We start from the raw sequence: 72089 nt of genomic DNA, 5'->3' as shown, positions 1-72089 counted from the left end.
GGGGAAGAAGACGGACGGACCCCGCCAGGATCGGTAAGTATAAGGGGGGGAGATCAGGGCACAGGGGGGGGAGATCAGGGCACGGGGGGGCGTCGGAGCACGGGGGGGAGGGATCGGAGCATGGGGGAGAGTGATCGGTGTGCGGGCGGGTGGATCGGTGTGCAGGGGGGGTGGATCGGTGTGCAGGGGGGGTGGTTCGGAGCACGGGGGGGATCGGAGTGCGGGGGGGTTTGATTGGAGCACGGGGGGGTGTGATTGGAGCACGGGGGGAGCGGACAGGAGGACGGGGGAGCGGAGCACAGGACGGAGGGGAGCGGGCCACAGTTCGGGGGGCTGGGGGGGCGATCGGTGGGGTGGGGTGGGGGCACATTAGTATTTCCAGCCATGGCCGATGATATTGCAGCATCGGCCATGGCTGGATTGTAATATTTCACCATTTTTTAGGTGAAATATTACAAATCGCTCTGATTGGCAGTTTCACTTTCAACAGCCAATCAGAGCGATCGTAGCCACGAGGGGGTGAAGCCACCCCCCCTGGGCTAAACTACCACTCCCCCTGTCCCTGCAGATCGGGTGAAATGGGAGTTAACCCTTTCACCCGATCTGCAGGGACGCGATCTTTCTGTGACACAGCATATGCGTCACAGGTCGGATTGGCACCGACTTTCATGACGCATACGCTGTGTCACAGGTCGGGAAGGGGTTAAAAGTGACAATTACTTAAAAATAGCAAAAACTCAAGCATCTTTGCAACAAATTTGTGATCTTTTTTTTACCCTAAAAGCCTTGCTAATTCCTGTGTTGTGCTTTTCTCTAAACTAACAACCATTCTTTTTCTTATTGGGATAAATTAAAACAAAGTTTAGTGAAAGCTGAAAGTGTAAAAACATATACCATAGTGACAGACAGCGGAAAATAGGGTGGTTCAAAGGAAACTTTTTTTTTTTACAGTAGAATGGCACAATACCAAATTTTTAATTTATAATGAAATGTTTTAGTAATATAGAAAAGCTCATTAAGGGTGGTTTCACACTTGCGTTTTTGTCTGCTGCGTTTTTTGCACAATATTTAACATTGAAAACGCATGCGTTTTTTTGTGTACGCGTTTGGTCGCGTTTTCAATCGCATGCGTTTTTTTTACTGCATGCATTCATTTTCAAAAATGCAACTTGTAGTATTTTTGAGAGGCGTTTTTTGGTCAGATCAGCGATCTGTCACTATAACATGATGCCCCCCTAGGGCAAAGTCAAAAAAAATTTTCTACATGTGTAAAAAAAAAAAAATCCTAAATAAATATAAAAATATATATATTGTTCCAATAAATACATTCCATTATCTAAATAAAAAAATAATAAAAGTGCACATATTAAGTATCACTGTGTTCGGAATGACCCGACCTATAAAACTGCCCCACTAGTTAACCCCTTCAGTGAACACCGTAAAAAAACTACAAAAATGAGGCAAAAAACAACCCCTTGTTATCATACTGCCAAACAAAAAGTGGAATAGCACGCGATCAAAAAGACAGATATAAATATCCATGATACCGCTGAAAACGTCATCTTGTCCCGCAAAAAACGAGCCACCATACAGCGTCATCAATGAAAAAAAAAAAAAAATTAAAGTCCTCAGAATAAAGAGATGCAAAAATAATTATTTTTTCTATAAAATAGTTTTTATCGTATAAAAGCGCCAAAACATTAAAAAATAATCTAAATGAGGTATTACTGTAATCGTACTGACCCGAAGAATAAAACTGTTTTATCCATTTTACCAAACGTGGGATGGTATAAACGCCCCCCCCAAAAAAAATTCATGTATAACTGGTTTTTGGTCATACTGCCTCACAAAAATCAGAATAAAAATTGATAAAAAATGTCACGTGCCCGAAAATGTTACCAATGAAAACGTCAACTCGTCCCGCAAAAAACAAGACCTCACATGACTCTGTGGACCAAAATATGGAAAAATTATAGCTCTCAAAATGTGATAACGCAAAAAAATATTTTTTGCAATAAAAAGCGTCTTTTATTGTGTGACAGCTGCCAATCATAAACATCCGCTAAAAAGCCGCTATAAAAGTAAATCAAATCCCTCTTCATCACCCCCTTAGTTAGAGAAGGATTAAAAAAAATAAAAAAATTTATTTATTTCCATTTTCCCATTAGGGTTAGGGTTAGGGTTAAGGCTAGGGTTAGGGTTAGGGCTGGGGTAGGGTTTGGATTACATTTACGGTGGGGGTTAGGGTTAGGGGTGTGTCAGGGTTAGGGGTGTGGTTAGGGTTATGGTTTGGATTAGGGTTATGGGTGTGTTGGAGTTACGGGTGTGGTTAGGGTTGGGGTTAAGGGTGTGGTTGGGATTAGGAGTGTGTTTGGGTTAGGGTTTCAGTTACAATTGGGGGTTTCCATTGTTTTGGAACATCTGGGGCTCTCCAAACGCGACATGGTGTCCGATCTCAATTCCCTCAAATTCTGCATTGAAAAAGTAAAACAGTGCTCCTTCCCTTCCGAGCTCTACCGTGCGCCCAAACAGGGGTATCAGCGTACTCAGGACAAATTGGACAACAACTTTTGGGGTCCAATTTCCCTTGTTACCCTTTGGAAAATAAATATTTGGGGGGATAAAAAACCATTTTTGTAGAAAAAAAATGATTTTTTATTTTCACGGCTCTGCATTATAAACTGTACTGAAATACTTGTGTGTTCAAAGTTCTCAGAACACATCTAGATAAGTTCCTTGGGGGGTCTAGGTTCCAATATGGGGTCACTTGTGGGGGGTTTCTACTGTTTAGGTACATCAGGGGCTCTGCAAATGCAATGTGACGCCTGCAGACCAATCCATCTAAGTCTGCATTCCAAATGGCGCTCCTTCACTTCCGAGCTCTGCCATGTGCCCAAACGGTGGTTCTCCCCCACATATGGGGTATCAGCGTCCTCAGGACAAATTGGAAAACAACTTTTGGTGACCAGTTTCTCCTGTTACCCTTGGAACAATATAAAACTGGGTGTTAAAGATAATTTTTGTGGAAAAAATGATTTTTTAGTTTTACGGCTCTGCGTTATTAACTGTAGTGAAACACTTGGGGGTTCAAAGTTCTCACAACACATCTAGATAAGTTCCTTGGGGGTCTAGTTTCCAATATGGGGTCACTTGTAGGGGGTTTCTACTGTTTAGGTGCATTAGGGGCTCTGCAAACACAATGTGACACCTGCAGACCATTCCATCTAAGTCTGCATTACAAATGGCGCTCCTTCCCTTCCAAGCTCTGCCGTGTGCCCAAGGGTGGTTACTCCCCACATATGGGATATCAGCGTACTCATGACAAATTGCACAACAACGTTTGGGGTCCAATTTCTCCTGTTACCTTTGGTAAAATACAAAACTGAGATCTAAAAAATAATTTTTGTGGAAGAAAAAATAATTTTTATTTTCATGGCTCTTGCGTCAAAAACTGTTGCTCTCACAACACATCTAGATATTATACATAGGGGTCTACTTTCCAAAATGGTGTCACTTGTGGGGGGCTTCAATGTTTAGGCACATTAGTGGCTCCCCAAAAGCAACATGGCGTCCCATCTCAATTACAGCCAATTTTGCATTGAAAAGTCAAATGGCGCTCCTTCCCTTCCGAGCTCTGCCATGCGCCCAAACAGTTGTTTACCCCCACATATGGGGTATCAAGGTACTCATGATAAATTGTACACCAACTTTTGGGGTCCATTTTCTCCTGTTACCCTTTGTACAATAAAATAAATTGTAGCTGAAATAAATTTTTTGTGAAAAAAAATTAAATGTTCATTTTTTTAAAACATTCCAAAACGTTAATAAACTTCTTGAATATGGTTTTGAGCACCTCGAGGGGTGCAGTTTTTAGAATGGTGTCACACTTGGTTATTTTCTATCATATAGACCCCTCAAAATGACTTCAAATGTGATGTGGTCACTAAAACAAATGGTGTTGTAAAAATGAGAAATTGCTGGTCAAATTTTAAACCTTATAACTCCCTAACAAAAAAAAATTGTTTCCAAAGTTTTTTTCTAGCACGTCAAGTTTTTCCTACACAACTTACCTGCCAGAGAAGCACAATTGCACTGATATCTGTAATAAGACTTGTTATCTGATTACAATTCGACTCATATAGAGCTACGTGGCAACTTGTAAGAGTAGTCACAACTTTGTCATGCCTATTTCTTATATATTTCATTTTTTGTTCATATTTGTACTATTTAAAAAAACAAAACACTTTTTAGGTACAGTAGTTTACATAGTTTTGAGAAGACAAAAATCCTATAGTTCAAAAACTTGATGTGATAGAGAAAAACTGAGATCATTTCTGGATTCAAAATCCAAAAATTAATTAAGAACAGTTGTCTGACCTAACTCTTAAAAAATTGTGTTCCCCAGTGTTATCTGTAGCTAGGAAACTTGTTCATTTTGAATCCCCAGGAGAAAACAGGGCATGGGTAGTATCATCCTTGGTAAGAAATTGATTTTAAAAGAACAGCTCATTTGCACAATATTTTTTAACATGTATGATTCCAGGGAATAGTTACAGTGGATGTCTTTTTTTTGTGAATACTAAATTTTATAATACAGAAATTTATTTTGAATGTTTAGAATAATTTGAAGTTAAAAATACTTATTGTTCTTATAAGGAAAAAATATATAAGCAAACAGGCACGTAGATGATCTGTTATGTTGTAATACACAAGCAAAATCAAATACTGGAATCTGTCATTTAACAAAAAAAAAGTGTAGATTAGCTATGGAAGATATGTATAGCTGTTGAATCAATGGACGCGTGGGAGAATATTTATACGGATCTTTCATTGCCATTAACTACTGTATGTATGCTTAGGCTATAGGGTCAGGGTATTTTAATTTTCTACTAAGGCCAGGGTCCTACTTGCATATCACGTTCAATGTGAGAGCACCGACTGCAATTTGCTATTGACACTGCTGCTCTGCAGAGGAGATGGAAAAATAAAGGTCTCCATTTCTTTGGCTGCTGGCATTGGTGGGAATCACTCAAGTGCAGCGCGATGTTTCACACGCACCATTGACTCATATGGTTGTGCTATCTGAATTTGGCATGCTGCAATTTTTTGTCTGATCATGAAAAGATCGGAACAGGAAAAAAACGCCATTGAGAACAGAGCATAGGATTAACTTGGTACGAAAGCAATCCTATTTTAAAAGGATTGCCTTTATCGGACTTAATCAAAGTTAGGAGTGAGACCTTAGACAGGCGATGGGTGTTGTATGGTTCTCTCAATAGCTGTGCTGCCAATTTGTCATTACTTTGAGGGTAATAGACATTTTATTGGGGATTTTTTTTTTTTACATTTATTAGTGGTACATGTTAGGGGTCGAGTTCCCGCCTCTGCACAGGGGGAATCTCGGGCCATCTCCGCTGCGGTCTCCCATTCTTCTCCTGCTGCAGTGGAGCCTGCTTAGTGGAGACATCAGTCCCAGCGTCTTGCTCAGTCCCACTCTGTACAAAGAGTTACTGCTGCTTTTCCGGCTTCTGCCATTGAAGTCAGTGCTGGGCAGCGGCGAGCAGACGCTTCTGGGACTAAGTCCTGCTTTTCTCATTCTGAGCATGCCCTGAGTAAGATCTCTCAGTGGAGATTGAGGGTCACATGGTCAGATACTGCAGCTAAGACCATTGGTCCTTTCAGGAAGGTCCTTTAAGTGATAGGACTAAGTCCTGCTTTGCACACACTGAGCATGCCCAGGGCAAGATCACTCAGTGGAGATTTAGGGTCACATGATCAGGTATGGCAGTCTCTCATTGGTTCATGCGCTAGTGTCAATTTATATATGTGCTTTGCTCCAGTGTGGTTATGCATGAGTGTGTTCAGGGACTCAGCTGAAATAAGCCCCTAGAATATCGGCACCTCCGGTGAGGAGATTGCATGAGTGTGTTCAGGGCCCCTGCTGAAATAAGCCCCTAGAATACCGGCTTCTCCGGTGAGGAGATTGCGTGTTGCATAACCACTGACTGCTATCAGCTTGGCAGTAAGCTTGTGCTCCTGTGAGGCTAACAGGGTGCAGTGCTTCCCTTTCATGGCTACTGTGTGGAGTAACAGAGCTAGTCTATACCGCCAAACAGTGCCGCCATTCGCTAGCAGCAGTTTCCTCCTGCACGGTGGACCCCGGGCTGCGAACCATTTATAATAAACATCTCTATTTTCTCGGTGCGCTCCGCTAGCCCTGACTTCAGGCATGTCAGAGTGTCCCTCATGGTAATAGATGCTGGATGTAGGGTCTGTGAATCCGAAAGGCTGTATTTGCTCAGCTTTACTCCAGTACAGTCTCTTTATTACAGAACCTGAGGCATTTTGTCTGCCCTATGCTGTGGGAAATATCTGCACTTCTTTACACTCCAGTCTGTTTGATTAGTATTATCTAAAATCTTGGCTACTTCCCTTGCTTTCTACAATCTGATATACAATATTCCCTACCCTGATGCTACATATGATGAAAACAAACAAAAAAAAAGTTATGTGAAGCTGTTATTTAGAATCAAAAGCAACACAATGTTAGAAAATAATAAATACTACTTAGAAAGGTGCTTATTTTTACATTTGTGAAAAAGGGACAATTTAACATATCACGGCGGTGGTGCATTTGTAGATATGCAGTGACTATTCATATTATTGTTTATTACAATAAGTATATAGGTCTACAGAAGGCCTGGTTGAATGGCCACAAAGGTTACCAGACTTTACCCAGATGAACTTTTTCCTTTCAGGAGTTAGTAATGATTAGGTATAATCAAGAAAGTTATACACAGTTAATAAAATAGTCTATAGGGTGGGGAGTGGGTAGGTGGCAGAAGTTTCAGAGTGATAGAGAAATGCATACAGATGAAACAGTTGATTTCTAGTAAGTGTTTAACTCATCCAAAAGATGGATTCACAGCAATACTACTCAATCCTGCTATATAATGCCCTTCATGCTGCTGCTTCTGAATATGTGCACTAAAAATGTGCATGAGAAACCTCTCATGTCCCTGTATGGACGCTCAGAGACAATTGTAAATAGTATGCCTAAAGGTCTATACATCAAAGAAGATTCACCTCCGCACTGTTGCAGTTAGCTAACACCAATGTGCTCGATACCTTAAACCACACTAATAGGTGCTATGGCTGACAATCTCCTGTATGTTACCAACGGGGTGCTGCGTCCAACAAGTGCATACACAGTCCATAGAAGAAAAAACAAGAAAAAATTGGAGCGCACTTACCCAGGTAAAATGGTCACCACTTTATTAGGACATTATACAAAAAGCAGGGAAGGGGGTGGACAAAAGTCGGACCCGTTGAAGTGCCGTGCTGCACGAAACGGCCGTCATCCGACTTTTGTCCACCCCCTTCCCTGCTTTTTGTATAATGTCCTAATAAAGTGGTGACCATTTTACCTGGGTAAGTGCGCTCCAATTTTTTCTTGTTTTTTCTAGTATGCCTAAAGGTACCTTCACACTGAGCAACTTTACAACGAGAACGATAACGATCCGTGATGTTGCAGCGTCCTGGATAGCGATCTCGTTGGGTTTGACACGCAGCAGCGATCAGGATCCTGCTGTGACATCGCTGGTCGTAGCTGAAAGTCCAGAACTTTATTTCGTCATCAGGTCGGCGTGATTTGTCATGTTTGACAGCAAAAGCAACGATACCTGCAATGTTTTTTCACAGAGCTAACAACCAGCGAGAACGATAAGTACGTCACTGGATCGCTCCTGCATTGTTCTGGAGTTGCTGTGTTTGACGTCTCTGCAGCGACCTAACAGCGACGCTCCAGCAATCTAGTTTAGGTCGGATCGTTGTCTATATCACTGGAGCGTCGCTAAATGTGACGGCACCTTTAAGCTTTGGAAAGGAAAGGAAGAGAAGATAAAATTATCATAAGCCTTTGTAGTCAAAACATTTTATCTTACCTAAAATACTTGGAAAATGAATATTCCGCAACTGACTAATATTTTGCTAGTGAGCACTAAAGTAATGGGGTACGTGATCGAAAAGTAAAACTGATGAAACTTTATGACAGAATATAATCTGAAAAAAAAAAACTGTCAGCGCCTCCTTACATTGTGAATTCAATACATGGGTGCAAATCTGCATCAGCAAGGAAACTCAAAAATGCAGCAGTACCATGTGGGTGTTATATGTGCAAGCATTGAATATTTGATTTGTAGTTATAGGAGCAGCAGAATTAGCAGTCACACCCAAGCAATGATGCTTAAGGTGGCACCCTTTCCACATTTGAAGACACAAGTATTATAGAAGCCACACCACAGCTAATATAGTGTAGAGATATATCAATGTATCACAATGTACTTCTTCTAACACAGCAAGACATTTGTGCATTTCTCAACTGTGTAAGTTATCTGTATGGAATAAACTGCTACACTTCAACAGAATGCTCAACGCTGTTTCAACTTAGTCTGCCAGGAACTTTTTTTAATTCTATCAATTCCCACAGAGACTTATTACCGAACTGAGATTGAAAGAGGTAATTAATTCAGGATGGCTCATATAGGTTTTGATGCACTGGAGAATATCTGTATGCCCGCTGGAGTGTGAAAATAATGTTGTGGAGATGAGTAAGTAGAGTACGGACGAAATGACAAGCCTGACTTTGCGCACACATCATAGTATACATCTAAAAGGACAACAAAAATAAGATTTATTTTCTTATACTCTCTTCCAATTAATAAGTATAGTAAATATTATAATCTTTTTGCCTCTTGCAGCAAATGAGGCTATGTGCTCAGATTGTCTGATTGGCTAGTCCAGGTAAAAACAGAGCACTTCATTTTTCATTTTCTTCTGTCAAAAATGAAGTCTTCATAAAATCTTACATTAACATAAATTCTACTTGTTTTATAGTTCAGAATAAAAAAAAATACTTAATAGTATCTAACACAACTTTATACCTATATGGGAATAAATAACCTAAGAAGTTAAATGAACTATCGCTTAAAGAAAATCTGTCACCCCATTTTAGGCCTATAAGCTGCGGCTACCGCCATCAGGGGCTTATCTACAGCATTCTTTAATGCTGTAGATAAGCCCCTGATGTAACTTGTAAGATAAGAAAAACAAGTTAGATTATATTAACCCAGGGGTGGTCTGCTGCGGTCCGGTCTGATGGGCGTCGTGGTCCGGGTCCGGCGCCATTTTCATACGATAACGTCCTCTTCTTTTCTTCCTGTCATGGCTCCTGCGCAGGTGTACTCTGTTGAGGGCAGAGCAAAGTACTGTAGTGCGCAGGCGCTGGGAAATGTCTGAGAGGCCCAGCGCCTGTGCACTGCAGTACTTTGCTCTGCCCTCAACAGGGCAGACAACGTACGCCTGCGCAGGAGCCGCAACAGGAAGCAAAGAACGTCATCATATGAAGAAGGGAGGCGCCGGACCAAGATGCCCATTGGACCGGACCGCACTGGGACTACCCCTGAGTGAGTATAATCTAACTTGTTTTTCTTATCTTACAGGTTACATCGGGGGGCTTATCTACAGCATTACAGAATGTGGTAGATAAACCACTGCTGGCGGTGGCTGCAGATTATAGGCCTAAAATGGGGTGACAGATTTGCTTTCACCCCAAAACCTCAGTCCCAAGCAGTTACACTTTTGGAATTGGTTTATTTAGATGGTAAGTGGGAATAGAGAAAAATAAAAATTTCAATATACTGTGCTTGATGCAAGTTCTACTTTCTTTATGTTTCCTCAGAAAGGTTATATTAATTTAGTCATAGATACTTAAAGTGATAAATTATCATCATTTTACAGCTCACAGTTTATTTGCTCATTTTAGTATACAAAAGTACAGAAATATTTCATGATTTTATGATTAATTTTTGCCTTTTTCATTTCATAGACACACCACTATACACTTTGCACTTACCCTCTTAAACAAAATATACTATAAATTAAATGATGACTAGAATTCAATCAACTTCAAGTGTTATTTTTGGAACTTCATATCTGTGAAATTTCTCATATTATATTATTGTCATTGCTTCATCTACACGCCACAATTGGGTAAAAACCCCTAATGGCACTTGGAGAATTTATTCTCGTCTCATTGAACAAAATCTTCAACAACCAAATAAAGGAACTGATGGTTCATCTAATAAACAAAAGGGAAAGTCTGTGGCGCAATCGGTTAGTGCGTTTGGCAGTTAACTGATAGGTTGGTGGTTCGAGTCCATCCAAGGACATTGGTGCGTTTTGCTTGGATAGCATTTTACAGTTGAAGAAGTTTTTGCATTGGTGTTAAGCATCTCCCTCAAGTAAAAGCCCTGTTGCTGCTTTTGTTTTGAACTCATGAGGCAAACTAGAGAAAAACTTTCTGGATGAGTCAAGAGAGGCCTGGATGTCCTCCTGGAGCATAACATTATTGTATCTTACAATCATTAGGTTCTTTAGGATGTAGATCTGGGGATTTATTCTGACAGAATATAGGCTGAACTGGATGGACAAAGGTCTTTCTTTGGCCTTGTTAACTATGTTACTATCAAGATGAAAAATCGGGTGTAAAATGGACGCTTGAAAGCTCACCATTGAAGTCAGCCTAGAAAAAGGAAAAAAGAGAGAGAGCAACACTTCCAGCGGCTGAATGAAACAAGGATTTGATTTAGCAAGCCATAAAAAAGGGTGAAAAAACTGTCAAATTTCTGACATCCAGGATGCCCTTAATCATAGTATAGCAAGAATAGCATTAGTTTCATTTAAAATTAGCCAGGACCAATCAAAAAAAATGTAACGGACACCATAACAGACTTACCCCCTAGGTCTGTACGAGTGTCCGTGGACATGCTGGGAAAGCTGGGAACTCCTGCTGTGACATGAGATGCTGTTGTGAGCACGCTTGCAGATGAGCAGGACTTGCAGCACGTGACCACCATGGGAGTGGTTGGAGGCGGGGTTAGGTCCTGAACTCCCAGAGATGATAACAGGAGCCATAGAAACCAAGAGAAGTGTTAGGCATGCCAAAGTCAGACCAGAGGACAGTGTGGTAGCCAAGGGGAGAGACTACTAGTGTGGTAAGAGACAAGCAGGAGTCAAAAGCCAGAGAGAGACACAAGGTACCAGAAGGACTAACGAGCAGGAAGTCAGGGGACAAAGCAGAGATCAAAACCAGGAGTATGACGAGAAGTACCGAATCGTGAGACAAATGCGAAAATGGGTTACAGACCAGGACATACACAAGCACACAAACAGCAATAAGCAATACACACAAGTATTCATGGGGTCAGCTGCTCAGCCGCGATCGGATGTATAACTGACAATAGGCAGAGCACAGGGGTGGGTAAATATAGCCCTCCCCAACCCAAAGAGAGGCCACATAAATAACCCTAGAAGTACAGCCAAAGAAATCCTGAACAAACCATGACAGTACCCCCCTCTCAATGGGGGCCACTGGACTCCCAGGCTTCTCAGGATGCCTGGCATGAAACACCAGAAAAGACGGTCAGCATGTACAGAATGGGCCAGGACCCCTGACCGATCCTCCAGACCAAAGCCCCTCCAGTGTACCAAGTACTGAAAAGTACTGCACACCCACCGGGACTCTATGATGCATCTCACCTCGTACTCCAAGTGACCCTCCACCAATATTAGGGAAGCAGTGGACAAAGAACTCTCCTCAACAGTTCCCAAGGGTTTCAACAGGGACTTGTGGAACACGTTGGAAATTTTTAATGAAGCTGGGAGACACAACCTATAGGCCACTGGGTTAATAATCTCCACAACTTCATATGGACCAATAAATTTTGGACCCAACTTGGCAGAGGGAACTTTGAGTCATATATTACGAGTGGACAACCACACCTTTTCTCCAACCTGGAACATAGGACCCGACACCTTTTTTGTCAGCAAAAAACTTGTACCATCCCTGAGCTTTGGAGATGCCACAACAAACCTCAGCCCATAGGACCTTCAAATGCTGCACAGTACCCTCAGACCCAGGGCAGCCAGAGTCCAAGTGTGAAAACTCTCCATAATGCAGGTTAAACCCAGCGTTAACAAGGAAGGGGGCCATACCGTAGGAGCGTAAGATGAAATTGCTCAATGACAAACAATCTCCCAACCGGCTTGGAACTGGGAGCAAGAGACTGAGCCTCAAAAATCTCTCTCTCCAACTCAGATGAGATATTGGCCACAACCACCCCAGTTTGAATAATGGAGGATGGAGGTTTGTGAAGGGACACTGGATCAAAGCTATGGGATAATGCATCAGCCTTTAAATTTTTTGATCCCGAGCGAAAAGTAATGTAAAATTGAAACCGAGAAAAAAAAAAGGAACCACCGGGCCTGCCTTGGGGTGAATCTTTTTGCAGACTTGATGTAAGCTAGGTTTTTACGATCGTTGACCACAGAAATAGGATGAACCACTGTTAGGGGTCGAGTTCCCGCCTCTGCATGGGGGGAATCTCGGGCCCTCTCCGCTGCGGTCCCCCATTCTTCTCCTGCCACGGTGGAGCCTGCTCAGTGGAGACACCAGTCCCAACGTCTCGCTCAGTCTGACTCTGTGCAAAGGGTTACTGCTGCTTTTCCAGCTTCTGCCATTGAAGCCAGTGTTGGGCAGCGGCGAGCAGATGCTTTTGGGACTAAGTCCTGCTTTTCCCCTTCTGAGCATGCCCAGGGTAAGATCTCTCATTGGAGATCAAGGGTCACATGCTCAGATACTGCAGCAAGACCCATTGGTTCTCCAGGAAGGTCCTGAAGTTCCTCAGGCTCTGTGGCAGCCTCTCATTGGTCCTTCCAAGAAGGTCCTGTACATGCTGTAGCTATATAAGGTTTGCATGGCTGCACGGCCATGCACTAGTATCAATTTATGTACAAGCTCAGCGCCAGTGTGGTCATGTTTGTATGCAGTCAGGGACCCGGCTGAAATAAGCCCCTAGAATGCTGGCACCTCCGGCGAGGAGTTTCGTGTGTGTGTATTCAGGGACCGGGCTGAAATAATCCCCTAGAATGCTGGCACCTCTGGCGAGGAGTTTCATGTTTGCATTTGACTGCATGACCACCATCTGCTTTACTATGTAGCTGTGTTCCTCTGTGAGCAAAGAAAAAAGGGCACAGCGTTATCTTTGCTAACAGACTCTGTGAAGTGACAGAGTCTGTTTATACTGCTTTTTGTACCGCCATATCTAGCAGCAGGTTCTTTCTTGAACGGTGGATCCCGGGTTGCGAACGCACCAACTTCTTCTAAATAAATATATACATTTGGTGCGTTCCGACAACCCTAACAACCACCCCCTCCCAAAAATGCCTCCATTCTTCAAAAGCCAACTTGACCGCAAGAAGTTCTGTAATGCCCACTAGGGTTGAGCGAAACGGATCGGTCATTTTCATAAGTCGCCAAATTTTGGCAAAGTTGGGTTTCATGAAACCCGATCCGATCCCAGCGTGGGATCGGCCATGCGGTACGCGATCTTCACGCCAAAGTCGCGTTTAATATGATGCGTTCAGCGCCATTTCTCAGCCAATGAAGGTGGATGCAGAGTGTGGGCAGCATGATGACATAGGTCCTGGTCCCCACCATCTTAGAGAAGGGCATGGCAGTGATTGGTTTGCTTTCTGCCACGTCACAGGGGCTATAAAGGGGCGTGCACACAGACTGCCATCTTACTGCTGCTGATCTGAGCATAGGGAGAGGTTGCTGCCGCTTCATCAGAGGCAGGGATATCGTTAGGCAGGGTACATTAACCCTCTAACCGCTTGTGCTGTAGCGATTTCCACTGTCCAACACCACCTTTTCTTTGCAGGGACAGTGGAGGCTAGATTTTTCTTCATCAGCTCTGTAGCTTATTGGGCTGCCCTAGAAGGCTCCCTGATAGCTGCATTGCTGTTTGTACGCCACTGTGCAAACCAACTGCTTTTTTCAAAGCACAAATCCTGTTGCTCCTTCCTTTCTGCACAGCTATCTTGTTTGCTTGTCCACACTTTTGTGTGCAACAGTCCTTTTTATTGCTGCCTGCCATACGTTTCTGAGATTATTGTAGGGAGATAGTAATTGTAGTACAATCCCATATATATATATATATATATATATATATATATATATATATATATATATATATATATATATATATATATATATATATCTTCAAGCCACTTTCTGCCCCTGAAACTGTGTAGTGTAAAACAGTGGGCCTGTATTTTTATATTGCCAATCAGTGCATCTGCGCCAGTCCTGTCTGTGGTATCTCTGTCAGTCATTTTCTGCAAAAGAAACTATACTGTAATACAGTGAGCCTGATTTATTCACTAGTCTCCCATATAAAAAAAGGGGAGATTAATATTGGCAAATCTGTGCATCTGTGCCAGTCCTGTCTGTGGTATCTGTCAGTCATTTTTTGCCACAGAAATTATGCTGTAATACAGTGGGCCGGATTTATTCACTAGTCTCCCATATAAAAAAAGGGGAGATTAATATTGGCAAATCTGTGCATCTGCACCAGTCCTGTCTGTGGTATCTGTCAGTCATTTTCTGTCACAGAAACTATACTGTAATACAGTGGGCCTGATTTATTCACTAGTCTCCGATATACAAAAAGGGAGATTTATATTGCCAGTGTGTGCATCTGCGTCAGTCCTGTTAGTGGCATATCTGTCAGCTTCTTTCTGCCAATCAAACTGTGTAGTGTAATACAGTGGGCCTGATTTTTCTGCTGTCTCGTACACATAAAGACTGAGATTTATATTACCAGTGTGTGCATCTGCGTCAGTCCTGTTTGTGGCATATCTGTCAGCCACTGTCTGCCACTGAAGCTGTGTACTGTAATACAGTGGGCCTGATTTTCCCTGCAGTCTCACACACCTGTTGTGAATTCTGCTTTTGGGCTCCGTCCAGTGGTTGTAGGTGGTAATGCAGTTGTCCCTGGGCTGCAGTCCTGGACAGGTGTATCTGCTGATTGCAGTTCTGACTGGGGTATTTAGGTTTGCAGGACTCATTAGTAGTGTTGAGCATTCCGATACCGCAAGCATCGGGTATCGGCCGATATTTGCGGTATCGGAATTCCGATACCGAGTTCCGATATTTTTGCGATATCGGGAATCGGTATCGGGATGAAGATTGATGTGTAAAATAAAGAATAAAAAAAAAAAATTGATATACTTACCCTTGGACGCGCCCTGGTTGTAACCGCTGCAACCGCCATGCTTCTGTTCCTAAGAATGAGCGCGTGAAGGACCTTCGATGACGTCGCGGCTTGTGATTGGTCGCGTGAGCAGTCACATGAGCAGTCACGCGACCAATCCCAAGCCGCGACGTAATCGAAGGTCCTTTACGCGCTCATTCTTAGGAAGGGAATCATGGTGGTTGCAGCGGTTACAACCAGGGCGCGTCCGAGGGTAAGTATATCAATATTTTTTATTTTTATTCTTTATTTTACACATGAATATGGATCCCAGGGCCTGAAGGAGAGTTTCCTCTCCTTCTGACCCTGGGAACCATAGAGGAATACCTTCCGATATTTGTGTCCCATTGACTTGTATTGGTATCGGATATCGGTATCGGCGATATCCTATATTTTTCGGATATCGGCCGATACCATCCGATACCGATACTTTCAAATATCGGACGGTATCGCTCAACACTACTCATTAGTCCTTGCCAGTTGTCAATGTTTCTTGGGAAGTGTTGCATCTCTGCCTGGCTTCTCCTGCTTAGCTGCCAATTCAGCAAAGATAAGTGTCTGTTCTTTTTCTATGGCACACAAGCTGTGTGCTTGTTTTTTGATTGTATTCCTGCTCTGAGTTTAGTAGTCTCTGGAGTTGCAGATATACGTTCCACGTCTTTAGTTAGATGGATGAATTTTTTGTATAATCTGCTGTGGAAATTTTTGGAAGGGTTTTAATACTAACGGCACAGAACTCTGTCCTATCCTTTCCTATTTTAGCTAGAGTGGCCTCTTGTGTTAAATCCTGTTTTCTGACTGTGTGTGTCTTTCCTCTCCTACTCACAGCCAATATTTGTGGGGGGCTGCCTATACTTTGGGGTTCTGCTCTGAGGCAAGGTAGTATTCCTATTTCCATCTTTAGGGGTATTTAGTCCTCCGGCTGTGACGAGGTGTCTAGGGCTTGTTAGGTACACCCCACGGCTACTTCTAGTTGCGGTGTTAAGATCAGGATTTGCGGTCAGTATAGTTACCACCTACTCCAGTGAAAGTTTTCATGCTGCTCCAAGGTCACCGGATCATAACACACCTATCAAGGGAGATTTAAATTCACAACAAGTTTGCGTACACCTTCTAACTGGTTTTACAGTTCCATATAACATTTGTTAGTTTGGTTACATTTTTCCAAGAATTAGGAAGTCTGGTGGAAGAAGTCGTGGCCGTGGGCGGTCATTGCCAGCTGGTAATGATGGTAGTGGTGGTGGAGCATCAGGTGGTCATGGGAAAAGCAATATAGCACCTAAGTCTCGAGTTGTTGAGCCACTGTCATCGTCTGGCTGCACAAGGCCTCGAACGTTCCCTTTTCTGGGAGTAGGAAAACCGCTTTTAAAGCTGGAGCAGCAGGAACAAGTTTTGGCTTTCCTTGCTGCCTCTGCCTCTAGCTCTTTCGCCTCCTCTTCGGAAAGTGCAAAATTTAAAAGCAGCGCGTCGTCAGTGGATGTTCCCAGTCAGGAACAAGTCGCTTCCTTGTGCTCTTCACCTAGAACAACAGAGAAAGATGTGTCAGGCGACACGACGGGTTACTCCATGGAGCTCTTTACACATACCGATACCGTGCCTGAGTTAGAAAGGGAAATTGTTAACAGGCCATGCCCATTACAAGATAAATCGGACATGGAGTGCACAGATGCACAGCCACAGCCAGATTATTATGCTGTTCCTTTGATTCAGATCACAACATTGCCCTCACAGTGTACTGATCCAGAATCTGACCCTGATGAAACTATGGAGCCCCGTTAGGAACGCTATAGCACCGGCTTACACGGTGATACAGAGGAAGGTGCACAGGACATAGAAGAGGAGGTCATAGATGACCCAGTTGTTGACCCCGATTGGCAGCCATTGGGGGAACAGGGTGCAGCCAGCAGTAGCTCTCAAGCAGAGGAGGAGGAGGAGCCGCAGCAAGCATCAACATCGCAATAGCTTCCATCTGGCAGGCCCGTATCTGGCCAAAAACATGTGTCAAAACCTAAAATAGTTGTAGGACAGCGTGGCCATCCGGATAAAGTAGCTCAGTATGCAATGCCTGAAAAGGTATCCGATAGTAGGAAGAGTGCAGTCTGGCACTTTTTTAAGCAAGATCCAAATGATCAGTGCAAAGTCACCTGTAAGAAATGCTCAAGGACCTTCAGCAGAGGTCAGAATGTGAAAAATCTAAATACAAGTTGCATGCGTAGACATTTAACCAACATGCACTTGCAAGCCTGGACTAACTACGAAACGTTCCTTAACATTGTTGCACCCTCTCACAATGAAGCTAGTCAGCAATGCTACATTCCTTCCCTCATTGTAAGCCCACGGTTTACCACACCACCTTCAGCAAATGTGGAGGTTTTGTCGCAAGGCCAAAGCAGTCAGGGAATCACCAGGTTCATGGTAGGAAACACTGTATGTAGGTCAACTGCAAGAATACCATCACCAACCCTCTCTCAGTCTGCCATGTCCACCATCACCCCCGCTAGTTCCACCGTATGCAGCACTCCAGTCCAGCTCACCTTACAAGAGATTCTCCTTAGGAAAAGGATGTACTCATCCTCTCATCCGCGTACACAGGGTTTGAACGCCCACATTGCTAGACTAATCTCATTAGAGATGCCCTACTGTTTAGTTGAAAGCGAAGCTTTCAAAGCCCTGATGGCCTACGCTGTACCATGCTACGACCTACCCAGTCGACACTTCTTTGTGAGAAAAGCCATTTCAGCCCTCCACCAGCATGTAAAAGACTGCATTGTCCATGCACTCCGGCAATCTGTCAGTAGAAAGGTGCACCTCACAACAGATGCATGGACCAGTAGGCATGGCCAGGGACGTTACGTGTCCATCACGGCACACTGGGTTAATGTGGTGGATGCAGGGTCAACAGGGGCCAGCCAGATTGGGACAATTCTGCCTAGCCCACGGTCTAGGAAACAGTTGGCTGTAGGCGTTCGCCACCCCTCCTCCTCCTCCTCGTCCTCCAGCAGAAGCGAGAGCTCGTCCACAGACCGCAGTTGCACGACCTCTGCATCCGCAGCTGCCACTGTTGCACCTGAGGTGTCCCATTATGGAACAGCTAGTGGCAAGCGTCAGCAGGCTGTGTTGGCAATTAAGTGTTTTGGCGACAACAGACACACCGCCGAAGTTCTGTCTGAGTTCTTGCAGCAAGAAACTCAGTCATGGCTGGGCAGTGTACATCTTGAGGCAGGCAAGGTAGTCAGTGATAACGGAAGGAATTTTATGGCTGCCATAGCCCTTTCACAACTGAAACACATTCCTTGCCTGGCTCACACCTTGAACATGGTGGTGCAGTACTTCCTGAAAAGTTATCTGGAGTTACCCGACCTGCTCCTGAAGGTGCACAGACTTTGCTCGCACATCCGCCGTTCACCCGTACACTCCAGCCGTATGCAGAACCATTAGCGATTTTTGAAGCTTACCCAGCACCGCCTAGTCATCGACGTTGCAACAAGGTGGAACTCCACACTGCACATGCTTCAGAGGCTGTGCAAACAGAGGCGTGCTGTTATGTATTTGTGGGAGGATACACATACACGGGCAGGCAGTTGGATGGCAGACATGGAGTTGTCAGGTGTGCAGTGGTCGAAGCTACAAGACCTGTGTCAAGTCCTTCAGTGTTTTGAGGAATGCACACACCTGGTTAGTGCAGACGACGCCATCATAAGCATGAGCATCCCCCTAATGCATCTGCTGATGAAAAGTTTGACGCACATAAAGGAGCAGGCGTCTGCAGCCGAGGACGAGGGAAGCCTTGATGACAGTCAGCCACTGTCTGGTCAGGGAAGTCTACTGGTTGAGGTGGCGGGCGAAGAGGAGGAAGACGAGGAGGATGATGGGGATGAATACTTTTTTGATGAGGAAGCTTCTCAGGGGGCAATAGAAACTGGTGGTGTTGCAAGGACAGGTTCAGGGTTTTTGAGGGAGACAAGTGACGTTGATTTGCCCGAAAGTGCTCCTCAACCCAGCACAAGCAGTGAATTGACAACTGGAACATTGGCCCACATGGCGAATTATGCCTTGCGTATCCTAAAAAGGGACCCACACTATAAAAATGATGACCGATGACGATTACTGGTTGGCCTGCCTCCTGGATCCACAATATAAAGGGAAATTGCAAAATATCATGCCACATGTGAACCTTGAACAAATATTGGCAACCAAACAAGCAACTCTTGTAGACCATTTGGTTCAGGCATTTCCAGCACACAGCGGCGGTGATGGTTCTCACACGAGCTGCAGGGGGCAACATGGCAGAGGTGTTAGAGGTGCACAAATCAGAAGTGGCGTTGGACAGAGGGGTTTTCTGACAAGGTTGTGGAGTGATTTCGCAATGACCGCAGACAGGACAGACAGGACAGGTACTGCAGCATCACATCAAAGTGACAGGAAACAATATTTGTCCAGTATGGTTACAAATTATTTTTCCTCCCTTATCGATGTTCTCCCTCACCGTCATTCCCATTTGATTACTGGGTATTAGTGTTGAGCGATACCGTCCGATACTTGAAAGTATCATATCGGATAGTATCGGCCAATACCCGAAAAATATCGGATATCGCCGATACCGATATCCGATACCAATACAAGTCAATGGGACACCAAGTATCGGAAGGTATCCTGATGGTTCCCAGGGTCTGAAGGAGAGGAAACTCTCCTTCAGGCCCTGGGATCCATATTAATGTGTAAAATAAAGAATTAAAATAAAAAATATTTATATATTCACCTCTCCGGCGGCCCCTGGACATCACGCTGGTAACTGGCAGGCTTCTTTGTTTAAAATGCGCGCGTTTAGGACCTGCGAATGACGTCCCGGCTTCTGATTGGTCGCGTGCTCATGTGACCGCCACGCGACCAATCAGAAGCCGTGACGTCATTCGCAGGTCCTAAATTCCTAGAATTAGGAGTTTAGTGAATGAGAATGACGTTGCGGCTTCTGATTGGTCGCGTGGCGGTCACATGAGCACGCGACCAATCAGAAGCCGGGACGTCATTCGCAGGTCCTAAACGCGTGCATTTTAAACAAAGAAGCCTGCCGGTTACCAGCGTGATGTCCAGGGGCCGCCGGAGAGGTGAATATATCAATGTTTTTTATTTTAATTCTTTATTTTACACATCCCTATGGATCCCTATGGATCCGATACCGATACCCGATACCACAAAAGTATCGGATCTCGGTATCGGAATTCCGATACCGCAAGTATCGGCCGATACCCGATACTTGCGGTATCGAAATGCTCAACACTACTGGGCATCCAAAATAGACACCTGGCCTGAATTGGCAGAATATGCATTGCAGGAGCTTGCTTGCCCAGCAGCTAGTCTGCTATCAGAAAGATTATTCAGTGCTGCAGGTTCAATACTGACCGAAAAAAGGACTCGTCTGGCTACCCAAGATGGTGATGATCTAACCTTCATTAAAATGAACGAATCATGGATTTCTAATTATTGTGCCCCACCTTTCCCGGCCGACACCTAGCTTTCCTGTAAAAAGGTCTTGCTTTTGGACTGGTCTTACTGACTATTACAATTTCTCAATTTGCAGCTGCTGTATGTCCAACATACGACATTTTTAAACCTCCCTAAATGGGCCGACTCCCCCCACGAGGCCGTGGTCAGTCACCACTTGGCGCAATTACCCGTGAGAGTGGCGTTTGTCTGAAGAGGTGGGTGTGCCCACTTTTGGGCGACGGCACTGGCACAGGGTCCCTCATAGTACAATGAAGTGTCTCTGGCTGTGGTGGTGCGCACCCAACGTCAGACACAACGTTGTAACATGAGGGGCCCTGGGCCAGTACCACCACCCACGAGAGAGTGTTCCCCCCCGCCAGCTCAAACAGTGCTCTACCACTTGCAAAATTATCTCTCACTGCTCTACTACTCTTTAGTCTATGCGGTTAAATCCTTCAATGGCACTTCCAATAACAATTTGATGACATGTATGATGCTAGTAAAAATATTCAGGGGCCCTTTACATTACATTTACACCAGTTAATACTTTGCGCCAAATACCAATGCCTGCAAGTCAGCAGAGGAGCCCACCCCTGTACCTAGGCATGCCACCTGTTTATTTATTTATTTTTTTGGCGAGACATTAACATGTATTTATTATTTTGGAGTACTAACTGTGTCAGACACTCCTTCCAATTGTCCTCCGCTGACCACACCAATGCTGCCTGTGCACCCCTGCAACATAATTAAACCTGCATTGAGCCTAATTTTTTTATTTTAGGCCTACTAAGTCTGTCTGCGCTCCCTCCTTCCAATTGTCCTCCGCTGACCACACCAATGCTGCCTGTGCACCCCTGCAACATAAATAAACCTGCATTGAACCTAATTATTTTATTTTAGGCCTACTAAGTCTGTCTGCAGTCACTCCTTCCAATTGTCCTCCGCTGACCACAGCAGTGCTGCCTGTGTACCCCTGTAACCTATTAAAACCTGCATCGAGCCAACTTTTTTAATTTAAGGCCTAGTAAGTCTGTTTGCGATCCCTCCTGCCAATTGTCCTCCGCTGACAATACCAATGCTGCCCGTGTACCCCTGTAACCTTTTTTAAACCTGCATCGAGCCAACTTTGTGGTTTAAGGCCTACTACCAGTGTCTGTCTGCGCCACTCAATATAGCTGTCCTCCTCTTAAAAAAGCTGAGCTGCAACTGTCAGGTTTTCAGCCTATCGGAATTTGAAAACTGCATTGGGGCTACAAGTTTGGTTGGGTTCTACAAACGGTGTCTGCCGCTCCAAGGTGTTCTCCAGGTTTACTTTCCCGAGCTTCAATCTTCAGGCTCTCATTAAGTAGTTGTTAATATAACACTGCATTTGGCCTACTAGTTTAGTTGGGGCCTACTAACGTTGTCTGTTGCTCCAAGGTGTTCTCCAGGTTTACTTTCCCAAGCTTCAATCTTCAGGCTCTCATTAAGTAGTTGTTAATATAACACTGCATTTGGCATTCTAGTTTAGTTGGGGCCTACTAATGGTGTCTGCCGCTCCAAGGTGTTCTCCAGGTTTACTTGCCTTAGCTTTAATCTTCAGGCTTTCATTAAGTAGTTTTTAAATTACACTGCATTTGGTCTACTAGTTTTGTTTGCCCTACTAACGGTGTCTGCCGCTCCTTGCTGTTCTCCTCCTCTGAACAAAGCAGTGCCACCTGTTTAGTACTGTTACCAATTTTGAACTCCATTTAGCCTACTTACTGATTTGGGCCTACTCACTGTGTCAGCCTCTCATTACAGATGTCCTCCACTGAACAAAGCAATGCTGCCTGGTTAGTCCTGTTACCAATTTTGAACTGCATTTAGCCCACTTTATTATTTGGGCCTATATCTGTGTTTCCTCCTCATCCTGCCCATTGCCCAGCCAGTGCTAGATGAGTCTGCTGGTACATTGACCCAGACTGCTACATTCCCCTTGCACGCTACACAGCCAGAATCTGACCCTGCTGAAAGTCAGGTTCCCCTTCCCGCATACTATACCACCTTACACGGGGACAAAGAGGAAGGTGCAGATGAAAGGGCAGGTTCCTTCATCAGGTGGGGGGGCATACTCGTTGGCAACATCACTGGCACAGGGCCCCTCATAGTACGCAAAAGTGTTGATGCCGGTGGGAGGCGCCCCCCGCCGTGCAAACACACCGCCGTACTTTGAGGGGCCCTGTGCCAGTGCCTATGCGAACGAGTGGGCCCCCCTGCTTGCTCAGGATCACAGCACTTGCAAAGTTGAAATACTTACCTCTCCCTGCTCCACTGCCGTGACGTGGTCCACGTTTCCTGGGCCCACTAAATACTTGAACCAGCTCTACCCCCCACAACTTTAGGCAAATGACCCCCAATTTACAATGCCTAACTATTATTAGAAGGTACATTTAGATTGACAAGCTTCAGTAACAAGAATGGATGTTTTTGCCATTAAAATGGGCACTGTAGGTGTTTTCCTGGCCTCCACTCACTGCCGACTATGCTTCCCCATTGACTTGCATTGGGTTTTGTGTTTCGGTCGATCCCCGACTTTTTGCGATAATCGGCCGATTTCACTCGACTCGACTTTTGAGATAGTCGGGTTTTGCGAAACCCGACTCAACCCTAAAAAAGTAAAAGTCGCTCAACTCTATCTGTGCTCCAGGAGGCAAATAGTGCTCTATCCCTCCAATGTCTCACCATGTGGATCAGCAGTACTGTACAGCCACATTTAGGCTATTTCCACATTCAGGAGAAATTGTAGGAAAAGTTGTGGTGCCATTTTCACACATTTCCCAGTGTTAAAATGTAAAATCTGGGGCTGAAACTAAATTTTGGTGGTAAAAATGTAAGTATATTTTTCTTCACAGCCATATGGTATAATAGTCTGTGACCCACCTGTGATTTCAATATAATCACCGTATCCCTAGATGAATTCATTGAGCTGTGTAGTTTTAAAATGGGGTCTCTTATGGAGGGTTATGCTGTTCTAGTACCTTAAAGGATCTACCAATGTGTCATGGCACCCTCAAACCAGTTCAGCAAAATATGAACTCCAATATGGTTCTTCTTCCTTTCTGAGCTGTTCATTGTGCCTCAAAAGTATTTTTCAACCACATATTGGGTATTGGTGTACTCAGGAGAGATTGCACAAAAATTATTTGGGTCCATATTTTCCTAATATCCTTTTGAACATGAAAAATTTGAGGGCTAAAACAACATTTTAGGCAAAAATATTTTTTCTTCATTTCCACAGATCAGCTTAGTAAAATTTTGTTAACTACCTGTGGGTTCAAGGTGCGTACATAATTCAAAGGATGGAGGGCACCACCTTTAATATAACCAGTAAAGCAATGTCCTGAATCTACCTCAACATGAAAAAACCTCAACTGAACCACATAGAAAAAGACATGTTGAATTGTAGATCGACAGGACTGAATAGATTACCAAAGATAAATATTTATTTTAGAAAAGGGTAAGCAAACAACAACATTAAAAACAATTAAAAAAACACAAAAATACCCACAATGATGAAAGTAAAGAACATATCCCACAGACTGGGATGTACTTTGGCACCTGAGAGGGCTAGGACAGGGAATAAAACCCCTCCAGAAAAAAACAGTAGATGAATAAATAGTAATCAAATAGTTACTCAAAAATAGATTTGGTATCAATGGAGGGCCCCCACCATAGCTAATACCTGCAGGACATAATGGACAAAATTACAAGCATATGAACAAAGGTATTACACACTTACAATGCATGTGGAATCATCATACCCCCTAATTTGCCGTACTATCAAAGAAGCTATAATGAGCTAAATACGGTAACATAGTCAAACACCAATACCAGTTGGTAGGCATTCATATCAGAGGGAGCGTCATACTCATGTATATCGGTAAGGTGTGCAGTTCCCCTAGCTTAATGAAAGTATAGACAATGAACCGTGAAGTCCAGTCAGTCCTGTCTGTCAGAGTGCCTAAAGGTCCGTGGGGCTATGTTGCCCCAGGTGCGTACGACACGTCTAGATAGATTCCTTGAAGCATCTAATTTCCAAAACATTGTCACTTGTGGAGGTTTCCCACTGTTTAGGCACATCAGGGGCTCTCCAAATGCGACATTACGCCGGCAGAATATTCAATCAAAGGCTGCATTCAAAAGCGCCACTCCTTTTCTCAGCCCTGTCATGTGCGCAAACAGTAGTTTATCACTACATGTGGGGTATTTGTGTGCTCAGGAGTTGCACAACAAAATTTGGGGTCGATTTTATCTTGTTATCCTGTGAAAGTGAAAAATTTGGGGCTACAATAACAATCACCACATATCTAGATACATACTTTCCAAAATGGTTTCACTTGGGAATATCCACTGTTTAGGCACATCAGGAGCTCTCCGAACGAGACGTGTCACCTGCAGACAAATCCATCAAAATCTGAGTTCCAAAACATCACTCTTTCCTTTCTGAGCCCTGCAGTTTGCCCAAAGAGTAGTTTATCGCCACATTTTTTTTTTATTTTCATGGATCAAGGTGCCCAGCACACATCTGGATAAGTTACTTGAGGGGTCTAATTTCCAAAATGGTGTCACTGGGGGATGTTCACTGTCTAGGTACATCAGGGGCTTTCCAAACACAAAATGGCATCCGATATATAATTATTGAAGCAAATTTTGCTTTCAAAAAGTCAAATTGCGCTCCTTCCGCTCCAAGCCCTGTTGTGCCTCCAAACATTAGTTTTCCTCCATGTACTGGGTATTGGTGTACTCAGAATAAATTGAGCAACAAATTGTATGGTGGAATTTTCCCTGTTATCCTTTTAAAAATGTAAAATTTGCATCTAAAAAACATTGTTTGAGGCGCATGCGCGAAGCTTGATGTCGGCGGTTTGGCGGCACTGAGCTCCGCTCCCCGTTGAGCCCATAACCACCCCTATAAGCATGCCGACCGATATAAAAATTACACCGAGGATCCTCTTACCTGTCATGGACACCGGCGCACCACCATGCCAAAGAAGGGAGGCCCCACTCAGCCGGTAAGCCGCTCGATAGCGGATCTGCTGACCGACCCCAGCAGCTCCAAAATGGCCACCGCTGCTCCGGCCTCGGATGTCTCCAATCCCCTCACTATGCAGCAGGACGCTGCGGGGGACAGCAAGGAGAGGCTGGCGCAGGAGGACGCTGTAATGCCCACAGCGGCACTTATTAAAACCCTCCAGGAGACATTTAGGCAGGAACTAGCCTTAGCCATGAAAACAGTCACAGCACAAATGCAGGAGATACTGCAGCGCACCTCCTCATTAGAGGACAAAATGGACACGGTGGCAGACGCGCTTGAGGAGGATCAGAAACAGATAAGACAGCAAATGGAGTGCATACATGAGCTGGAAATTAAATGTGAGGACTATGAAAATCGATCACGGAGAAGCAGTCTCTGCATAAGGGGTCTCCCTGAATCAATAGTGACACTGAAAGAGACTGCATCTGTCCTATTCACTGCCCTTCTACCACAGGCAGACCAGGCCACGCTACACATCACTAGGATACACAGAGCGCTGGGCAAACCAAGGTCTGATAATGTTCCAATGGATGTAATCCTGAAGTTACACTGCGAAGAGACCAGAGAACTCATTTTAATGGCAGCACGGGACTCCCCAAATCTGCCAGGTGTTCCAGACTCAGTCCACCTATATGCTGACATTGCTCCCACCACTCTTAACATGCGCAGGGAGTTCAGACCACTCACTGCAGCATTGCAAGCTGCCAAAATAAGGTATTTCTCCCATGGCAACAAGCACTTCACATGTCGGTCATTTGAGGAGGGAAGACACATGATCGAACAGATGGGCATCAAGATACCAGATGATCCACAACCACTGCCTCAGAGGAAACCAAGACAAACTAGGGGGTGGAAAATGAAATGCTAGGTGAAATCCCAAGAAACAATGAAAACCCTATATTAAGGGTCACCAATCTAACCCAAGAAGAGATGCGATACCGGCTAAATAAGATTAAAATAGATAAATCTCCGGGTCCGGATGGCATACACCCACGAGTACTAAGAGAACTAAGTAATGTAATAGATAAACCATTATTTCTTATTTTTAGGGACTCTATAGAGACGGGGTCTGTTCCGCACGACTGGCGCTAGCAAATGTGGTGCCAATATTCAAAAAGGGCTCTAAAAGTGAACCTGGAAATTATAGGCCAGTAAGTCTAACCTCTATTGTTGGTAAAATATTTGAAGGGTTTCTGAGGGATGTTATTCTGGATTATCTCAATGAGAATAACTGTTTAACTCCATATCAGCATGGGTTTATGAGAAATCGCTCCTGTCAAACCAATCTAATCAGTTTTTATGAAGGGGTAAGCTATAGGCTGGACCACGGTGAGTCATTGGACGTGGTATATCTCGATTTTTCCAAAGCGTTTGATACCGTGCCACACAAGAGGTTGGTACACAAAATGAGAATGCTTGGTCTGGGGGAAAATGTGTGTAAATGGGTTAGTAACTGGCTTAGTGATAGAAAGCAGAGGGTGGTTATAAATGGTATAGTCTCTAACTGGGTCGCTGTGACCAGTGGGGTACCGCAGGGGTCGGTATTGGGACCTGTTCTCTTCAACATATTCATTAATGATCTGGTAGAAGGTTTACACAGTAAAATATTGATATTTGCAGATGATACAAAACTATGTAAAGCAGTTAATACAAGAGAAGATAGTATTCTGCTACAGATGGATCTGGATAAGTTGGAAACTTGGGCTGAAAGGTGGCAGATGAGGTTTAACAATGATAAATGTAAGGTTATACACATGGGAAGAAGGAATCAATATCACCATTACACACTGAACGGGAAACCACTGGGTAAATCTGACAGGGAGAAGGACTTGGGGATCCTAGTTAATGATAAACTTACCTGGAGCAGCCAGTGCCAGGCAGCAGCTGCCAAGGCAAACAGGATCATGGGGTGCATTAAAAGAGGTCTGGATACACATGATGAGAGCATTATACTGCCTCTGTACAAATCCCTAGTTAGACCGCACATGGAGTACTGTGTCCAGTTTTGGGCACCGGTGCTCAGGAAGGATATAATGGAACTATAGAGAGTACAAAGGAGGGCAACAAAGTTAATAAAGGGGATGGGAGAACTACAATACCCAGATAGACTAGCGAAATTAGGATTATTTAGTCTTTAAAAAAGACGACTGAGGGGCGATCTAATAACCATGTATAAGTATATAAGGGGACAATACAAATATCTCGCTGAGGATCTGTTTATACCAAGGAAGGTGACGGGCACAAGGGGGCATTCTTTGCGTCTGGAGGAGAGAAGGTTTTTCCACCAACATAGAAGAGGATTCTTTACTGTTAGGGCAGTGAGAATCTGGAATTGCTGCCTGAGGAGGTGGTGATGGCGAACTCAGTCGAGGGGTTCAAGAGAGGCCTGGATGTCTTCCTGTAGCAGAACAATATTGTATCATACAATTATTAGGTTCTGTAGAAGGACGTAGATCTGGGGATTTATTATGGTGGTATATAGGCTGAACTGGATGGACAAATGTCTTTTTTCGGCCTTACTAACTATGTTACTATGTTACTATGTTAGGTCCCAAGAGTGACAAGAAGCCAGCGTGCGAACATCACTTGAAAGATCACTAACAGTGCGGCGGTCTTATTTAACTTTATTTATCTCTGTTTCTCTTTGCGCTTAATACCTGTGAGAGTGGAATATTACCCATGAAAGGGCGGTCCAGGTTGTCCGGATGAAGTTTGAGGATTGCACTACCTCCCAATGAGTTCATTCACATTCTCCCCCCCCTCTCCCCACCCTCCCTGCTCCCCCCTCTCCGCTCCCCTTTCTCCTCCCCCCTCCCCACTCCCCCCTCTTTTTTTATTATTATTTTATACTTATATTTATTTTTATTTTTTTTATATATTTATTTTTTTATTTACACCTGCTCACAATACATTCTAATATAGAAAGTCGACGTAAATCTTTTCACGAGGCCCAAATTTTTTTTGAAGTTATATTGATGCCTTAATATGGGTACTCGTGACCTATAGGAATTTGAAGGGATTGGGCTTGTTGGGGGTTTTTACATGTTGCCCAATTTTGGTGAAGTCTGGTTTCTCCCACATAATGTGGGTCACCAGTTCGCTAAGTTGTTTGGGCTTCTAGCCCACTGGAATATAAAAGTATGTTTTGTGTTGTCCTGTTTCGTCTTCTTTCCTTCCCCTTCTCTTGTATTTACTCTATGCAGGATCGTAGATGTCTGCTCCAGATGCTTTATCTCATTACATGGACTCCACGTGGATCGGTGTCGGGAGATGTGTAGGGTCGGGGGAAAACTTAGGGGTAAGCTTCTATATGCAATACTAACCCAATCCCTTTATGTGTAGGGTCTTATCCCACAATGTGAGGGGGTTTAATTCCCCCATCAACTGTAAAAAAAGCCTTCCTGGACTAGAAAAAACAAAATTCTGATATTCTTTGGCTTCAGGAAATGCACTTCTCCACCTCATCATGTCCAAGGTATTTCGACCAGAACTATTCCCGTGTATTTATATCATCAGGCCCAAACAAGACAAAAGGTGTAGCAATACTCCTCAAAAACAATTTTCCAATACAGATTACAAGTTCTCTATCAGATAATGAGGGTAGTTTCTTAATTCTACTAGGCACATTACAAGGGCAAAAACTCTGTATAGTAAATAGCTATTTTCCCGCCTCTTCTCAGGTTCTGGTTTTTAAATCCATTTTAAACAAGCTAGATACCTACTCATTCCAGCACCTGATTTGGTGTGGGGATTTTAATTTCACAATAAATCCAACATTAGACAGAAACGCCAAAAGACGCACTGACATTACTAAAAATGGGAGGAAAAAAGTTCTCCGATTACTGAAGGACCTTCACCTCGCAGACATGTGGAGAGAGATGAATGGCAATAATAGAGGTTATACGTACTACTCCCCCGCACACAAAACATACTCTAGGATAGATCTTCAGCTGACAAAAACCACCTCACTTCCCACAGTCCTATACTCACGCCACGTACATTCTGCATGGTCTGACTATGACGCTGTACTCTCGGTATTCAAATTCAATGTGTCCACCTCTAGCTTATGCAGATGGAGACTTAACAAATTACTACTTACTGACCCTGTGATCACAAATACAATGAAGGATGAATTAATTGAATATTTTAAATTTAACAGTTCAGAAGACGTATCCCCCGGAATTGCCTGGATGGCACACAAGAAATACATAACGGGCTCGCTAATTAAGCTGGCAGCCCAAAAGAAAAAAGCAAGAACCGAACTTCAGACTAGATTAGAAAACAAATTAGCAAAATTAGAGCAGGCTAACCAGATGTCCACTTCCCTCTACCTCTCCAAACAAATTCAGGAAACTAAAATTCAATTAGACGCCGTCCTCACCACTAGGACCGAGAAGGCATTGACTTGGACACAAGCCACGTTTTACAAATTCGCTAATAAGCCAAGTAAATTGCTAGCCCGTAAGTTACGTTCTAGGGAAATGATCAACACGATTTTCTCAATTAAAGATAGCTCGGGAAGGATATCATCCCTTCCAGATAATATATAGGACATTCCATGAATACTACCAAAATTTATACGCCCAGCCCAAGCCCCTATTACCTCACCCGATACAACAATTTTTACAAAACCTTCACCTGCCTAAAATCACAGACACATTAGCTAAACAACTCCATTCTGAAATATCCATAGAGGAGATTCAATCAGTTATTAAAACGCTGAAAAAGGGGAAGGCCCCTGGACCTGATGGACTTACGGCCATTTATTACCAAAAATTTGCTGAAATTCTCTCACCCCTTATCAAAAAATTTGGAGATGCCCTTCTTCACGGCTCAAAAATGCCCCCAGAGTTCCTGGTTTCCCATGTTACAGTTCTACCCAAGCCGAAAAAAGACCATTTACTAACCAAGAACTTTAGGCCTATTTCCTTACTAAACGTGGATTTAAAAATATTCACTGCAATTATTGCAAGTAGAATTAATCGCTTCCTACCCTTTCTTATCCACAGGGATTAGGTGGGGTTCATACCGTCTAGGCAGGCCCCGGACAGTATCAGACGCAATATTAACCTTCATTTGAAAAATAATCCCAAAGACATACTTCCTACAAAAATACCATGCATGAAGTAGCATTAATGCTAAATTGCATATTATAAAGGGCAGAGCGACTCAAATATATATAATAATACAGGAGAAAAAACGAGTCAGAAGCTCATAATATACAAATGTACACAAAACTTTTATTAAATATCCATATACATAAAACTAGAACTGTTAGTGTGCCAGTGCATACAGTTCTTGGAGCAATCAGTGATGTTTATAACAATACTAGATTGTGGCCCGATTCGAACACATCGGGTATTCTAGAATATGCATGTCCCCGTAGCATATGGACAATGATGATTCCAGAATTTGCGGCAGACTGTGCCCGTCGCTGATTGGTCGAGGCAACCTTTATGACATCATCGTCGCCATGGCAACCATTATGACATATACGTCGATACTGTGCCCGTCGCTGAATCAGAAACGTGGGATTTCTATGTCCTTTATGACATCATCGTCGCTGTGCCCGTTGCTGATTGGTCGAGGCCTGGCGGCCTCGACCAATCAGACGCGGGATATTTACGTCCTTTATGACATCATCGTCGCTATGCCCGTCGCTGATTGGTCGAGGCCTGGCGGCCTCGACCAATCAGAGAGCCGGGATTTCCAGGACAGACAGACAGACAGACAGACAGACAGACGGAAAAACCCTTAGGCAATTATATATATAGATGAGGTACATGACAAAAATTCCAAATAAGTGAGTGCCTGTAGGTCCCGCCTGCACAATTGGGCCAGCACAATATAGCAAAAAATACCAAATCAAAGTACCATAAAAAATTTATAAAAATATCACAGCAGTAGCAATAAGTTTAAAGCCTATCTGTATGCTGGTAGCACAAATGGTTAAAATGGCACTGCAGTTAAACATAGTATTTACCCATAGCGTGTTAGGCAGGTGTCCCGGGACTCACTCCCCAATGCGCGTTTCGGTGCGAGTCCACCTTCTTCAGTCCATTTTTTTAATTCATGTTTCTTGCATCAGTAGGTGGCATGATTTGACAAGTCTGGTATGTGCACATGCTGAACTATCTGGGAGTAGGTGGAAGTGGTTGGAGTCCACAGGGATATATGGTAGCCTTTAACTCCACTATTGCTCTCAGCTTTTTCAGCATGCTATGCAGGCTCTATTAGGAGCTAATGGGAGTGGTTGGCATTCACAGGGATGTATAATGTGCTTCCAAATTTAACCATTTGTGTTACCAGCATACAGATAGGCTTTAAACTTATTGCTACTGCTGTGATATTTTTATAAATTTATTATGGTACTTTGATTTGGTATTTTTTGCTATATTGTGCTGGCCCAATTGTGCAGGCGGGACCTACCGGCACTCACTTATTTGGAATTTTTGTCATGTACCTCATATTGTTATAAACATCACTGATTGCTCCAAGAACTGTATGCACTGGCACACTAACAGTTTTAGTTTTATGTATATGGATATTTATTAAAAGTTTTGTGTACGTTTGTATATTATGAGCTCCTGACTCGTTTTTTCTCCTTGTATTGCAATATTAACCTTATCCATACTGCAAATTCCCGCAAGGAACTACTTTTAACCCCTTCCCGACCTTTGACGCACCGTATGCGTCATGAAAACCTGTGCCATTCCGACCTGTGACGCAGCATATGCGTCATGGCCGGATTGGCCTCCTGCAGGCCGGGTGAAAGGGTTAACTGTAATTTCACCTGGCCTGCAGGGACAGGAGGAGTTGTACTTTAGCCCAGGGGTGTGGCTTCACCCCCCCCCCCCCGTGGCTACGATCGCTCTGATTGACTGTTGAAAGTGACGCTTCACTTTCACTTTCAATCAGAGCGATAGTAATATTTCACCAATGAAAATTGGTGAAATATTACAATCTAGCCATGGCTGATGCTGCAATAGCATCAGCCATGGCTGGAGATCGCGATGTGCCCCCCCACCACCACCGATCACCCCCCCCTCAGGTCCTCCATCCGGTCAAATAGTGTCCCCCGCTCCCCTCCGTCCTCCTGTCCACTCCCCCCGCTGTCCAATCCCCCCGATCATACTTACCAACCTCCCGTGTGCCTCCCGGTGTCCATCCGGCTGCTGTATGGGCGCCGCCATCTTGGAAAATGGCGGGCGCATGCGCAGTGCGCCCGAGGAATCTGCCAGCCGGCAGATTCGTTACAAGTACATTTTGATCGCTGTAATAGGTTCTATCACAGCAAACAAAATAAAATAATAATAAATAAACCCCCCCTTTATCACCCCCATAGGTAGGGACAAAAATAAAAGAATTTTTTTTTCTTTGCCCCACTAGGGTTAGGGTTAGAGTTAGTTCACACTGCGTCTAAGCAGTCCGTTAGATGGACTACGTCACACCATGGCATAAACGCGGTGCAACGTAGTCCGTTATGGCCGTCATTGACAGCAATGTTGGACGCATCACTAGCGCACGCCCACAATGGGCGTATGCTAGGGATGTGCCGACATTGAGTGACGGACCCCGAGACGCGGGCTGCAGCGTTTCTGGGTCCGTCACTGCTAGCGCAGATAGAGCTAGCAGATGCTCTATCTGCACTAGCGCGATGCAAACGTCGGCACTTGCGCTAACAGCAGCCCATTAGCATATGTGCTGAACGGGCTGCTGCTAGCGCAATGTGAACCTGGCCTTAGGGTTAGGGTTTGGGTTACGGCTAGAATTAGGGTTAGAACTAGGGTTAGAATTAGGCTTTGTGCACACGGTGCGGATTTGGCTGCGGATCTGCAGCAGATTTGGCTGCGGATCCGCAGCGGATTGGCCGCTGCGGATTCGTAGCAGTTTTCCATCAGGTTTACAGTACCATGTAAACCTATGGAAAACCAAATCCGCTGTGCCCATGGTGCGGAAAATACCGCGCGGAAACGCTGTGTTGTATTTTCCGCAGCATGTCAATTCTTTGGCGGATTCCGCAGCGTTTTACACCTGTTCCTCAATAGGAATCCACAGGTGAAATCCGCACAAAAAACACTGGAAATCCCTGGTAAATCCGCAGGTAAAATGCAGTGCCTTTTACCTGCGGATTTTTAAAAAATGGTGCGGAAAAATCTCACACGAATCCACAACGTGGGCACATAGCCTTAGGGTTAGAGTTGGAATTAGGGCTAGGGTTGGAAATATGGTTAAGATTGGTCTGTGGTTAGGGTTATGGTTAGGGATGTGGGTAGGGTTAGGGGTGTGTTGGGGTTAGGGTTGTGGTTAGGGGTGTGTTGGGGTTAGGGTTGTGATTAGGGTTATGGCTAGAGTTGAGATTAGGGTTAGGGGTGTGTTGGGGTTAGTGTTGGAGTTAGAATTGAGGGGTTTCCACTGTTACGGCACATCAGGGGTCTCCAAACGCCGCAACATGGCGCCACCATTGATTCCAGTCAATCTTGCATTCAAAAAGTCAAATGGTGCTCCCTCCCTTCCGAGCCCCGACGTGCACCCAAACAGTGGTTTACCCCCACATATGGGGTACCAGCATACTCAGGACAAACTGGGCAACAATTATTAGGGTCCAATTTCTCCTGTTACACTTGTGAAAATAAAAAATTGCTTGCTAAAACATAATTTTTGAGGAAAGACAAATGATTTTTATTTTCACGGCTCTGCGTTGTAAACTTCTGTGAAGCACTTGGGGGTTCAAAGTGCTCACCACATATCTAGATAAGTTCCTTGGGGGTCTAGTTTCCAAAGAGGGGTCACATGTGGGGGTTTTCTACTGTTTAGGCACATCAGGGGCTCTGCAAACGCAACATGACGCCTGCAAAACAATCCATCAAAGTCTGCATTTCAAAAGACGTTAAAGACGTTATGGTGGGGTTCCCCACGCCTGCTGGTCTGAGTGATTCTAGGTCTCTGGCCATTCTGATTGATCGGTGCTTGCGCGAGCGCAGAGTTGTGCACACTGTGGCGTTGTCCTCCGAGCGGAGCCCTGAGCCTATGCAGTGTGATAGGATTTTGTCTACAGCTGAACGACAAAGATTCAGGCGTCAGAATAGGTTGTGTTTTTACTGCGGCGATTCTGCTCATGTTATTTCTGATTGCTCTAAGCGTACAAAGAGAATCGCTAATTCTGTTACCATGAGTACTGTATAACCTAAATTTCTGTTATCTGTGACCTTGATCTGCTCATTATCGTCATTTTCTGTCATGGCATTTGTGGATTCAGGCGCCGCTCTGAACTTAATGGACTTAGAATTTGCAAGACGTTGTGGTTTCCCCTTGCAGCCTTTGCAGAACCCTATTCCTTTAAGGGGGATTGATGCTACACCGTTGGCTATAAATAAACCTCAGTTTTGGACACAGCTGACGCGCATGCGCATGGCGCCAGCCCATCAGGAAGACTGTCGTTTTCTTTTGTTGCATAATTTGCATGATGATATTGTGCTGGGTTTTCCATGGTTACAGGTACATAATCCGGTGTTAGATTAAAAATCTATGTCTGTGACTAGTTGGGGTTGTCAGGGGGTTCATGGTCATGTTCCTTTGATGTCAATTTCCTCTTCCCCCTCTTCTGAAATTCCTGAGTTTTTGTCAGATTTCCAGGATGTATTCGATGAGCCCAAATCCAGTTCCCTTCCACCGCATAGGGACTGTGATTGTGCAATTGACTTGATTCCAGGTTGTAAGTTCCCTAAGGGTCGACTTTTCAACCTGTCTGTGCCAGAACATGCCGCCATGCGGAGCTATATTAAGGAGTCTTTGGAAAAGGGGCATATTCAGCCATCTTCTTCACCATTGGGAGCAGGTTTTTTTTTTGTTGCCAAGAAGGATGGCTCCTTGAGACCCTGTATTGATTATCGCCTCTTGAATAAGATCACGGTCAAATTTCAATACCCTTTGCTTACTGATTTGTTTGCTCGGATTAAGGGGGCTAGTTGGTTTACTAAGATTGACCTTCGAGGGGCATATAATCTTATTCGTATTAAGCAGGGTGACGAATGGACAACTGCATTTAATACGCCCGAAGGCCATTTTGAATACCTTGTGATGCCATTCGGACTCTCTAATGCCCCATCTGTGTTCCAGTCCTTCATGCATGATATCTTTTGGAGTTGTCTTGATAAATTCATGGTTGTATATTTGGATGATATTTTGATTTTTTCCGATGATTGGGAGTCTCATGTGAAACAGGTCAGGATGGTATTTCAGATCCTCTGTAATAATGCTTTATTCTTACTCTTACTTTCGACTCTGCAAAAAATCTTACTGTTTCACTTATTCATTCTCGTCTGGACTATTGTAACTCTCTACAAATCGGCCTCCCTCTTACCAAACTTTCCCCGCTCCAATCTGTCCTGAATGCTGCTGCCAGGATCATATTCCTCACCAACCATTACACCGATGCCTCTACCCTGTGCCAGTCATTACACTGGCTACCCATCCACTCCAGAATCCAGTACAAAACTACTACCTTCATCCACAAAGCACTCCATGGCTCGGCACCACCCTACATCTCCTCTCTGGTCTCAGTCTACCACCCTACCCGTGCCCTCTGCTCCGCTAATGACCTCAGGTTAGCATCCTCAATAATCAGAACCTCCCACTCCCGTCTCCAAGACTTTACACGTGCTGCGCCGATTCTTTGGAATGCACTACCTAGGTTAATACGATTAATCCCCAATCCCCACAGTTTTAAGCGTACCCTAAAAACTCATTTGTTCAGACTGGCCTACCGCCTCAATGCATTAACCTAACGATCCCTGTGTGGCCTATTTGAAAAAAAAAAAAAACCTATTATTTTTATTTATTTATTTTTTTTTAAATAGGCAATCAGGTTCCTCGCATCATGTTCTCATTCACTTTATGCAGTTAATAGCCCTCTGTGTCTGTACTGCTACATACTTAGGCAGTTAACTGGTTCATGCAGCTTTACATGAACACCCGAGCCTTACACTATGGCCGGTCCGAATAACTAAAGCAATTGTTACCATCCACTAGTGTTGAGCGATACCGTCCGATACTTGAAAGTATCGGTATCGGATAGTATCGGCCGATACCCGAAAAATATCGGATATCGCCGATACCGATATCCGATACCAATACAAGTCAATGGGACATCAAGTATCGGAAGGTATTCTCATGGTTCCCAGGGTCTGAAGGAGAGGAAACTCTCCTTCAGGCCCTGGGATCCATAGGGATGTGTAAAATAAAGAATTAAAATAAAAAATATTGATATGCTCACCTCTCCGGCGGCCCCTGGACATCACGCTGCTAACCGGGAGGCTTCTGTGTTTAAAATGCGCGCACATGGGCGGCACGCGACCAATCAGAAGCCGGGACGTCATTCGCAGGTCCTAAAGGCGCGCATTTTAAACACAGAAGCCTCCCGGTTAGCAGCGTGATGTCCAGGGGCCGCCGGAGAGGTGAGCATATCAATATTTTTTATTTTAATTCTTTATTTTACACATCCCTATTGATCCGATACCGATACCCGATATCACAAAAGTATCGGATCTCGGTATCGGAATTCCGATACCGCAAGTATCGGCCGATACCCGATACTTGCGGTATCGGAATGCTCAACACTACCATCCACCTCTCGTGTCTCCCCTTTTCCTCATAGTTTGTAAGCTTGCGAGCAGGGCCCTCATTCCTCCTGATATCTGTTTTGAACTGTATTTCTGTTATGCTGTAATGTCTATTGTCTGTACAAGTCCCCTCTATAATTTGTAAAGCGCTGCGGAATATGTTGGCGCTATATAAATAAAAATTATTATTATATTATTATTATTATTATTTGTGAAGGGGTCGAAGTGCCTCTTTGGAGTGCAGAAGGTTTCTTTTTTGGGCTTCATTTTTTCTCCCTCATCTATAGAAATGGATCCGGTTAAGGTTCAGGCCATTCATGATTGGATTCAGCCCACATCTGTGAAGAGCCTTCAGAAATTCTTCGGCTTTGCTAATTTTTATCGTCGTTTCATTGCCAACTTCTCCAGTGTGGTTAAACCTCTGACCGATTTGACGAAGAAAGGCGCTGATGTGATGAATTGGTCCTCCGCGGCTGTTTCTGCCTTTCAGGAGCTTAAACGCCGATTTACTTCTGCCCCTGTGTTGCGTCAGCTGGATGTTTCTCTTCCACTTCAGGTTGAGGTTGACGCGTCTGAGATTGGGGCAGGGCCCGTTTTGTCTCAGAGGAATTCTGATGGTTCCTTGATGAAACCGTGTGCCTTCTTTTCTCGGAAGTTTTCGCCTGCAGAACGCAATTATGATGTCAGCAATCGGGAGTTGTTGGCTATGAAGTGGGCATTTGAGGAGTGGTGACATTGGCTTGAGGGGGCCAAGCACCGTATTGTGGTCCTGACCGATCATAAGAATCTGATTTACCTCGAGTCTGCCAAACGACTGAATCCTAGACAGGCTCGATGGTCCCTGTTTTTCTCCCATTTTGATTTTGTGGTCTCGTATCTTCCGGGTTCTAAGAATGTCAAGGCTGATGCCCTCTCTAGGAGTTTTTTTCCTGTTTCCCCTGGGGTTCTTGAGCCTCTCGGTATTCTGAAGGAAGGGGTGATTCTTTCTGCCATCTCCCCTGATTTACGACGGGTTCTTCAGGAATTTCAGGCTAATAAACCTGACCGCTGTCCTGTGGGGAGACTGTTTGTTCCTGATAGATGGACTAGTAAAGTGATTTCTGAGGTTCATTGTTCTGTGTTGGCTGGCCATCCTGGGATTTTTGGTACCAGAGATTTGGTTGGTAGGTCCTTTTGGTGGCCTTCTTTGTCGCGGGATGTGCATTCTTTTGTGCAGTCCTGTGGGATTTGTGTGCGGGCTAAGCCTTGCTGTTCACGCACTAGTGGGTTGCTTCTGCCTTTGCCGGTCCCTGAGAGACCTTGGACGCATATTTCTATGGATTTTATTTCAGATCTTCCGGTTTCCCAGAGGATGTCGGTTATCTGGGTGGTTTGTGACCGGTTTTCTAAGGTGGTTCATTTGGTACCTTTGCCTAAATTGCCTTCCTCTTCTGATTTGGTTCCGTTGTTTTTTCAGCATGTGGTTTGTTTGCATGGCATTCCGGAGAATATTGTGTCCGATAGAGGTTCCCAGTTTGTTTCTAGGTTTTGGCGGGCCTTTTGTGCTAGGCTGGGCATTGATTTGTCTTTTTCTTCCGCATTTCATCCTCAGACAAATGGCCAAACTGAGCGAACTAATCAGACTTTGGAAACTTATTTGAGATGCTTTGTGTCTGCTGATCAGGATGATTGGGTGGCTTTCTTGCCATTGGCCGAGTTTGCCCTTAATAATCGGGCTAGTTCTGCTACCTTGGTTTCGCCTTTTTTTTGTAATTTTGGTTTTCATCCTCGTTTTTCTTCAGGGCAGGTTGAGCCTTCTGATTGTCCTGGTGTGGATTCTGTGGTTGACAGGCTGCAGCAAATTTGGGCTCATGTGGTGGACAATTTGGTGTTGTCTCAGGAGGAGGCTCAGCGTTTTGCTAACCGTCATCGGTGTGTTGGTTCCCGGCTTCAGGTTGGGGATTTGGTCTGGTTGTCTTCCCGTCATGTTCCTATGAAGGTTTCTTCCCCTAAGTTCAAGCCTCGGTTTATTGGTCCTTATAGGATTTCTGAGATTATCAATCCAGTGTCTTTTCGTTTGGCCCTTCCAGCCTCTTTTTCCATCCATAATGTTTTCCATAGATCTTTGTTGCGGTTGATCCTCCGGCCCCGGTGTTGATTGATGGGGAGTTGGAGTATGGATGAGAAGATTTTGGATTCTCATTTTTCGAGGCGGAAGCTTCAGTATCTGGTCAAATGGAAGGGTTATGGCCAGGAGGATAATTCTTGGGTTGTTGCCTCCGATGTTCATGCTGACAATTTGGTTTGTGCCTTTCATTTGGCTCATCCTGATTGGCCTGGGGGCTCTGGTGAGGGTTCGGTGACCCCTCCTCAAGTGGGGGTACTGTTGTGAATTCTGCTCTTGGACTCCCTCCGGTGGTTATGATTGGTAGTGCTGCTGTCTTTGGATTGCAGCATTTATCAGGTGTGTCCACTTAATTGCAATTTGGACTGGGCTATTTAGTCTTGCTTGATCCTTTAGTCAGTGCCAGTTGTCCATTGTTTTTGAAGGATTTACATCCATACCTGGTCTCTCCTGTTTTGCTGTTCTTTTCAACAAAGATAAGTTCTGGCTTTGTTTTTGCTGTCCACATGCTGTGGACCTCATAGTTCAGTGCATTTTCATGTTTTGTCTTGTCCAGCATTGTCTGTGAAGGATTTTTTGCAGCCAAGCTGTGTCTCTGGAGATGCAGATATACCCTCCATGTCTTTAGTCAGATGTGGAGATTTGTATTTTCTGTGGTGGATATTTTCTAGTATTTTAATACTGACCGCATAGTACTCTGTCCTATTCTTTCTTTTTAGCTAGATTGGCCTCCTTTGCTAAATCCTGATTTCAGTCTGCGTATGTCATTTCCCTCTCCTCTCACAGTCAATATTTGTGGGGGGCTGTCTATCCTTTGGGGATTTTCTCTGAGGCAAGACAGTTTTCCCGTTTCTATCTTTAGGGGAAGTTAGTTCCTAAGGCTGTGTCGAGGTGTCTAGGGAGTGTTAGGTACATCCCACGGCTACTTCTAGTTGAGGTGCTAAGTTCAGGGTCTGCGGTCAGTACAGGTACCACCTTCTCCAGAGTACTTCTCATGCTGCTCCTAGGCCACCAGATCATAACAGGCGAGGCACCTGACTCTTCCTAAAAGCTTATTTAAGTTGGTTACTTTTCTCTTTATGGCTGCAAAAATACACATTGCTTCGACATGGAGGTCCCCCACGTTGTCGCTATGATTGGTTAAGGAAAGGATGAATAATATCATGCTTTATGAATGCAATGAGGCTACCAGAAATGATATGTGGGATCAGTTCTTTAAGATATGGAGCCCATGGATGGACCTGCAGCCTAATTTACTCCTGAGCCAGACTCTACGTCTGTCCCCATAGTGGTCCGAACCTTTGGGGACAATGATTGTTACAAATTAAAATGTAAATACAGTTCCCCTTTCCCTTCATGTTTCTCCCTTATGTTTTTTTTGTTTTGTCCCCCCTTGCGTCCATAATAAGTATGTGTTCTTAGATTTCTCAGTTATAGACTCCCCTGCGAGGGAGCACATTCACATTTAAATTTCGTTTTGTAATTGATGAAGTTGAAATTTCAATAAAAAACTTTTTGAAACTAAAAAACAGTGTTAAGTGTTATATAAAAAACTGAATACATGCTAGTTAGAATTAGAGTTGAGCAAATTTTTCAAAATCCGGTTTCGATTACGATTGGCAGTGAATATTGTTTTTGCAATATACAGCGAACCCAGCCGAACGACATTGAAGTCAATAAGATTAGAAATGAACTAATGTTTAGAACCGATCAAGAAATATAAATTCAGCATGAATATGCTAGCAATTTGGCACGAACAAGGCAAATTCATATTCGGCAACCAAATACGAACACATTTGCTGAACTCTAGTTGTAATACACCAACATTAGTCCTGTATATGCCACCAGAAAGGCATCAGGCCCCAAAAAGGGTTAATTTTTGGACCATTTTTACAATATAAGTATGGTAGATTAAAAAGTCTGAGTACAGTGTGGTTAAATAGGCTGTTTACCTCTGACTTCCATCTGTTTTATCCTAGCCAAATAGGTTGAGATTACTTGGACATATAAGGCTGTGTTTGTGTTAAAGAGCTTACAAGGGGTTCAATATTGTCTTTGAAGAACTTATAGTGTTATACATGTATTTTTGAGGCAAAAAGAGCCTTTACTTTACATTAACAAGACTAGCTTATTTGTATTTTATAAGATTTCTCCTAATCTACTCTTTATACCACACAAATAGAACAAAGCCACATGCACACTTTGAGCATTTGGTGAGTTTTTTATTTCAGTATTTGTAAGCCAAAACCAGAAGTGGGTGATAAATACAGAAGTGGTGACATGTTTCTATTATACTTTTCCTTTGATTGCTCCACTCCTTGTTTTTACTTACAAACACTGAGGTAAAAACAGATCAAATAATGAATTCTGTGCATGTGGTCTGACATAATAAATACTGTATATGACCAAACACTGCTACCCTGAAAATATTGATTTAATCTGTATGATAATTGTTGTACATACTACATACATACAACATACTACATACATACTACATGCATACAACATACATACAACATACCACGCACATACAACATACATACAACATACTATATACTACATACATACAACATACTACATACATACATACATACAATATACATACAACATGCATACATAGTATATACTACATACATACATACAACATATATACTACATTCATACTACATACATACAACATACATACTACATGTACATACTACATACAGTACATACTACATACAATACATTCATACATTACATACAATACATACAAATAGACATACAGTACATATAAGACAGAGTACATACTCACCATCACTTGTCATTTTGATCTCCGAAGCCAGTGTCATCTGTAAAAAAGATTAAAATAGCAAACAAACAATATACTCCCTGATCCGCAGAAATCCACGATTGGCCCACGACGATCTCCCGTGGAGAACGGCAGCATCAGCTGATGCGACCGCTCTCTATGGGCTCCAGGAATACAATGATGGGAGGAAGGTATCCTTCCGCACTGTATTCCTCCACCACTGTAAAAAAATAGTCCCAAGTCTCACTTTTGGCATAGCTGTGTGAGAAATTTTCCCATGCAGCAATTGCCATAAAGTGAGACTTTGAACTATAGTACCCTCTCAGTGATGCACTGCTGGAGCCATTGTCTCCTGTCAGTTTAGTTTTAGCAATGTGCTTCTCTATTTCCTTTTTGGCAGGTTTAATTAGTTTTTTAGATAAAGTATTTTTCTCCCTATAGTTTTTTAGAGCTTCAATGGTGCCATCCTGCTTTAGTAGTGCAAATGCTTTCTTTTTACTGTTAATTGCCTGTCTTACTTCTTTGTTAAGCCACATTGGGTTTTTCCTATTTCTAGTCCTTTTATTCCCACAAGGTATAAACCGCTTACAGTGCCTATTTAGGATGTTCTTAAACATTTTCCATTTATTATCTGTATTCTTATTTCTGAGGATATTGTCCCAGTCTACCAGATTAAGGGCATCTCTAACCTGGTCAAACTTTGCCTTCCTAAATTTCATTGTTTTTGTGACTCCCTGACAAGTCCCCCTAGTGAAAGACAGGTGAAACTGTACAATATTGTGGTCGCTATTTCCTAGATGCCCGACCACCTGCAGATTTGTTATTCTGTCTATTAGATAGTATTAGGTCTAAAAGTGCTGCTCCTCTGGTTGGAATCTGCTCCAATTGTGAAAGATAATTTTTCTTGGTTATTAGCAGAAACCTGTTGCCTTTACGGGTTTCACAGGTTTCTGTTTCACAGTTAATATCCGAGTAGTTAAAGTCCCCCATAACCAGGACCTCATTATGGGTTGCAGCTTCATCTGTCTGCTTTAGAAGTAGACTTTCCATGGTTTCTGTTATATTTGGGGGTTTGTAAGAGACCCCAATGAGAATTTTGTTACCATTTTTCCCTCCATGAATTTCGACCCATATGGACTCAACATCCTCATTCCCTTCGCTAATATCCTCCCTTAAAGTGGACTTTAGACAAGACTTTACATAGAGACAAACCCCTCCTTCTCTCCGATTTTTACGATCCTTTCTAAACAGACTGTAACCCTGTAAGTTAACTGCCCAGTCATAGCTTTCATCTAACCATGTCTCGGTTATTCCCACTATGTCAAAGTTACCTGTAGATATTTCTGCTTCTAGTTCTTCCATCTTGTTTGTCAGGCTTCTGGTGTTTGCGAGCATGCAGTTTAGAGGATTTTGTTTTGTTCCAATCTCGTCGCTGTGGATTGTTTTAGAAATGTTCTTACCTCCCTTCTGAGTATGTTTTCCTGGGTCTTCTATCGATAAGCTGGTTAATGCTGTTTTGAATTCGAACTAGTAACCTTTCCCTTGAGAATAAATCTAAAAACACACATTATTATTAGGGAATGTGAGAACAGGTTGAATTTTGTAATATGCAGGAAGAAAAAGATTTTTCCACCACCAGTAGAAAAACAGTAGCAATCAAATGCAATATAGCTACAAGTCAAATATATGAATGAAATAACCATAATTTTATAGACAATCATCTTGGCTATCTCATGTTCAAAGCAGTAATGGAAAATGAGATATGAAGCCTGACAGTCAAAAGTTTAAAACATTGTTACCATTTTTCTTGTCATCACATAGGATATACTGAGATCATGCTGTGTACATCACATAGGAGACACAGACTGCTATCACATAGCGGGAAGTGATAAAACAGCTACAAGCACAAACTTTGCCATCATCATTAACTCTTAATATTTGTGCATACTTCTGTCCCCATGTATGAAAATAAATATTCTTAGAAATCAAAGTACATACAGTATTTTATTGCTCTGATGTATCTTAGAAAATTTTAGTTGACCTCTTATTTCCAACTGTAAAAATAAGAATATTAACAATGCTGTAAACCATAATTGATGTAGAAATTTTAGTAACTTTACAAACACACTGTATTACATTATTGATCTTGCTTGCCATAGCCTACATCTACAGACACAATTAAGCTACTTGAATTGCAACAGCAAACAAGAATGACGACTAGAAATAAATGAGTGGATCGATGCCCGCAGGATCGAGTTTGAGCCTAATTAGCTGAACTTTAAGGTTTTATGCGAATTCGTATATTTTGAGATTTGATGTGCAGTTTGCAAAAAGAAAATCTTTCCCAGCACCATTTCCCACCCTGCTGATGCAACAGATAGCTAACATTTTGCTTTGCCATGTGAGCTTCCTTATAATGCCCTGCAGCTGTGACATCAAAAGGATCATCATACCTTGTACAATGGTAGTCAGTACCTGGGCCATCATAGATAATTGATTTTCAGTGGAGTACAGTTTGCAGGGCTGAGTCATTTTCCAGAGTCACTAAGTCTCTCCCTCCTATAGAGTGTGAGCGCTTGTGGTTATTGTGGTTAATGTGGTCTTCTTTTTCTTTATCCTGAAGACTGTAAGTTCTTATTGTCAGCAAGGACCTCTCTCTCCTGTAGTGTGTAAGCTTTTATGGTCAGTAGGTTCCTCTCTCTCTTGTTAAGGCTGGGTTCACACTGCGTTAGTGTGAGCCGTTTAATGGACTACGTTATACCGCAGCATAACGCGGTATAATGTTGTCCGTTAATGCCACCATTACTTTCAATGGTGGATGCATCTGGAGCGCCCCCGTGGGCTACACGGTACCAGGCCCTTCTGTTCTCGGTGGGGATGTCACGGTGGCTGACCCGGTCCGTGGCCCTCGGGAGGTCTGTTGATGAAATGGTGGGGGAAAGGTCTTTAAAGGGATAATGTTCGTGATGCCACCTGTGGTATTTTGTCAGGATGACCGACGCTGCTTAGGGGTCCACTGGGGCGATGTTATGGCAGCTAGATGGTATACCTTCCCACAGGTGAAGTATGTCCCCAGGGCTTCCCAGAGTGTAGATGGTGGATGATGTAAGGCACAGTGAATAACGAGGACACAAGGTTGCAGTCTCTTTACCTTTACTGAAGGCTTCGGCATCCCTGCTGAGCAACTTGGTAAGGTCCTCACAACTATTGTAGATGTTAAGTCTCTTCTCTCTGTCCCCCTGATAGATAGGACAAACCCGTATGACGGGTGGCCTGATGCTGTTTATAGGGACCCTAGTGACACCCCGGCACCCACAAGTTGCCACCCTGCCTCCTGGGTAAATGGTCGGGCAGCTAACGTGGAATTAACTGTCCTGCCAGTCTCTGAAGTAACGGCATATAGCTCTTTACTCCCTCGGTGTTCTGGCTACCAGTCCTGCGCTTCAGAAAGAGGCAGCTTGCTTCTAGCTGGTCTCCCTCTGATGTTTCACTCCTGTTGCTATGACTTCGTTGCTCACTCACTGCAACACAATTCCTTTTGTGTCCTTTCGTAGGATGCTGCCGCACGTGAGGCAGGCACAGCTCCATGTACCTTCCTTCCATAGGCCGTAGTCTGGAGCTGGCTGGAACCCAACATAGCCAGCCTCTGCCAAACTCGGTCAGGACCCACTGACCATCCCCTTCTTCCTCCAGTCAGCTTTTGTCCCTTTCTCTGACTTTCTGACTAACTTCCTCCCCAACCCACCAGTTTAACCCAAGTGTGAGGAGTGCCCTAATAGATAAAAGCACGGCTCCCCCGTTAAATCCAGTACTCCGGGACTGCGATAAAGAGAACAACAATACATCAGCAAAAGACATGCAAAATTTTTGAAATGCTAATAAACAAGTTAATATATAATAAGCTTCCCTTTATGGGAGGTGAGAACACTTGAACGTTGCAAACAATAACATATTTACATTGTGCGTACAACTTTCAAAGGCAAATAGAAAACAATTACTATCTAACTATGAAACACACTACCCATACAGGTATTCTATCTTACGAAGTGCAAGTACCCTCTAAGGGTATACTATCATTAACCCTTAAGTTGCGAATTTACATTTTCCTTATCTTTCTTCTATATATGCAGGACTATCTGTCTACCCCCACGGGCCTACTGCATTTCCTTTCCTAAAACCTATCATTTTTTAACTTAACTTCAATTTTATTTAAAGTACATCACTTTAACATTTTATTCCTAACATTATAAAACATCCTATCACAATCTAATTTGCTACATACTATCTGCTATGTAAACATTATTGCTATCTAACTTCTTAAGGCAAAGTGCAACAAGTAAACATTGCCTTTAAGAGGGAAACTCAAGTCTTTGTTGAGGTAGTGCAAACAACAAGTCAGTTATCAACCTTTTTAAAACAGCAAAAACTTTCACGAAGTCCTCAGGAACAGTTTCTTCACAAAGGCTTCTTTTTGTAAAACCAATAGAGAGCACCTTTAAGAAGGTTCAAACTATATACAAGCAAGTTCCAATCATGCACAGTTCATGATTCCACAGTTCTTTTGTATAAAAGGTAGAAACTTGGGCAAAAACAGGTGCAACTGAAACATAGGATCCCTTTAACGCGGGACCCCTTTAAGGAATAACCCTAGACGGGTTTAAGCAGCAAAAAGGAAATGTTTTAAGGAACTATGTACAGTTTTTCAGGGCTTCGAGGTTTATTGATGTAACTGCATCCAGAGCCCAGTACGGTATCTGGTAACCTTTGGCCTTGGACAATCCATGTATATGTCCTCGTCTATGTCGACGCCATGGATCAGTTGCTCAGGCACAGTCAGGTCAGGGGCTGCAATCGAGGTCTGAGCGTGCACATTAGTCACCGCATCAGCTTGTGCTGCCACGTCCTGCGTGGCTGCAGGGGTGGTCAAATCAATCTGCCAGGCACTGGGTGACAACATTAAGGGGGCACTTTTCCTTACATCTCGTGCATGCCAACCGCCATCTTTCCAATAGCGGGTGTACGTGACTATGTCCCCCTTTTGTGCCTCATAGACTGTACAGTCCGTCCCCGCGGGAGATGGTCTTTCTTGGTCGGTGGCGGGGGTCCTGATGGGTGGCTCTATCTCCTGTATATATCCTGTTCCAGTCTGGTGGGGAGAGACCAGCACTACCCCCATCGCACCGGAAGCGCAGGTGTCAGATCAGATGCGGGGCAGCGAGCCACCGCTGGAGTCAGCCTGGTCTCTGAGGTGCCGGCGTTCTTCATACCTGCACTGGATATGGTCCCCTCGCGCTGATCAGCTCTGCTGCCCGGGATGCTGGAATCGTTACCTGCCCGAACGTCGGCTCCACCTGGGCGTTCTCTCAGTGTAGGGTAAGTCTCACCACCCTCGGTGCCGTAAAGCTGTTGTGCCATGACAGTCGACGCAGCTGTTCTACCCATAGCTGCACAAAGTCAATTTCCTCTAGCGGCGGCATGTCCAAGTATTCCTCTTCTGATGACTTGAGGCTGTAATGGATCAGGTCGCCCTCTCCCAGGTCCCCGCCGGTAGCCATCTCTGCTCCGGGACCTTCGTTCGCTCTCACATGCTGCTCCTCCATTTTCTGGGGTTTGAGCTCCTGGATTCTTGAGCTCGTCATCCTGCAGCCGTAGTCGGAGGGGGCGGTCGTCACTTTTGGTGCCGCTTTGGCGGTCTCCTTCCATGGCACGCACTCCTTCTCCAGCGCTCCTCATGGCGCGGTAATGGCAGCGGTTTTGGCGGGAATCTTGGCGGCAAATAGCAATACACAGTCTTTCAGCAGACACAGTTCAAATATGATTCTGGCACAGTTCGTAGGCGCACATGACCCGATTTTTCAGGCTTAAGTAGATCCTGTTCATGACGCCAAAATATTGGAGTGCCCGTGGGCCGTGGGGTGCTCGGTACTGGGCCCTTCTATTCTCGGTTGGGATGTCACGGTGGCTGACCCGATCCGTGGCCCTCGGGAGGTCCGTTGATGAAATGGTGGGGGGAAAGGTCTTAAAAGGGATAATGTTCGTGACGCCACCTGTGGTATACGGTCAGGATGACCGAGGCTGCTTAGGGGTCCGCTGGTGTGATGTTATGGCAGCTAGATGGTATACCTTCCCACAGGTGAAGTATGTCCCCTGGGCTTCCCAGAGTGTAGATGGTGGATGGTGGATGATATAAGGCACAGTGAATAACACAGTCCAGAGTAGGGACCACAGGGTAGGCAGAGTCCGGCTGGTCTGAAGGCAAATCCAGAGTCCCCTTATCCAGGTGGAATTCAATAGCCTTCCTCTAGTGCCTGGGTGTTGTAGTACCTCCCTGCTGAGCAACTCTGTAAGGTTCTCACAACTATTGTAGATGTTAAGTCTCTTCTCTCTGTCCCCCTGACGGATAGGACAAACCCGTATGACGGGTGGCCTGAGGCTTTTTATAGGGACCCTAGTGACGCCCCGGCCCCCCACAAGTTGCCACACTGCCTCCTGGGTAAATGGTCGGGCAACTAACGTGGAATTAACTGTCCTGCCAGTCTCTGAAGTAACGACATAGAGCTCTTTACTCCCTCGGTGTTCTGGCTACCGGTCCTGCGCTTCAGAAAGAGGCAGCTTGCTTCTAGCTGGTCTCCCTCTGATGTTTCACTCCTGTTGCTTTGACTTCTTTGCTCACTCACTGCAACACAATTCCTTTCGTGTCCTTTCTTAGGATGCTGCCGCACATGGGGCAGGTGCAGCTCCGCGTACCTTCCTTCCGTAGGCCGCAGTCTGGAGCTGGCTGGAACCCAACCCAGCCAGCCTCTGCCAAACTCGGTAAGGACCCACTGACCACCCCCTTCTCCCTCCAGTCAGCTTCTGTCCCTTTCTCTGACTTTCTGACTTTCTGACTAACTTTCTCCCCAACCCACCAGTTTTACCCAAGTGTGAGGAGTGCCCTAATGGATAAAAGCATGGCTCCCCCTGGTGGACTGGAGTGTGAAGTGTGTGTAGTGGTTATGATACCTGGACAGAAGATCTCCTTCATTGCTTTCAGATTTAATATCACTCCCCCTGGTGGAAGAATAACATTACTGCAACGAACCAGGACTCTGGGGCACAGCACATCGCTAGCGCACGCCCACAATGGGCGTGCGCTAGCGATGTGCCGACATTGAGTGACGGACCCGAGACACGGACTGCAGCATTTCCGGATCTGTCACTGCTAGCGCACTGATTGCACAAATGGAGCAAGCAGATGCTCCATCTGCGCAAGCGCTGTGCAAACATCGGCACTTGCGTTATTGCAGTCCGTTTAATGGATGTGTTGAACGGACTGCACTAACGCAGTGTAAACTTAGCCTAAAGGTACCGTTACACTAAATGATTTACCAACGATCACGACCAGCGATACAACCTGGCCGTGTCGTTGGTAAGTCGTTGTGTGGTCGCTGGGGAGCTGTCACACAGACAGCTCTCTCCAGCGACCAACGATCCGGGGAAAGACTTCGGCATCGTTGAAACTGTCTTAAACGATGCCGAAGTCCCCAGGTAACCAGGGTAAACATCGGGTTACTAAGCGCAGGGCCGCGCTTAGTAACCCGATATTTATCCTGGTTACCATTGTAAAAGTAAAAAAGAAAAAAACACTACATACTTACATTCTGATGTCTGTCATGTCCCCTGGCATCAGCTTCCCTGCACTGTGTAAGCACCGTCCGAAAAGCAGAGCGGTGATGTCACCGCTGTGCTCTGCTTTACGGCCGGGCGGCGCTGACACAGTGCAGGGAAGCTGACGCCGGGGGACGTGACAGACATCAGAATGTAAGTATGTAGTGTTTTTTTTTTTTTTACTTTTACAATGGTAACCAGGGTAAATATTGGGTTACTAAGCGCGGCCCTGCACTTAGTACCCCAATGTTTACCCTGGTTACAGGTGAACACATCGCTAGATCGGCGTCACACACGCCGATCTAGCGATGACAGCGGGGTGATCAGCGACCAAAAAAAGGTCCTGATCATTCCCCACGACCAACGATCTCTCAGCAGGGGCCTGATCGTTGGTCGCTGTCATACATAAAGATATCGTTAGCGGCATCGTTGCTACGTCACAAAAAAGCGTGACGTTGCAACGATATCGTTAACGAAATCATTATGTGTGAAGGTACCTTAAGTGTAAAGTCTTGTCAGCAGGATCCTATCTCTTTCTCGCCTGTGAAGTACAAGCTCTGATGTTCAATTGGATGTTTTCTCTCTTCTCCCCCATGTGTGTTTTCTGAGCAACTGCAAGCTTTCCAGTATTGAGATTCACAAGAATTTATTCAAATTATTTTTGTTTTTATTCAGACTAATTTAACTTCTAAAGATCCGTTCATCTATAATGTTGACAGTTACACTCTGATTATAAGAGGGATAAATACGTCACCCTCATGCAAATATTATGGACTGTTGCTAATTGAATCCCCAATTTTACATCCTGAAATGTCCTGGGTTGTTTAATTGTGAATAGTTAATTTGAGTTACCGTTAAACCTGTTGTGGTGGAGGCACCACCTGATGCCTTAACTTACTGTTTCACTATACAGTATTATGTTAATTTTAAAATACTGTATGTTATTATATGAATGCAATGTGACATACTATGTCATGTCTTTATATGTATGATGTGACAATAGTGCAACAGATCCAGTGATGCGACACATATTTAATACAAGATATTGGTGCGTGGTGAAGCAAATATTTTGTGGAAAGCTACCCCAAATCTAACATTCACAGACAGGATGACTGAGTAGAAGTAGTGAAGTCCAAAGTGCCTAATGTAAGACATGGGGAAATATGCTGACAGCATCCTGGCAAAGACAGGAGAGTAGAGCGAGAGAGAGAGACTCAGCAGCAGGTGGGCAGCACGATGGCTCAGTGGTTAGCACTGCAGCCGTATAGTGCTGGAGTCCCGGGTTCAATTCCCGCAAAGGACAACATCTGCAAGGAGTTTCTACGTTCTCCCCGTGTTTGTGTGGGCTTCCTCCAGGTACTCAGGTTTCCTCCCACATTCCAAAAGCATACTGATAGGCATTTCAGATTGTGAACCTCATCGGGGACGTGATGATAATAAATGTGAAGCTCTGGGAATATGTTAGCGCTTTATAAAAATAAAGATTATTATTATAAAGATTATAAGATGTCTGCAACATAGAGTTCTAGCAAGTAAATTGCTAATAACACTGTCTGTTTAGTGAGCCTCCAAAAAGAACTAGTAGGGAACAAAGGGGATCATGAATTAATCTGCAGTCAATGTGATCTGTCCCAGGAGATCAGTCTATATGAATAAATGAGTTGCCATTACTGAGAGAGTAAAGAAATAAATATATGTGTGATTATTGCCTCTATAAATGTCCAATCTATTAAATACAAAATTAATTGACCTGATTAGTAAATGCCTGTAAAGAGCAAAGTATTGAAACATAAGAAATTCTGTTTTTTTGGTCATTGCAAATAATGCATTATCAAAACTAAAGAAATGCGCAGGAAGATAAGTTGGAATACATTCAACATATAAGTGCATGTTCATACTGTGTCCTTTTAACAGACAAAACCAAAGATAGAAAGAAAATGAGCTTATATCTTGCAGTAAGTAAATAGTAATACTACATATAAATAACAGAGTACTTATTTTTGATCAACAAGGTGCAAAAGACATCCCACAGCGACAATCTGGTTGAAATGGTGGATGAGGATGAGGAAAAAGCCAATATGCTAAATGACTTTTTTTCAACAGTCTTTACACAAGAAAATCTCATGACAGACAACATGATCAGTGATAACAAAAATTCCTAATTAAATGTCACCTGCTTATCCAATCAGGAAGTACGGCGGCGTCTAAAAATCACTAAAGTAGACAAATCCCAGTGGCCAGATGGGATACACCCACGAGTACTACAGGAATTAAGTACAATCATTGATAGATCATGATTTCTAATCTTTAACCCCTTCATGACCCAGCCTATTTTGACCTTAATGACCTGGCAGTTTTTGCAATTCTGACCAGTGTCCCTTTATGAGGTAATAACTCAGGAATGCTTCAACGGATTCTAGCAGTTAACAGAATGTTTTTTCATGACATATTGGGCTTCATGTTAGTGGCAAATTTAGGTTGAAAATTTTTGCGTTTATTTGTGAAGAAAATGGAAATTTGGCTAAAATTTAAAAAATTTTGCAATTTTCAAATTTTGAATTTTTAATCTGTTAAACAAGAGAGTAATGTGACAAAAAATAGTTAATAAATAACTTTACCCACATGTCTACTTTACGGCAGCACAATTTTAGAAACAACATTTTTCTTTGCTAGGGAGTTATAAGGGATAATATTTGACCAGCGATTTCTCATTTTTACAACGAAATTTCCAAAACTATTTTTTTTAGGGACCACCTCACATTTGAAATCAATTTCAGGGGTCTATATGGCTGAAAATACCCAAAAGTGACACCATTCTGAAAACTGCACCCGTCAAGGTGCTCAAAACCACATTTAAGAAGTTTATTAACCCTTCAGGTGCTTCACAGCAGCAGAAGCAACATGGAAGGAAAAAATGAACATTTAACTTTTTTAGTCACAAAAATGATTTTTAGCAACAATTTTTATATTTTCCCAAGGGTAAAAGGAGAAACTGTACAATTTGTCCTGAGTAAGCCAATACCCCATATGTGGGGGGAACCACTGCTTGGGCGCACAACAGGGCTCGGAAGGGAAGGAGCGCCATTTGACTTTTTCAATGAAAAATTGGCTCCAATCTTTAGCGGACACCATGTCACATTTGGAGAGCCCCTGAGTGCCTAAACATTGGCGCTCCCCCACAAGTGACCCCATTTTGGAAACTAGACCCCCCAGGGAGCTTATATAGATGCATAGTGAAAACATTAAACCCCCAGGTGCTTCACAAATTGATCTGTAATAATGAAAAAGTATTTTTTTTTTCACAAAACATTTCTTTTAGCCTCAATTTTTTCATTTTCACATAGGCAACAGGATAAAATGGATCCTAAAATGTGTTGGGCAATTTCTCCTTAGTACACCGATACCTCATATGTGGTCACAAACTACTGTTTGTGCACATGGCAAGGCTCGGAAGGGAAGGAGCGCTATTTGACTTTTGAATGAAAAATTAGCTCTAATCGTTAGCAGACACCATGTCGCATTTGGAGAGCCCCTGTGTGCCTAAACATTGGAGATTCCCCACATGTGACCCGATTTTGGAAACTAGACCCCCCAAGGAACTTATCTAGATGCATAGTGAGCACATTGAACCCCCAGGTACTTCACAAATTGATCCATAAAAATGAAAAAGTACTGTTTTTTCACAAACAAAATTCTTTTAGCCTCAATTTGTTCATTTCCACATGGGCAACAGGATAAAAATGGATCCTAACATTTATTGGGCAATTTCTCCTGAGTACATCGATACCTCACATGTGGGGATAAACTTTTGTTTGGGCACATGGCAAGGCTCGGAAGGGAAGGAGCGCCATTTGACTTTTTGAATGAAAAATTAGCTCCAATTGTTTGCGGACACCATGTCGCATCTGGAGAACCCCTGTGTGCCTAAACATTGGAGCTCCCCCACAAGTGACCCCATTTTGGAAACTAGACCTCCCATGGAACTAATCCAGATGTGCATTGACCACTTTAAATCCCCAAGTGCTTCACAGAAGTTTATAACGCAGAGCCGTGAAAATAAAAAATCATTTTTCTTTCCTCAAAAATTATTTTTTAGCCCGCAATTTTTTATTTTCACAAGGGTAACAGGAGAAATTGGACCCCAATAGTTGTTGCCCAGTTTGTCCTGAGTATGCTGATGCCCCATATGTGGGGGTAAACCACTATTCGGGCACCTGTCGGGGCTCGGAAGGGATGTATTGACGTTTTAAAATGCAGACTTTGATGGAATGGTCTGCGGGCATCACGTTGCATTTGCAGAGCCCCTACTGTGCCTAAATAGTGAAAAACCCCTACATGTGACCCAATTTTGGAAACTAGACCCCCCTAGGAACTTATCTAGATGTTTCGTGAGCACTTTGAACCCCCAAGTGCTTCACAGAATTTTATAACGCAGAGCCGTAAAAATGAAAAATAATTTTTTCCCACAAAAATAATTTTTTTACCCACATTTTGTTATTTTCCCAAGGGTATCAGGACAGGAGAAAATAGACCCCCAACGTTGTTGTGCAATTTTTCCTGAGTATGCTGATGCCCCATATGTTTGGTTAAACCACTGTTTAGGCGCACATCGGGGCTTGGAAGGGAGGGAGCACCATTTCACTTTTTGAACGCAAGATTGCCTGGAATCAATGGTGGCGCCATGTTGCGTTTGGAGACCCCTGATGTGTCTAAACAGTGGAAACCCCTCAATTCTAACTCCAACAATAACCCCAATACACCCCTAACCCTAATCCCATCTCTAGCCATAACCCTAATCAAAACCCTAACTCTAATCCTAATCCCAACCCTAACCCTAATCCCAACCATAACCACAACCCTAACCCCAACACACCCCTAAGCCTAACCATAACCCTAACCAAAAGCATAATCTTAACCCTATTTCCAACCATAACCCTAATTCCAATCCTAACACCTACAGTAATTCCAACTCTAACCCTGAGGTTACAGTCATGGCCAAAAGTTTGACACCCCTGCAATTATGTCATATAATATTCATTTTCTTCATGAAAATGATTGCAAACACAAATTATTTGGTATTATTATCTTCATTTAATTTGTCTTAAATGAAAATACACAAAAAGTATTGTCCGAAAGCCAAATTGGATATAATTCCACACCAAACATAAAAAGGGGGTGGACAAAAGTATTGGCACTGTTCGAAAAATCATGTGATGCTTCTCTAATTTGTGTAATTAACAGCACCTGTAACTTACCTGTGGCACCTAACAGGTGTTGGCAATAACTAAATCACACTTGCAGCCAGTTGACATGGATTAAAGTTGACTCAACCTCTGTCCTGTGTCCTTGTGTGTACCACATTGAGCATGGAGAAAAGAAAGAAGACCAAAGAACTGTCTGAGGACTTGAGAAACCAAATTGTGAGGAAGCATGAGCAATCTCAATGCTACAAGTCCATTTCCAAAGACCTGAATGTTCCTGTGTCTACTGTGCACAGTGTCATCAAGAAGTTTAAAGCTCATGGCACTGTGGCTAACCTCCCTAGATGTGGACGGAAAAGAAAAATTGACAAGAGATTTCAACGCAAGATTGTGCGGATGTTGGATAAAGAACCTCGACTAACATCCAAACTACTTCAAGCTGCCCTGCAGTCCAAGGGTACAACAGTGTCAACCCGTACTATCCATCGGCGTCTCAATGAAAAGGGACTGTATGGTAGGAGACACAGGAAGACCCCACTTCTTACCCCGAGACATAAAAAAGCCAGGCTGGAGTTTGCCAAAACTTACCTGAAAAAGCCTGAAACGTTTTGGAAGAATGTTCTCTGGTCAGATGAGACAAAAGTAGAGCTTTTTGGACAAAGGCATCAACATAGAGTTTACAGGAGAAAAAAAGAGGCATTCAAAGAAAAGAACACGGTCCCTACAGTCAAACATGGCGTAGGTTCCCTGATGTTTTGGGGTTGCTTTGCTGCCTCTGGCACTGGACTGCTTGACCGTGTGCATGTCATTATGAAGTCTGAAGACTACCAACAAATTTTGCAGCATAATGTAGGGCCCAGTGTGAGAAAGCTGGGTCTCCCTCAGAGGTCATGGGTCTTCCAGCAGGACAATGACCCAAAACACACTTCAAAAAGAACTAGAAAATGGTTTGAGAGAAAGCACTGGAGACTTCTAAGGTGGCCAGCAATGAGTCCAGACCTGAATCCCATAGAATACCTGTGGAGAGATCTAAAAATGGCAGTTTGGACAAGGCACCCTTCAAATATCATGGACCTGGAGCAGTTTGCCAAAGAAGAATGGTCAAAAATTCCAGCAGAGCATTGTAAGAAACTCATTGATGGTTACCGGAAGCGGTTGGTTGCAGTTATTTTGGCTAAAGGTTGTGCAACCAAGTATTAGGCTGAGGGTGCCAATACTTTTGTCTGGCCCATTTTTGGAGTTTTCTGTGAAATGATCAATGTTTTGCTTTTTGCTTCACTCTCTTTTGTGTTTTTTAATTTAAGACAATTTAAATGAAGATAATAATGCCAAATAATTTGTGTTTGCAATCATTTTCAGGAAGAAAATGAGTATTATCTGACAGAATTGCAGGGGTGTCAAAACTTTTGGCCATGACTGTATGTGCCCACGTTGCGGATTCGTGTGAGATTTTTCTGCACCATTTTTGAAAAATCCACAGGTAAAAAAGGCACTGCGTTTTACCTGTGGATTTCCCGCAAATTTCCAGTGTTTTTTGTGCGGATTTCACCTGCGGATTTCTATTGAGGAACAGGTGTAAAACGCTGCGGAATCCGCACAAAGAATTGACATGCTGCGGAAAATACAATGCAGCATTTTCGTGCTGTATTTTCCGCACCATGGGCACAGCGGATTTGGTTTTAAATAGGTTTACATGGTACTGTAAACCTGATGGAAAACTGCTATGAATCCGCAGTGGCCAATCCGCTGCGGATTTGCAGCCAAATCCGCACCGTGTGCACATAGCCTAATTCTAACCCTAATTCTAACCCAATTCTATCCCTAACCCTAGTTCTAACCCTAACCCTAGTTCTAACCATAACCATAGTTCTAACCATAACCATAGCTCTAATCCTAACCCTAGTTCTAACCCTAACCCTAGTTCTAGCCCTAACCCTAAACCTAGCCCTAACCCTAACCCTAGCCCTAACCCTAGTTCTAACCTTAACCCTAGTTCTAACCCTAACCCTAGTGGAAAAACACCAAGGTTACTTACTGGTAACAGGTTTTTCCGGAATCCATGATGGCACACCTGAGAGAGGGGATCCGCCCAGCCAGGACAGGAAACCCTACTGAAAATAAAAGGGCGGTACCTCTCCCTCGCTTCAGTTGGTTTTCAGAGCATGAGAGACCCCCCTGGTTAGTACACATGGCAATCCAACACCACATCATAATAACTAAAAAAGCACCCAAAACAATAGTGCACACCGAAAGGGTGATAAAGGGGGGGAATATACGGGTGCCGTCATGGGTTCCGGAAAAACCTGTTACCAGTAAGTAACCTTGGTGTTTTCCCTTCCCCCATGACGGCACACCTGAGAGACTTATGTAGAATGAAACCTTAGGGAGGGACCACCGCTTGGAGTACCCTTCTACCAAAGGTTAGGTCAGCAGAGGAGGAAAGGTCTAGCCGGTAGTGCTTGAAAAAAGTTGAGGGTGAGGACCAGGTAGCAGCCTTGCAAATTTGATCAATTGATACCTCAGCCTTTTCCGCCCAGGAGGTAGCCATGGCTCTGGTAGAGTGAGCCTTGATGCCTTCAGGAACCGGAGTGCCACCCGCAGAGTAGGATAAACTAATGGCCTCCCTAATCCATCTAGCAATAGTACTTTTAGCTACCCCACACCCTCTTTTGCTACCCTGAAAGGCTATGAATAGGGTTTGGTCTTTCCTCCACTGACTAGTCATAGATATGTATTGTAACATAGATCTTCTCACATCTAGCATGTGGAACTTTTGTTCCCCTGGATTTCTAGGATTACAACAGAAAGATGGTAAGTTAATCTCTTGACTCCTATGGAACTTTTGAACCACCTTGGGGAGATAGGCCGGGTCTGGTCTTAGAACGATCCTGTCATCAAAAACCTGAGTATAAGGAGGGGATATTGACAGGGCTTGCAAATCACTTACCCTATGTGCCGATGTTAAGGCTACTAGAAGAACTGTTTTAAGGGTAAGTAACTTAGGTGATAACTCCTGTAAGGGCTCGAAAGGGTGTTTAGTTAGAGCTTCTAAGACCAAATTTAGATCCCAAGGAGGGATTTTTGGGATAACGACCGGCCGAGATCTACTGCAAGATTTTATAAATCGTGAAACCCATCTATTTGAGGCAAGATTACAGTTATACAGGGCCCCCAAGGCTGAAACCTGAACTTTAAGGGTGCTGGTTGCTAACCCAAGATGTAATCCTGCTTGCAGAAATTCTAGGATATGACCCACTGGAGCCACCTCCCCCAATGGTTCACCCAGGAAGTCAAGAAATTTTTTCCATGTCCTACCATAGATTCTAGAAGTTATAGGTTTTCTGCATTTCAACAGGGTGGAGATTAATCCTGGTGAGAATCCATGGCGACTTAGTAACGCCCTCTCAAATTCCAGGCTGCCAGATGGAAGCCCTTCACCTGAGAGTGGGTTACTGGGCCCTGGGTTAGTAGGTCCGGAATTTCTGGCAAAATCCATGGATCTGTTACCGACATCTGCCTTAGAAGGGAGAACCATGGTCTCCTTGGCCAAAATGGAGCTATGAGGATAATTTTCGCCTGATCCTCTCTGATCTTCCGGATCACAGCTGGGATCATCACTATCGGGGGGAATGCGTAGGCTAGAGAAAACTTCCAAGGTATTAGTAGGGCATCTACTGCGAAGGGATGTTCTTTTGGATTTAAGGAGCAGAACTTTCTGACTTTTTTGTTGTGTGAGTTGGCAAACAAGTCTATTTCTGGTGAGCCCCAGGCTTGGACTATTTGTTGATATATCTGGGGGATTAAGGACCATTCCCCCTGTCTTAAGCCTCTGCGACTCAGGAAGTCTGCTTGAGTGTTTTCTATGCCCCTGATGTGTAGTGCCGACAGAGATAACAGGTGTTGTTCTGCCAGTTGGAAGAGGAGTTTTGACGCATTCATGAGGCCTTTGGACCTCGTCCCCCCCTGATGATTGACATACGCCACCACTGCTCGATTGTCTGTTAGGATTCAAGTATGGCGACCCTGGAGTAAAGGGAGAAAATGTCTTAGGGCTTTCTCCACTGCCCATAGCTCTTTTTCGTTTGATCCATAGTTCTTTTCTCGTATGGACCAGGTACCTTGTACAGAGTGAGATCTCAGATGAGCTCCCCAACCTGTACCGCTTGCGTCGGTCGTGATGATGTCTTTGACCGGATTTTTCCACCGGACCCCCATTGTCAGGTGGTGTTCTACAGTCCACCAAGCTAGGGAATCCCTTACGCTCAGGGAGAGACATAGATTTCCTTCTAAATGCCCTCTTAACAGTCTTTGAGCTGAGAGAACTTCCCACTGTAGTTGTCTTAGGTGGAATTGTGCCCATTCTACTGCAGGAATACACGATGTTAGCGAGCCTAGAAGGGACATCGCCTTTCTGAGAGTCATTGCGGGTTGACGTATTGCTGTACTGGTCAGGTTTATTATCTTGTCCACTTTGTTTTGTGGAAGGAGGCAGAGCTGACGCTCGGAGTCCAGTATTAACCCCAGGAAGGACTGTATTTTTACTGGTAGTAGTCTGGATTTGGGGATGTTTATTATCCAACCCAGCTCCATTAGAGTTGATGTTACCACTGATACTTGATGAGTGCAGTGGGACTCTGACCTCCCTATTACCAGGAAATCGTCCAGATATGGCACAATTACTACTTCCCAGGACCGGAGGTATGACATTACTTCCACCATCACTTTGGTGAAAACTCTGGGGGCTGTAGACAGGCCGAATGGAAGAGCTGTATATTGATAATGCTTTACCTGATTCTGAATATAGAGAGCTACTCTCAAGTATTTCCAATATTTCTGATGTATTGGTATATGGTAGTAAGCATCCTTTAAGTCTATTACTGCCATGAAGCAGTGTTGGAAGAGAAGTTTTATGGTCGTGTTTATAGACTCCATCTTGAAAGTGTAGTTCTCTATGGATTGGTTGATTTATAATAGTTCTCCAAGAACTATCCGGTTTTTGGATCAAGAAGAGGGGGGAGTAAAACCCGTCTCCCTCTTCCTGAACCGGGACTTCCTGAAGAACCTTTTTGTGGACAAGTACCAAGATCTCGGTTTCTAGGGCAGATTGTTCCTGCTGAGACTTCCGTCGGGGAATTATTATGAAGTTTCGTCTGGGAGGACAGACGAATTTTATTTTTAGGCCGTCTCTGATGATGTTCGTGACCCAGATACTGGGGGAGATATTTATCCAGGCCGGAAAGAAGAGGGAGAGTCTTCCTCCCACTTCTGGCGTAATGTCATTGGGGGGATTTTTTTGCCGATGTGGAGGGCCCTTTAAACATATAGCCCGATCCTCTTTTATCTCTAAAGTCCCATTTTTTTCTCTCCCCTGGGGGGCGACCTCTATTATATCTTCTCCTCCGAAAAAAAGGTTTTTTAGGATCCTTAGGGATGTTGGGAAAACCTTTCTTCTTATCTCCTGCATGTTCCAGGATGTCTTCAAGTTTTTTCCCGAAGAGAAGATGGCCGTCACATGGAATAGAACACAGTTTGTGTTTAGATGGCAAATCCCCCGGGCAACCTTTGAGCCAAAGGGCTCTTCTTGCCGCGTTGGACAAACCCGCGGCTCTTACTGTTAGTCTTGCGGAATCCGCAGAAGAGTCTGCCAAAAAAGCTGCTGCTCCTTGTAGTAAAGAAATATTTGCAAGGATGTCAGTTCTAGGTACTTTGTTTTTCAGCTGATCTTCTATCTGTTGTAGCCAGACCTTAGGGCACGGGCCGTACATGTTCCTGCAATCGCCGGCTTAAGGCCCCCCGCTGAGGCTTCCCAGATGTGTCTCAGGAAACTATCTGCTTTTTTATCAAGCGGGTCTTTGAGAACACCAGAGTCCTCTAACGGAAGGGATGATCTTTTTAAGCATTTGGCTACTGCCCCGTCAATCTTAGGGATTTTCTCCCAGGACTCAGAGTCTTTATCCTCAAAAGGATATCTCCTTTTGGATGAAGAGGGCAAGGAACCCATTTTTTCGGGCTTTTTCCACTCTTTCTCAATTAATGCTTTTATTTTTGCATTAACCGGAAGCGTGCGTTTCCTTTTCTCTTCTAGGCCACCAAACATGACATCTTCTAGAGACCTAGGTGTCTTCTCCTCTTTAAGCCCCATTGCAGATCTAACTGCTTTGACCAGTTTATCTACGTCCTCAGTTGGGAAACATGGACGACCTCCTGAATCACTGTCCGAGGAGGAATCTGAAGACTGGACAGAGGCCGAGGAGGTAGAGGGAGACCGGGATGTTTTATGACTCCCCTGTCTCTGAGAGGCATCTGAGTCTGTGGACGCCTTACGGCTTCTCCTTCTTGGTTCGCTAAGGGCCAATTTCAAGGAGTCTTTTATTTCAGCCTGTATTATGGCTTTTAGGCTAGTGGCAAAATTAGGGGTCTCTTCTTGTATGGTTTTAGTAATGCAGTCAGCACAGAGATCCTTCTGCCACTGTACTGCAAGCGGGTTTCTACAAAGGGCACACTCTCGGTTCTTTGTTTTACCAACCGCTTTCCTGGACCCCTAGTGATCAAAACAGACAAAAATGGACCCTGTTACCATAAGTGTGACATTCACGTAGATCACTCACCACTAGGGTTGAGCGACCTTCACTTTTATAGGATCGGGTCGGGTTTCACGAAACCCGACTTTTGGAAAAGTCGGGTCGAGTGAAATCGGCCGATCCTATAAAAAAGTCGGGGTCGGCCGAAACTCGAAACCCAATGCAGTGCATTGGGTTTCCATGGTTCCCAGGGTCTGAAGGAGCGGAAACTCTCCTTCAGGCCCTGGGATCCATATTTAAGTGTAAAATATAGAATTAAAATAAAAAATATCCTTATACTTACCCTCTGACGCGCCCTGGTACTAACCGGGAACCTTCCTTCCTTAGAATCAGCCTTCCAGGACCTTCGGTTACGTCGCGGGTGACGTCGCGGCTTGTGATTGGCCGCGCGGCCGCCCATGTGACCGCTCGCGCGGCCAATCACAAGCCGCGACGTCACCCGCGACGTCACCGAAGGTCCTGGAAGGGCTGATTCTTAGGAAGGAAGGCTGTCGGAAGGAAGCAGGGCGCTTCCGAGGATGAGTATATTCCTATTAGGTATATACTCACCCTCGGAAGCGCCCTGCTTCCTTCCGACAGCCTTCCTTCCTAAGAATCAGCCCTTCCAGGACCTTCGGTGACGTCGCGGGTGACGTCGCGGCTTGTGATTGCCCGCGCGAGCGGTCACATGGGCGGCCGCGCGGCCAATCACAAGCCGCGACGTCACCGCGACGTCACGGCAAGGTCCTAGAAGCGCGGATTCGAAGAAGGAAGGCTGCCGGTTAGTACCAGGGCGCGTCAGAGGGTAAGTATTGCAATATTTTTTATTTTAATTCTATATTTTACACTTTAATCTGAATTCCGATACCAATTCCCGATATCTTAAACATATCGGGAATCGGGATCGGAATTCCGATTCCAGATTCAAAAGATCGCCGACTTCATGGCCGACCCCCCACTGGGGTCGGGTCGGGTTTCATGAAACCCGACCTTGCCAAAAGTCGGCGACTTTTGAACAATTTCGACCCGTTTCGCTCAACCCTACTCACCACTACCGACAATCAAAAGGTACCGATTTTGGAGGCTGGACAGATGCACGTGAAGCGTCCCTCCTGGACGCCGACGAATCCTGCCGGACAGAACGACTGCTGTTTCTACCACTTGAGCGGCTGCTCTTGGTATGCTGGTGGCTCGGCAAGGCATCTGGTGAGAGCTCCATTTGCTGCTGCTGCTGCTGCTGCTGCTGTGAAGGCGGCTGCTGCTGCTGCTGCTCCTGTTGTCCTACTTCCATGGTGAAGTTTCTGGACATGAGCGCGTCTTCTGTGGTCTAACCCCCTTTTATGGGGGGACCACTGCACTCCCCGCCTCCTTCGGTGCCCAAATTTACCCCCTCCCACTCTCTGCCGTGCCGCCGGAGTTCCCTTTCACCGGCCGGCGCTCTCATCATGGGCGCCGCCATCTTGGATTCGGCGCCCGCCCCCGACGTCACGCGGGCACGCCCATTCCCAGCGTGCCTTGCGCGTGACGTCAGACGAGCGACCCGGAAGCAGCCACTGCACCTGGACGCCGGCAGAGAGGGGAGGGCGGCGTGGCAGCCATGGAAGGGAACCCAGCCCTCTGACCACGCTGCTCAACGCCCGCTCGGACGCAGAGACCTGGAGGACCTGCGGACGGCGCTTCCAGACCCCCGAACCCGACGCACAGGCGCTGCCTGATTCTTCCACGCCGGGACGGGACCTGGGTAAGTGAACCGCCGTGTTCAGTAAGAGGGTCCCTGTCAGGACAGGAAACCCAACTGAAGCGAGGGAGAGGTACCGCCCTTTTATTTTCAGTAGGGTTTCCTGTCCTGGCTGGGCGGATCCCCTCTCTCAGGTGTGCCGTCATGGGGGAAGGGAAAATAAAATTAAATATATTTTCTTTATTTTATTATTGTCGCTACATATGGGGGTGATAAAGGGGGGATCATTTACTATTTTTTTTTATTTTGATCACTGTGATAGGTTTTATCACAGTGATCAAAATGTACCTGGAATGAATCTGCCGGCCGGCAGATTCGGTGGGCGCACTGCGCATGCACCCGCCATTTTGGAAGATGGCGGCACCCATGGAGAAGACACCGGAGCTCGGTAAGTATGGGGGGTGGGATCGGAGCATGGGGGAGCGGGCAAGAGGACGGAGGGGAGTGGAGCACATTACAGGACAGGACGGAGGACTGGGGAGGAGATTGGTGGCGGTGGCGGGGGTAGATCAGGGTTTCCAGCCATGGCCGATGATATTGCAGCATCTGCCATGGCTGGATTGTAATGTTTCACCACGTTTCATTCTTGAAATATTGCAAATTGGTCTGATTGGCTGTTGAAAGTGAAACAGCCAATCAGAGCGATCGTGGCCACGGGGGGGTGAGGCCACCCCCCGGGAAGAAGTACCACTCTCTGTGTCCCTGCAGATCGGGCAAAATTACTGTTAACCCTTTCACCTGACCTGCAGGGACGTGATCATTCTGTGACACAGCATATGCGTCACAGGTCAGATTGGCACCGACTTTCATGATGCATATGCTGTGTCACAGGTTGGGAAGGGGTTAAAGACTCCATAACAGGGTCTGTACCACAGGACTAATGTCTAGCAAATGTGGTGCCAATATTTAAAAAGGGGACAAAAACTTAAGCTGGAAATTATAGGCCAGCAAGCTTAACCTCTACTTAGAGGGTATTCTAAGAGATGCTATACTTGAGTATCTGAAGAAGAATAACCTCATGACCCAAAATCAACATGGGTTTATGAGGGACGAAGACTGTCAAACTAATCTAATTAGCTTCTTTGAAGAGGTAAGTTCCGGATTGGACCAAGGACACACAGTGGATGTTCTGTATATGGACTTTTCAAAAGCTTTTGACAAGACACCACACAAAAGGTTGAACGAAGGGAATAGGGAAAAATATGTGTAAGTGGGTTAAGAACTGGCTCAGGGATAGGAAACAAAGAACCACCCTTAATGGAGCACACTCAAACTGGGTTGCAGTTAGCAGTGGATTACCCCAGGGGTTGGTGTTGGGCCCGCTTCTTTTTAACATATTTATTAATAACCTTGTAGGGGGCATACAGAGTAGAAATCACAAAGAAAAAAAGAAAAAATTGAATGGCACAAAGACAAAAAAACCGACTTAATGGTGGAGATGATGGTCTTTGAATCAATGACACCCTTCATGGTATATTCACGGTGTGTGGAGGTGCTTGCTGAAAAACACGTGTGAAGTAATCCAGAAATAAGAAGAAAACAGCCGCACAACTCGAATCTTCCATGAAATGAAAAACCTTTGTCCTTTATTTCATTTGCACAATGTGGACAAGGTTATAAGGGAGAGACGTTAGCAGAGCATGCAGAAAAAACAATAGAGGACTACGGCCGTTTCGCGTCTTGCACGCTTCCACTTCCTATGCTATGAATGGTAAGTCATTTCCTTTTATGCTGCAACACCTAATCTGATTAATTTAATTCACATCTGTGTGAATTTAAAAACATGCAAAATGCACAAAAAACAACAAACCAATTAAATATTTTTTGTTGATAATGATCCCTGTATATCAAATTTCTACACAATAGAACTTACAAGAAACAATAATAATCATGTCTTTCATTCATTCCTAAAGGGCCTTGTGCATTTGCTCTTATTATCCACTAGATGGTAGCCCGATTCTAATGCATCGGGTATTCTAGAATATGTATGTAGTTTATTTATGAAGATTTTAGAATACATTTAATACACAGGATTCGGCCGAACTGCACCTGTCGCTGATTGTTCGCAGCCGGCCACGTAGTATATAGCACAGCCAAGTAGTATATAACAGCCCACTTAGTATATTGCACAGCCACGTAGTATATAGCACAGCCACATAGTATATAGCACAGCCACGTAGTATATAGCACAGCCACGTAGTATATAGCACAGCCACATAGTATATAGCACAGCCAAATAGTATATAGCACAGCCATGTAGTATATAGCACAGCCACGTAGTATATAGCACAGCCACGTAGCATATAACAGCCCATGGAGTATATAGCACAGCCACATAGTATATAGCAAAGCCCACGTAGTGTAAAACACAACCCACGTAGTGTATAGCACAGCCAAGTAGTATATTGCACAGCCCACGTAGTATATTGCACAGCCCACGTAGTATCTTGCACAGCTTACGCAGTACATTGCACAACCCACCTAGCACATTGCACAGCCCACGTAGTACATTGCACAGCCCACGTAGTACATTGCAAAGCCCACATAGTATATTGCACAGCCCATGCAGTATATTGCACAGCCCACGCAGTATTTTGCACAGCCCATGCAGTATATTGCACAGCCCACGTAGTATATAGCACAGCCCATGTAGCATATTGCACAGCCCACGTAGTATATTGCACAGCCCATGTAGTATATTGCACAGCCCATGTAGTATATTGCACAGCCCACGTAGTATATTGCACAGCCACATAGTATGTTGCATAGCCACGTAGTATATTACACAGCCCACGTAGTATATTGCACAGCCCATGTAGTATATTGCACAGCCCACGTGGTATATTGCCCAGCCCACGTAGTATATTGCCAAGCCCATGTAGTATATTGCCAAGCCCACGTAGTATATTGCCCAGCCCACGTAGTATATTGCCCAGCCCACGTAGTATATTGCCCTGTCCATGTAGCACATTGCACAGCCACATAGTATATTGCACAGCCCACATAGTATATTGCAAAGCCCACATAGTATATTGCACAGCCCACTTAGTATATTGCACAACCCACTTAGTATATTGCACAACCCACATAGTATATTGCACAGCCACATGGTATATTGCACAGCCCATGTAGTATATTGCACAGCCCACATAGTATACAGCAATGTGGGCATCATATCCCTGTTAAAAACAGAATTAAAATAAAAGATAGTTATATACTCACCTTCCGTTGGCCCCTGGATCGAAGCAGTTACCGACACTCCTCGTGCATTCCGGTCTTAAGAGTGCATTGCGGTCTCGTGAGATGATGACGTAGTGGTCTCGCGAGACCGCTACATCATCATCTCGCGAGATCGCAATGCAAGGAGCGGTAACCGGAGTGTCGCGAGGAGCGGGAAAGGCCTGTTCTGGATTGAGGGGCCGACGGACGGTGAGTATATAACGATTTTTTATTTTTTTAAATTCTTTTTAACATTAGATCTTTTTACCATTGATGCTGCATAGTGCATAGGCAGCATCAATAGTAAAAAGTTGGTCACACAGGGTTAATAGCAGCGTTAATGGAGTGCATTATACCGCGGCAGAACGTGGTCTGTTAGCGCTGCCATTAACCCTGTGTGAGCGCTGACTGGAGGGGAGTACAGAGCGGGCACTGACAGCTGGGAGTAAGGAGCAGCCAATTTGCCACCGGACTGTGCCCGTCGCTGATTGGTCGTAGCTGTTTTGCCACGACCAATCAGCGACTTGGGATTTCCGTTACAGACAGAGAGAAAGACAGACAGAGTGGCGGAAGTGACCCTTAGACAATTATATAGTAGAATTGGCTTCTTGCCATAATAGAGCTTTGTTATGGTCACCTCCACATAAAGGGAATTTAACCACTTCCAAACCTGCAAACCGCAGGCAATGAAAATCAGACCCATGTAATTCACGGATGTGCTTTATAAATCTTGGGCAACCTTTCCCTGTTGAAATCTTATACACATCGGTCTTATTGTTTTACCGATGTAATAAAATGTGCAGGGACAAAAAATGATATATACTACATATTTTGTTTTACAGGTTATTAACTCTTTAATGTTATGCTGTTATCCAGAAAAATGAAGGCAGCACTCCAATAGAAAAAATAAATGTGGTTTATTGTCCCATGTGCGACGTTTCAGTCCAGGATGTGGACCTTCCTCAAGCCTAACGTTATGCTGAATATGCCCTACTTTTAATGTAGTGCCTGTGAGGTGGCATTCGCAGAAATTGCAATCTCCGCATTTAAAATTACCCTTTGGGGCGAATTCCCTCAACCAATTATTTTTTACATTTGTTATCCGATTCTGCACCAAAAGGTCAGATAAATTATGGGTTCTTTTATAAGCATACAGAGTAGAATTTCAATTTTTGCAGATGACACTAAACTCTGCAGAGTAATCAATATAGAAGAGGATACTTTTATATTACAGGATGATTTATGTAAACTAGAAGCTTGGGCTGATAAATGGCAAATGAGCTTTAATGGGGATAAATATAAGGTCATGCACTTGGGTAGAGCAAATAAGATGTGTAATTATGTGCCTAATGAAAAAGACCTGGGTTATGGGTGGCCAGTGTCAGGCAGCTGCTACAAAGGCAAATAAAATAATAGGATGCATTAAAAGAGGCACAGATGCTCATGAGGAGAACATAATTTTACCTCTATACAAGTCACTAGTGCGACCACACTTAGAATACTGTGCACAGTTCTGGTCTCCGGTGTATAAGAAAGACATAGCTGAACTAGAGCGGGTGCAGAGAAGAGCGACCAAGGTTATTAGAGGACTGGGGGGTCTGCAATACCAAGATAGGTTATTACACTTGGGGCTATTTAGTTTGGAGAAATGAAGGCCAAGGGCGGATCTGATTACAATGTATAAATACATGAGGAGACAGTACAAAGACCTTTCTAAATATCTTTTTTCTCGTAGACCTGAGACGGGGACAGGGGGCATCCTCTGAGTCTGGAGGAATGAAGGTTTAATCATAATAACAGATGCAAATTCTTTACTGTAAGAGCAGTCAGACTATGGAACTCTCTGCCGTATGATGTAATGAGTGATTCATTACTAAAATTTAAGAGGGGACTGGATACCTTTCTTGAAAAGTATAATGTTACAGGTTATATGTACTAGATTCCTTGTTAGGGTGTTGATCCAGGGAACTAGTCTGATTGCCGTATGTGGAGTCAGTAAGGATTTTTTCCCCCAATGAGGAGCTTACTATTTGCCACATGGTTTTTTTTTGCCTTCCTCTGGATCAACATGTTAGGGCATGTTAGGTTAGGATATGGGTTGAACTAGATGGACTAAAAGTCTTCCTTCAACCTTAATAACTATGTTACTACATTACTATGTAATGTGTTCCCCAATCAGGACGTTCCTATCATCTAGTATTAAAACCTCGAATGACCTCAATGTGTCAGATGACCTCAATGTAGATGGGGCAGAGCAGGACTTGGTCTGACTGGTCAAACATCTGGCCATAAGAAGGTATATAAAAGAAATGCCTAGCTCAAAAAAGGAGTCGCATCACTATTTGTACAAAGATACAAAAAGAACTACAGCAAAACCAAAGAAATGAGCCAGAGCATAAATTGGTACGCATTTAACATACAAGAGCAAACTCAGCGTGTTATCATAGTGTGATTCCATTTTTTAGGATGAGGATAAGATAGGGAAATTTTTTTTCAAATCTTTAGATATTATTCGAGTGCAGTCCAATGTTTTCCACGGACTTATTCAATTGCAAGGCTGAATAAGATTGCAATAATTGGATTCAACTCAGGCATGCTGCATTTTTTCCTCAGACTAGTCTGAGCAAAATATTGAAAATGTGAAAGGTCCCATAGAATAACATTCTTCCAAGTGTCATCTGATGTTTTGTCCGATCGCACTCATACCACAAATACGATCATGTACACCAGAGGTGTCAAACTGCAATCCTCAAGGGCTGAAAACAGGTCATGTTGTCAGGATTTCCTTGTACTGCACAGGTGATAATATAATCACCTACACACATAATGATTCCAGCACCTTGTGCAACGATAAGGAAATCTTGAAAACACGAATGGTTTGCGGCCCTCGGGGAATGCAGTTTGACACCCCTGATGTACACAAGCCCAAAATCAGTAGTTAAAGCTGAAGCTTCCAAGATAGACATTTGGTAATCACATACAGGTCGTTGCCTATTCCACTGTGCTAACCCAAACTGAAGCACTAACCACTCCATAGGATTTCAAATGCATTTTCTGTGATAATCTGTCTGCAAAGATCCCTTCTGATGCTGAGCACAGGGGTCGCATGTACCCTGCTTGAATGCAACAGTAGTGCACATGTGTGACGATCTTTATATTCACTTCTATAGGTTTACGGAATGGGTAGTGCAGTTATTTGACAAATGACCCCATGCACACTACTAATTCATTTATACATCAGACACAGGAATTGCATTATCATGATCAATGTTATTTCCAGCAGATAGGTAATACATTTGTGATCATTGCGGGTCTTTCTTGTGGATATTGTGGATAAATAAAATGTGTAATTGACAAGATAAACCCTTTAAGAAAATAATTACCTTTTAAACTAGTCTCTTTTTTATTTTCAGAAAAATAGATTCCTGTTCATTTTTGTCTATGTACTGCTTAAGACAGAAACCTATTGTCCTGTTGGATCAAGTATACTAAGAAGCGACATTATATTTTGTTGATGCTACAAGGCATATTGCGGCTAGGCTGCTGAGGGATACATTGCTCTCTTTTTTGAATGACACAAAAGCTAAATCTTTTTTATATTGTCTTTTCTTACAGAAAGGAAATGTTTAATATTTATTAGTCTATGTAGTTTTGGGATTTGAAGGGAGAATCAACTTGTCTAGGAAAAGTCTCAAAGTGATGCTTCATTCTACATCACTTGCTGCTCAATATTTGTGGGAAAGTATTCAGTTATAGTAAATGAAAAGCCAAAGATAGTGAACAAATATCATAGCAAAACATGGTAAAATATGTACACAAAAATGGCTGACATTAACCAGAGAAGGCCTGACCATTTCCCCTGTCCTCGCCTGGCACACTTTTAGGTTCTATATTTCATGCACTTTTAATGGCTAAAAAAAAATATTATCATTAATATATACATATACCGTATTTTTCTGATTATAAAGCACACCTTTTTCCCAAAGAATATGGAAGAAAAATGGGAGTGTGTCTTATAGTACAAGTGCAGCTTACCAGGGGTAGAGCGTGGCTGCGGTGGAGTGTGATATCAAGAGGCATGGTCACTGCTGCAGGAAGATGATGGTGGCAGTATTGGGGCGATGCTGTGGGCCCCCATCTGGGGGGATGAAGTGTTTTGGCACTGTGAGGCTGTCAGAAAAGGTCTTCAGCGAGCAGAGTCCCGGCACTTCCAATGGATTTCACTGCTGTGGGCTTTGGGAAAATTGTCACAATTTGGCTCATGCGCAGATTGAGATCTCGGTTCCCGAGTGCTGAACCTGCGCATGTGCAGCCTCCAGCAGCCATTTTCCAGAAGCACACAGCATTGAAATCCATTGGAAGTGCAGGGACTCGGCAGAAAACAAGTCAGTGGTATAGGGAGAGCTACTGTAACATGTATGTCAGAAATCTTTGTCCTTTGCACATTTCTCAGCCTGTTATTACAAAGTATCCAAATCTTAAAAGTTAAGAAATAACATTTTATAGATCTCAATCTGTACTCATGCTGCCTTCAGAATTGCATTTTGTGGGATTCATAAGAAACCCAGATGGTGAAGTTCACATTTGTTTTTATTGAAATTAAACATGTAACCTCCGTACCACTGTCCGGGGGGCACCCGTAGTTAGACCCCTCGGACAGGGTCAGAATGGGATACCTGGGGGCAGGGCCGGCTCCAGGTTTTCGAGGGCCCTGGGCGAAATAGTCTCAGTGGGCCCCCCCTTTAACACATACCCCGATTTATGATGCACAGATATGGCAGAGAAATGTATAGTACAATGCAGATTTCACTTCTTACATGAGTGACAGCTATTGTAAATTCTGCAGTGTATATATACAGGACAGGAGGAGTGGTACTGTGCAGTGTATATATACAGGAGGAAAGGTGCTGTGCAGTGTATATATACAGGAGAGGTGCTGTGCAGTGTATACAAACAGGAGGAAAGGTGCTGAGCAGTGTATATATAGGACAGGAGGAAAGGTGCAGTGTATATATACAGGAGAGGTGCTGTGCAGTGTATATATACAGGAGGAAAGGTACTGTGCAGTGTATATATACAGGGGGAGTGTTATGATAAGGTAATTCAGTACCACAATGGACTTAGAAGCCAGAGCACATACAGTGACCTGACAATAACCCAAAAACATAGAACGAGCTCTGAGACGTGGAAACTCTGCTGACCGCAATCCCTAATCCTCTCCAACCACACTAGAGGAAGCCATGGATTGCGCCTAACCCTCCCTATGCAACTCGGCACAGCCTGAGAAACTAGCTAGCCTGAAGATAGAAAATAAGCCTACCTTGCCTCAGAGAAATACCCCAAAGGAAAAGGCAGCCCCCACATATAATGACTGTGAGTTAAGATGAAAAGACAAACGTAAAGATGAAATAGATTTAGCAAAGTGAGGCCCGACTTTCTGAACAGAGCGAGGATAGGAAAGGTAACTTTGCGGTCAACACAAAACCCTACAAACAACCACGCAAAGGGGGCAA

The sequence above is a fragment of the Ranitomeya imitator genome, chromosome 5, assembly GCF_032444005.1.
Source record: "Ranitomeya imitator isolate aRanImi1 chromosome 5, aRanImi1.pri, whole genome shotgun sequence".
Classification (NCBI taxonomy): domain Eukaryota; kingdom Metazoa; phylum Chordata; class Amphibia; order Anura; family Dendrobatidae; genus Ranitomeya; species Ranitomeya imitator.
This window is presented reverse-complemented; position numbering follows the sequence as displayed.